The 60,948-nt window shown below is 39.4% G+C and overlaps 2 protein-coding genes across 2 annotated transcripts; both read left to right on the forward strand.

Annotated features, from left to right (window-relative positions):
* The first annotated feature begins 27,441 nt into the window (after positions 1-27,441).
* LOC135473618 (forkhead box protein C2-B-like) lies at positions 27,442-28,458 on the forward strand. Its single transcript, XM_064753479.1, has one exon. It carries the CDS (start codon positions 27,442-27,444, stop codon positions 28,456-28,458), a length of 1,017 nt encoding a protein of 338 aa, XP_064609549.1.
* An 18,603-nt stretch (positions 28,459-47,061) lies between these two features.
* Positions 47,062-60,502, forward strand: LOC135472892 (uncharacterized). The gene is given in 11 exon segments (XM_064752609.1): positions 47,062-47,164; positions 48,681-48,825; positions 49,248-49,361; positions 49,821-49,875; positions 50,645-50,706; positions 50,709-50,764; positions 53,178-53,266; positions 55,511-55,702; positions 56,346-56,438; positions 58,649-58,721; positions 59,141-60,502. Coding segments are annotated over 11 exon segments (1,632 nt in total). The 5' UTR covers positions 47,062-47,098; the 3' UTR covers positions 59,828-60,502.
* The last annotated feature ends 446 nt before the right edge of the window (positions 60,503-60,948 follow it).

Here is a 60,948-nt window from a genome sequence, read left to right on the forward strand (position 1 = left end):
GCGTTTGATTTTGATAAGGTCATGCCTTCATTTATATAAATCTTATTTGTGGATCGAATTATACCAGTTAATGATGTAAACGTGTACCTGTTAGCTGAACTGATGTAGCAAATTACCGATCAGAGATGAAAGAGCTTCCCAAAGCTATTCGTTAGCATCAAGCCTGTACATTTTCCAGTGGTTTTGTATGTATTAGCACGTCTTCATGGATGGACTCTGATATAGACTAGTCATTGCGTAGTAAAAATTGTGTTAGCCTGTTTCCACTGATTGCAACCCGATACCAATTATCACATATTGTTACAGGCTAACCTTTCGTAGCGCTTCCATGTGAGGGGAACACGGCCTTCGTTATCTTCTCTTATCGCTTCACCTCCTGATCGGATGTTTATACTGACATTCATTGTTGCCCCTTTTCACTCGGCACAATGACTGACATAATGTTACATTGTTTATTTCTTGACCCCTTGATCGGTCAGCTGCAAATGGTCATGTTACCGTCCCAGCTGTTAGCTTGGACTCGACAAAATGCTCGACACCATTGTTAACTAATAAGCTAAACTGCATTCGACGTAGAATATTGGCAATTAAAGGGCCAGTTCCATCATGAAAACCTAACCGTCACGATGTTGGTGCACGTTAATGCTGAAATTTTCGGTATTGTCTCTTATTTGTTCAAACAGAATATATCAGTATCAAGACGTTGTAGCTTGTTCAAGTAGAAAACATAACAATCACGATGTTATAGCTTGTTAAAAGAGAAGATCTTTTCAAAATCGAAGTTGGCATCACTTAATAGTCCACTAAAAACTATGCAAAAATATACTTTCATTTATTTTTTGAGATTTTTGTGAAGAGAGTTAAAGACGTCCAATCGTCCGAATTGTAAGGTGGATTTTATGTATCATACTATCAGATTTTAGGAACTCTGACGTCACAGGAAGTTTTTCCAGCTCTTAAATCACAACACTGAATGTTGGAATAACTCTTTTTACCCATGAGTAAAAGATTGTACTGAAATAATGTTCCCAAAATTCCTTCTTTTGGTTGAACATCAGGAAAAAAAAGGCGACGTGGCGTCGGAGTGCCTAGATACTGTCAGTATGGCTCTACCATTGAATTTTAATATTTGAACGTGTTTCAACACTGAAAAAAATCTAAAAAACTTGAATGAAATAGTTTTTTAGAAATAGTTAATGAACGCATAGTTTTCGGTTGCCTACCTGATGAACCTTACTTCATAATTAAGGTTTCTTGTACTTTAAAGCATAAGGCTTCAAAATAAGACGCTGTGGCTTATTCAAACAATAGGTCTGAACATAAAGATGTTATGTAGCTTGCTTAAGCATAAAACTTCATTACAAAATGCTGTAGCTTATTCACGGAAAAAGTCTTAACATCACGATGTTGTACCGTATTCAAGCATAAAACTTCGTTATCAAGAACCTGTAGAACCTTATTCAAGTAAAAGGTTTGAACATCAAGTTGCTGTACCTTGTTCAAGCAGAAGGCCCAGCCACCCAGATGCTGTAGTTTGTTCAAATAGAAAACCCAGCCATCCAGGTTTTGAAGTTTGTTCAGAGAAAGCCTAATAATCGCAATACCGTTAGTTGTTTACGCAAAGTCTTGTTGCTATTGTTCGTTAAAGCACATAACTTTATGTATATACGGTGTTGTAATATGGTCAAAGAAAAGAAAAAAGCTTCGTAATGCCATAACTCAATTGTATAAGTAAAAACATGCATGTTGCTATAGTTTGTTGGCCTCGCCGATATTGCTCTCGGGCTCTTGGTGGCAATACGAACTCAACAACGCTCGTATTTTGGCACTCGTTGGAAATGACTTGCCTTCCATGCATGCGCCAGCACAACATGCCATACCCATTGAGCTCGCTCTGTAGGTGTCATGGACAGGTGAGGAAAGTTACTTCGGCTTACGCAGTAAAAAGTTGATTCTTTGCGCGGACACTCAAATTTTCTTCACCGATAAAACTGACTGCCTTCGTAGTCGTCAGTGAGATATTCTTGGGTACATGAAGATACCTGAGATATTTACAGGCAGCGATGGTAATTGTGGGTTCTGACAGACATCGTGAGTGGACATCATTTGGGTGACAATGGATTTTGGTGTCCAAACAGATATTCGTGCAGTCGTCAACCATAATAGATGTTCCGTGCCAGTAATCGCAAGACTAATTTCCAAAACAACTTTCAAAACATTCAAATCTTACTTTGAATCGCTTTGATTGCAACTATTCATATATGAGGAACAAATGGCCACTTTAGTGTGGGCCTAACGCGTTAGAAAACCATGTGTGCAAATATCCCCACCGATGCCTGTGCATGTTCATAGCCAGAGGTCTCTCCGATGAATGACTGAATGTTCAAATCTGCTTGTACCGCTACTTACAATATACTTCCGTTGTTTCCAATCAGCAATTTGCCAAATAAAATATAAACATGGATACACAGGAAGAAAAAAATCTGGAGAAAATTTAAGCGTAGAAACTTTCCATATAGCCGTAAAGCGAAAGTGGAGGTTAGGATAGGGGGGTGGGAGGGGAGAGGCGTGGATAGTAAACTGCATAAAATCACTTAAACTCGCTTGTCAAATCATTAATCAAATAAAACCTTGTACCGGAAGTAATCCTGGGCTATCACATAGAGGCTATTGGATTAAACAGGTGAGACATTACTACGGTCATTGAGCATTTAGATCACGAAAGACTTATTGGTAACTTGGCAGAGGCTTATATATGTCTTCATAAACCCCTGAAACTGACCGTCATAATACAAGTGAAATATTATACTGTAAGTGGGTGTGGCCTAAATCCTTACTTGTATAAACGCCGCAAAATACTGTGCAATGCAGGCTATATGTAATATAGTAGGCCATGTAAGTTCTGATATTCTTGTCGTCTACATATCTGGACGAATAATGGTCATGTTCATTTTAATGGGGAGAGTCTATATGATAATGAATATATTAAAATGGAAAAAGTACACTTAATGAATTATTTATTTATTTATTTATTTCATTGGTGTTTTACGCCGTACTCAAGAACATTTCACTTATACGACGGCGGCCAGCATTTTGGTGGGAAGAAACCGGGCAGATCCCGGGGGAAACCCACGACCATCCTCAGGTTGCTGGTAGACCTTCGTACTTACGGCCGGAGATGAAGCCAGCATGAGCTGGACTTGAACTCACAGCGACCGCATTGGTGCACTTAATGAATTCACTGCCTGCTTGATAGGAGTAGCTGTTGAATATGACAGGATGATGAGTATAAGGAATGGTGGACGTCCCTTATAGGGGACAGTATGTTAATATTGTTATCCTGTGTTGACAAGCATGGAGTCGAGGAACAAAGAGTCAAGATTAAACAAGCAGTACCCACTGTGCCGAAAAACCCACCATAAAGTCAAGATACATGAGGCAGCTTTGTTGCTGATCTCCCAACAAAGAATTTGCTTGGCCAATTAATCAGTTGCCGCATGCGAAGGAATATCTACATTGCTGAGGGTGATACTCCTAGACGTAATCTCATTAACTAAAGACCAGTGTTCTAATGACAGTGCCATTACACTGTATATAAACATTTGGTATGACCGTAGAAAACTTAACAGACAATAAGTGGTGTCAACAGACGTTATGAATTGAATCAAGTCGGTTTGCATACAGCAGACAAACGCTGAAGTTTTTGTTACAAGGCCATATTGCCGAAGTGTCTGTGACGAGTGAGTGAGCGCTTGGGATTTAACGTCGTACAAAGTTAAAATTTTTCAGTCATATGAGGACGAAGGAATCTTTAGAGTGTATGTTATGTGCCTCCTTGTCGCAGGACGGATTTCCACCGCTCTTTTATCTAGAACTGCTTCACTGAGACGACTTACCGATGGCAAGAAAGGCGTCCCGCTCGAGTCATTATACTGATACGGGTCAACTAGTTGTTGCACTATCCCTTTCATGCTGAAAGTTACAACTTCCTCTTTTAAGGTCTTAGGTGTGACTCGACCCAGGACTGACACTGGATCTACCGCTCCCGAAGAGGACGCTCTACAAACTGTGCTATCGGAGCTGGTTGCCTGTGACGAGTGATAACGACTCAGGTACAGAGTGAAGCAATCAAAAATACCGTAAGGCAAATTAATCAAAGATGACGTCACAAAGGTTTTCAATGGCGCTGCATGCGATATGCTGGGTTTCAAGCAAAACTTGCAATACCTTGGGGCCAGTTTCACTAGAGATTGAGGAATTTATGAATGCGAATGTAAATGATACGTCACAAATACGAAGGTTTGTGGACAACGTCCGTAGAAAATGGTACTTGTTGACTCGCTTAGCGATCAGCATTGAAAGGTTAGAGCAAGGATGCATGACTGGTTGGCCTGGTGTGAGTATAATGTGATTGGGTGGGGTGTTAAATCTGGTGTCTTCAGCATGACACTTCAGTGATGTCATATAGCACTCACACTGTCAGAAGAAGACACAGTATGTTTACACACATCTATAATGATTCCTGGTCCCTATGCATGTTCATTGTGCTGCCTCACTGAAACGCCTACCCAGCCGGCCACAGCACACTTACTGAAAGAATGACCAATACACTTTGCCTATCTCGTTATCTTATAAGCGCCATGTCAGGAAACTACCAAAATAGCATATGATCAAACCTTGGGTATAACTTAACTTTGAATCCAGATCAACACTCTAAACTCCAGAACACGTGGGTTGTTTATATGTGATTGAATAAATGCATGATGTCCATCACTTGGACTAGCATGTTAGAGGATACACAGTTTTGGAGAATGATTTTGCAGACTTGAATTCAGGGCTCGTATTTATTAAGCAACTTAAGACTTACGTCATAAATTTCACGTGCCTAAAAAGCCAAACACAGAAGAGGACAGAGCTCAAATTGTGCATTGCTCTGCAGTAATGAATCAGTGTACAGATATTAAACTGTGTTTGAATTTTTGACTTAGGTCTATAGACTTTCGATAAATATAGGCCCAAGTCTCTGCATGGTTGGAATACGGTTTTAAGTCAGAAGATTTGTCACATAGCTGGCGAATGGCGGTGGTTTACTCCCGTGCAGACACTTCGGTTTTCCTCATCCATAAATTAAACACCAAATAAATAAAGAAATAAATTGTGGATATGCATTCTCAAACAATAAGTGATCTCGAAGAATTCGAGGGACTATTTCAGTAGGCATCCGTCAATAATTATCAGGCTCCGCACTCGCATTTCCACCCACTAGATGTTTATTACCGAGTTTTGCTTCATACATTTGCTGTAGAGAAACGTGGAGTGGATTATAAGATAAACAGCTGTAGGTGTGCCAGTCATGGTGTGTATGATAATTGATGTCACTCGCTACACGTATGTACACTGATCAAATTACTGTCTACGACTTCAACGAAACCATTTCATATGTAAGATTAACCTGCTTCAGCATTGTTTTTCAATTTCAGGTTTGAGATAGCCACTATTATACAATGCATGTCTAAAAAATGGAACGCTTCCGATTCTAAGCGTCAGGTTCGACATTTGCATGCCATTCGTAAACCACAAAACGATGTTCCAAGTGGATAACAGTAAAACACATCTCCAAAACAACGTAAAACACCGGTTCTCAAAGTAATATTTAAAAAATAATAAAGCTGATAACATTTAAGGAAGAAGCTGTCAGGAAAGAATTCTTTTGTCTAGTCAGGGTGTTCAAATCTAGTTTCAGCCTTGTATGGTCAATGAAGAATGTCTAGATCTAATACAAGCATAGGTCCCTAACTCGCGCTTTCATTACAACAGTCATGTTCATGTAATAAACATCCATGGTGATACAGACAAGAGTTAAATATACGACTATAGGACAAATTTTAAAGCACATTGCCAGAAGTATTGAATGGTCTGCCCATATTTGTCCAGAATAGTGTTATAAATAACAGCCATCGTTTTTAAGTGACTACAAATGCTACAAGTGGAGGTAGACGCCATTAATAGGACCCTTTGGTATATTACTATCGATATCAAGATAGTTTACAATTTCAGAAATTTAAAATATCCCTTTTGTCAGAAAGGCCGTGTGAGAAAAGACATGAAGTCTGCGGATTGGAAAAAGTCAACGCGGCATGTAGTAAACATTTAATTACAACATAAAGGCATGGATACAATTTAAAACTATTGCAACTATTCAGATACCTGCATAATTAGTTACTTACTTGCTTAATTTATAAATATTACTTTATTTCAGTGTCATTTGATAAAAACTCAGGAACAAATCCATTATTAATGTATGATGTTAATGTATGACAGAAGTTGAATATAGGTAGCCTCGAATTCAAATTTTACTTTTTATTAACATGAAGTTGCTGTAAATGTATTACTTCGTTTCATTCTAAAATACAGGGAAAAAAGTTAAAATTCCTGAGAATCCTCTATTTTTTGCCATCGCAGGTGCATATGGAAAAGAGTAACTATGGCGTCACATCAAGATTCTGAAGGCCACCTAGTGAAGCCTATAGATCAGCTCTGCTACGGGCAGAATAAAACCGCGACTATACAATTCTATGCGAATGTCCTTGAGAGATATTAAGTTTGTCAGACAAGGGCTTAAGTCGATTCTCACCACGCGTCAGTCTTTCTTGTTCAGTGTAACAAAGGTCATTCGCTGAGGCTGAAGTGAAGGAAGGTCCCCAAAGCTCTCTTAATTTCCTTTTCAAAGAAGTGGTCAAGTAGTGGACATTGACTTAAACACCTGCTCTTATGTGGCCACCATATGGTCATCTGTCCATGAATGACGTCTTTGCTCATTCAGTTTGTCCCGAGTTGCTGCCCACTTATCTTCATTCTACATTGTTCTACTTGTCACTCCATTTAACGCTCATTGTCCTCCAATTCTTCGACACTTAACCTGGCTGCCCTGGTAGTTGTTAAACAATGTCTGTTTTTGAGCGGTTGGTCACTCGCTGGAGTTGGCGAACGATTGTTGCTTAAACAAATACACCTCGACTCTTTGCACATGACCGTTGTTTTGGCCTCCTACTCCTAAGGCTGAGTGAGAATGTGTTTAAAAGATAGCTTGCATCTTTAATTGAACAAATGTGATGACTCATAATTTGTGACCATCGGGACAAAACCTACCTACTACCATTTTCAATATGGCATTTATGTTCAGTGCAGTATGAACATGTATCTACTTTGGACTTCTCGGCTCTCTACACCACAATCCCTCATCAAGATTTAACCCAGCGCCTCAGTGAGCTGATTACTAAAATCATTATAATAAAGCATTAAAAGAACTATATCCCAGTTCACAAAAGTTAAAGGACTCCTGATTCTTCATCCTGATGCATGGTACAGGACCTTCTCTAGAGTCAACTGTAAGATAAGATACTTTAATTTCGATACTGTTAACGAATCATTTATATTTAGCAAGCGATATCCCAGATCGCAATGCATGTGATTTATATATTTTTCGCGTTGTTACATATGCTAGATCTAACATCAACAATTTCATTATACGCCAAGAATTATTGCTGCTGAAACTTTCTAAGTCGACGATTTAGAAGGGCCTCGATTTAAAATTCCTTAAATTTTGCCAGTCATATACCAGACATTAGTTATTACTTATTATCATAGCGTGGAAGATATCTAAGTGTGTAATTCCCTATCTAATTTCGGTAAACCAGGAGCTTGGGGGCCTGTATTTGCAGTAAAAGCTTAACTAACGTACTGTTATGTCTTTTCTTTTATATCAGCTTTATATCAGAATATTGTTAAAAAAACTTGTTGTGAACTATGTACTGGAGCTGATGTATCGGATGTTACATGTTTCCGGTGTGAACGCTGAATTGCTGACTACGTCTACTTCCAGGGAACTATACCTTCAGTTACAGTTATATGTATATAGAGATTACAGAATGTGATGCCCATTTTTTATTAATGGGTCGTTGGGAGTATGACTTTGGATATTGGTTTACTGGGGACTGAATTGTAATTTGGATACATTTATTTACAATTTAAAAGTGCAGATATGAAACAGAAGAATACAAAGAAGCATGGGAGTTGTCGCTGATCACAAGAAGCATGGGAGTTGTCGCTGATCACAAGAAGCATGGAAATTGTCGCTGATCACAAGAAGCATGGGAGTTGTCGCTGATCACAAGAAGCATGGAAATTGTCGCTGATCACAAGAAGCATGAGAGTGTGTCGCTGATCACATGAAGCATGGAAGTTGTCGCTCATCACAAAGAAGCATGGAAGTTGTCGCTGATCACAAGAAGCATGGAAGTTGTCGCTGATCACAAAGAAGCATGGAAGTTGTCGCTGATCACAAAGAAGCATGAGAGTTTTCGCTGATCACAAGAAGCATGGAAGTTATCGCTGATCACAAAGAAGCATGGAAACTGTCGCTGATCACAAAGAAGCATGCGAGTTGTCGCTGATCACAAGAAGCATGGGAGTTGTCGCTGATCGAATGTCCTTAATTACCACAACACGAAGTCAACTATTTTATGTATATAATGAAAATTTCTGAGAGGAATGTCTTGTGTTTTTTTATTCATTTGATAAGTATTGAACGCCATATTCAAGAAAGGGTCTCCATTCCATTTAATACGAATCTAAGTCCTATGAATCTTATGTTGTTTAAGAATGCAAAATTTACTAAAGATTTGGACATTTTAATACGCTATCGTGTAATTTCGACTTTCGTGTAAATTCTTCCGTGAAGAGAAATAAAGGGTTAAATTGGTCGGTTCTTTTCCGGGTCATGTTTTACCCTTTTTGTCCTTCACGCATGATTTTTCCGTTTTTTCCCGGTTTTCCGCAGAGATCTTATCCATAATCGCCTTATATGTATATGGTAGAACTACACACGCATGTACGTTTGTATTAAAACATAGACTAGCATCCTTTATAACATTGGCGTTTTCAGTAAATCATTTCAACGTTTTCTCGAAAACATTGGTGTTTTTTAGAAAACCTGTGGCATGTCTACAAGAGTGGTCAAATAACCGTTTTTATCTTAACCTTTTATCATTTTTTTCTGTTTTGTTATTCTCGTTTGGTAAAAAGAACTGCATGTGATATATGGGAGAGTGGGTTAAGCTGGGTCAACCCTTATACCAGCACCAAGGATGCCTCCGGGATGTCATGTATGTTGTGCAGTTAAGTCAGTATAAAGCATATGATGCTCCAGGCAAACAATGCACATCAGCAAAGTACAGTATACAGGCAGGTACAAGTGCAAAACAACAACCTGCGACAAACATGTGCAGCTGCTAAATGTAGGAGTCGGGTTAGTGTCAGACTCGTATAGCGTAGGATGTTGATGTCAACAAAATGTGGGAACTCGTCGTGGCCAACCTAATGGTCATTATGTCATTTGTCGGTTAGTCGCTAGAGATATCAATTGGGGGAAGTGGGCGGACGGGGGGGGGGATCAGTCCGTGATTGAGTTGTTATTTTTTTAACCAATTTTTTATGATGTACTCGCGTATGGATTTGTCCAACAAACTTGGCTTCTGATCATACAGTCTCGTATGTACATGCCCAATATTTTAATAGCGAAACAGGAAAAGGGGAAGGTAAGTAGTGTCTATGGTCTTTGAGAATTGGATATTTACCAAAGTTACTTCTATCGTCTGTACCGACCATAAAATATCCTTCTCTGAAGTCGTCACACTGAGTTCAAGTTTATAGCCCTCGGCATGTGTCTCGTGAAGTCAGTCGGGTTATTACATTTATATGGTGATTTTGGATATTTCCGCGCATACTCGTGTAATTTCGACTTTCGTGCAAAAATCTTGCATGAAGAAAAATAAAAGGTCATAAAACATCACCGGAAAAAGATATGATTTCATGTATGTATATGTGTTGGTATGCATGTGTGTATGTATGTATGTATGTATGCTTGAGGTTTAACGTCGCATTCAACAATTTTTCAGTCTTATGATTACGAGGAGTCATTAGGTGTGTGCACATATATATTGTGTCTTCCTGTGAGTTCATGCTGCAGAAAGTGAAGTATCATGCCAAAGACACCAGACATGACACCCCATCCAGTCACATTGTAGCGACACCGGGGCAACCAGTCCTGTTTCCTTGCTCTAACCTATCAGAACTGAATGCAAACTGAGACAGCAGCAAGTACCCTTTTTAAAGTGTTTGGTATGACCCGACCCGTGTTTGGTGCGGCGTTAAATATGATTTTATGCATGGTAATATAATTAAAGACGTACAGTATAGAGAGTAAAACCAGAGCAGCTACGAAATTGTGATAGCTCGCTATAATGGTCATACGAAATAACCGGTGAAACACGGCCTCTTGTCAGTTCCCTTCAGTCAGGGTTTTATTCTAACTTTTCATGTAAATGCATAAAATAGCTATTTACACGCCCCCTAGCACCATGAAATCACCTTTATATATTCCTTGAATCTACATTACATTTGTGTGCAGGGGTTACCAATTAAACTGCAATTTTAATGGTATTTTCGAGAAATAGTTACGAGAGGAAATGTTGAATTGTAGCATCGAGTAAAGGGAGATAAGCGTGAGCTTGCAAACCGTCCAACAAATAAAGCGAATGGCTTTCAGCGGTAAAATAACAAACATAGAATGCATAAATTGGCTGGTTGTATCTACTCCCGGATACAGTTTTCAATGGTCCTTAATGTCATTGTTTATTAAATATGATGACAAAACAGCATTTTGAGCCATTCTAGATCTCTGACGTCTAAAAACTTGCACTAACATAACTGCATTTTGTACCTAATTCAGCCTTAACCATGATGTTATGGGGCGTCTATGTTTTTACTGTATAGGTTTACTTTAGAAAGGCAGCTGATGATATTAGTCATCCGCAAGGAGCGCCTTTGGTAATAAGTTTGTTTGATTATCGATTTTGATTCGGCTTTCTTTTCCGCATAATTGCTTTTATATAACTTATACTAGCATGATTACACGATTAGAATACTAATTTCATTCAGTCGCATAGAACATGCCTTGCGCCTTTCCAACAGCATTGAAAACTGTTGGCTGCTTCTCTTTGCATGATTTGCCCATATACTTTCTTAATTCGTTGGTGGTTTGTGTTGAACGCATAGACTGTAATTAGTTATGCTAGAAGAAAACAAATGGTCTGGTTGATGTAGGAATTAGAATACAGCGTTACCTTATGGTTCAGTTGGACCGGAATTTAGTGTACAATGGTCTATTTTATCGAAACCTACCTTACAAAAAAATCAACCATGCAGATTCATATTTGACCCATATAATGGTCACTTTATTGTGTGGGCTTTGGGCAAAGCGTGCGGGACATTCTTCCTTTTTGTACCCAAATGTGGGCAGGTGCAAGCCAATTATGACAGGCGCCCGGGTTCATTCAATGTCATTGCTGTATACATAGTTAATATATGAGAGAGCTCTGCATAATTATTAAAGATGTACAACGGGCAAATAAAATAAAACCAGAGCAGCGACCACAGTGTGATGACTGGCAAATGGTCACTAGTAACCAGTGAAATACAGCCTCTTGTCAGTTCACCTCAGTCAGGGTTTTATTTTAAATCTTCATGTAAATGCATAAGTAGTAGTTTTCACTCCCCTCCCCCCTCTAGCACCATGGTTTAAACAGAATTAGGTAAATAAAAATGTAGTGATCTTTTGTCATCACGTTTAAACATACAATCAGATTTCCTTTTTGATTGGTGTTTTACGCCGTACTCAAGAATATTTCACTTATACGACGGCGGCCAGCATTATGGTGGGTGGAAGCCGGGCAGAGACCATCCGCAGGTTGCTGACAGACCTTCCCACGTACGGCCGGAGAGGAAGGCAGCATGGGCTGGTCTTGAACTCACAGCGACCGCATTGGTGAGAGGATTCTGGGTCATTACGCTGCGCTAGCGCGCTAACAACCTGAGCCACGGAGGCCCCCAGGCAGAATAGAACAATATAATGACCCATAGTGAATGGGTCATGTCCTTGGAAGAAATTAACCACCGTAAGTCTTGTCCAATAAATTCCAACTCGCATCACTGATTTTTCCACCTAATTTTGATTAAGCCATAGTGCTAGGAGATGTATGCACATGTACGTACTATCTTTTGGGAGTATACATGGACAGTCTGAGGCAAAGCTCTCACTAAGGTAAATTGACAAGAGGCCTTATTTCACCAGTTTGCCATCATACGCCGTACGGCCGTACGTGAGACGGTCTCCCATCATTCTGCGGATGGTCATGGGTTTCCCCCGGTCTGTGCCCAGTTTTTTCCCTCCATAATTCTAGCCGCCGTCGTATAAATGAAATATTCTTCAGTACGGCGTGAAACACCTGTCAAAATAAAAAAGTTAATTTGCGAAAGAGTAGTTGACATAGGGTTCAAAGGGACATAATCCATTATTATGGTTCTTCACAGTTATTGCCCTTGAGCACAACAAATCTGATAACAATCAAAATACATGTCTCCATTCTGATGTTAAGAGCCAGCCGCTTTTTGAGCCAACTAGTCGTTCACGCACTAGGTTGACGTTTAGCATAGACAATAACACCAATTAACTTGTTACTTGGTGTTAAATATAAGCGTCAAATCCGACATTCCTATACCATTCGTAGTCCGTAAAGGGCGTTCCAAGTCGATGATCGCAAGATCCATTTCCACAACAACGTTTAACACTAACTCCCGAAGACAAAGGTATGTAAGAAATTCGACGCACACGATCAGTTTCAACACTGCAAATATACCGAAGGGTGCTGCAAATGGCGTGCACGTATCTCGCGTTGTAGCATTTGTCAGTTGCTGCGTTGCGAGACGATTTCAACCGACGTCATAAGTTATTGCTGCATTTATTGTCGCTCTGCTTCATGGTTATGTATAATTTCTGCTTAACCTGAGACAGGGGGCTGTATATTCATCGTGTTGAACTAGATCGTGGCGCCTCCATGGCCGAGGGGTATAGCGCGCCAGCACGGCGCAATGACCCAGGAGTCTCTCAACAATGCAGTCGCTGTGAGTTCAAGTCCAGCTCATGCTGGTTTCATCTACAGTTTTCATCTCACCATAATGTGGCCGCCGTCGTATAAGTGAAATATTCTTGAGTACGGCGTAAAACACCCATCAAATAAATAAATAAATAAAATTAGAATTAGATTGTCACACATTGGATGTATGAACAGTTGCTCATATAATCAAAGCCAAACCTGAGGTACATGCATTGTTATCGACGACTTATATATACTAGCATGGTGCACGGTTTGAATATTGATTTCACTCCTTCGCTTAGAACACACCTTACGTCTTTCCAACATCAGTGAAAACTGTTGACCCCGTCTCTTTGCATAATTCTGTGCTAATTCCTACTGTATATACTTAATGCATGTTCGCTGAAAAGTCTACCGGTCAACTACCTTCTAGTTTCGTGGAAGGCCGGTGGTCGAGTGGTCTAGACGTTTGACCTGTATTGCTGACAATTTGGTGCCTGACCCTGAGTCACTGGTTCGAAACCCGCAAAATTTCACCAATAGAATATGTGCTATATTCAGTCTACCAGCCGTCAACCGGGTCAATAATCGCGGCTTACCCAAGGTTCAACTCTTTATGTGTGAAAATCTAAGTGTAACACCCAAACAGTTTTTTGAGTAATTCTAGTCCATTGTCGCCTAATAAATGCAATGGTACGTGCTAAGGGCGTTTAAGCATTTACATAATCGGTATATAATATATTTGAGATAAAATGAGTTATGTCTTAATTTGATATAAAAACAAGAGGCCTAATTTCACCCCTTACGCGTGATCATTTGCCCAATATTACACTGTCGTCGGTACACCGGCCTATGGTTAATTTTCCTCAGTTAGGGTTTTATTAGGTTAACAAACACTGCATTGTTGTTTATTGCAATTTATTAGACGTCTCTGTTGTCATCATATTTAATAAACAGTAACATAAAACAATGCAAAGTGACCAGGCCTCGGGGGAGTACATTCAGTGGGTTATATACAAAACTCAGCTTTGAGTACATACAATGCACACTGACGCACACTTAGAATATATCATTCAGTAAACAAATAGTCTGTCTCGAGACTCTTTATTCTCAAACAGTTGTAAACCCAGAACGTTTTCAACAAGAAAACATCAAGATTGATCAAAGTACATGTATGGAAAGATGAGAAGCCATAACACAGTTGCTTTCGGTGAAACCGAAAAGACTAAATTGCCAGTGTGTTTAACTCTAGCGCGTAGAGGAGCTTGTCTTCCTCCGCTAGAAAACACGAGATGCAGGTTCAACTCCCCACTTGGGTGGAGAGTTTGTAGATTCCTCATCTCTGACTGCTTCTCGGGCTTTGGCAGTAATAAGAAGTGAGTAAGGCTCGTGGGGCCGTTTGAGCTGTTTAACACTATAACATCCATAAATATGACTGCCTTCGGATAAGTGAAGATTCTTGGCGTTATACAACAATCAAATAAATCAGTAAATAAAGTTTCTGTATATGACTTATGCATTAAATGCATTTTTACTTACCAACAACGATAATAACGATACAAATAACTGCATATTTTAAGACGTAAACTATTTAGGTATTCTGAAATGCTTTATATTAGATCAAACAATGAGAATGTGGTAGAATAGAGATTGTCTTGTCCAAAGGAATTCAGTCCGTGTACTTATGACTGCTAACAGCTTAACAAATGGACTTTAAATTTAAAGTTCTACTATCCAATCAATCATTGATTGTAATACATCGGTCATTAGTTTAACAATTTTTCCCGTAAATCCTTTGCTGTACTTGCGAGCAGTTTTCCTGGTTCCGTAAAACGCATTGTTATGAAAAGTTTCTTGCGTCTGAGAGGTCACTTTAATGAAAAGATTATGCATATTTCGTAAATCTTTTGGGTGTTTCCTAATGCTTTTAACACATCTTTCTGTTTGCTTTATTTAGTGAGTATATTTTCAGTATGTAGCATTCCTGCTGGTAAACATTCAGCATCTTTGGCGATCTGTATCATGGAGTCATAGAACACCCAGGCCAGGGTCTGCATATCGATTGGGTAGAAGAACATCGCTAATATAATAACACGAATAGCTATTATTAAAGCGTAATACCCCATACCCGACAAGACTCCTGGCTTAAAGTCGCTGCCGAGCCCAGGATTCGAATACTCTACATTATCGAGGACACAGGGGACATATATGACCCATCAACCAGACAGGAGCCCGTACAAACGATTTTGTACACAAGAACCAAAAGCAAATTAGAAATCAACGATAACAGCAAATCAACCTTTGAGAATTGCATATATGATAGACTATAATGAATATAAAAGCAGGATTTTTTTAAATACTAAAAATATGTAACACTAAGAAGACCCAGAATTAGCATTCACTGGATTCACAGCGGGCGATTTTGTAGCCCATCTCTCAGTCAGTGACGTCACATTAGGGAATCCCACTGCAATCATGTTTTCCAAGAGAAAAAATTACCATACATACCATATTCATAGTAGTGGTTTCGGGCCGTCGGCCTCTAAATGAAATATTAGAAAACCTTTGGGTTTAAACACCAAATAAGCTAGCAAATACATGAACACGTGGGTTGATGCATGTGTGATAAGCAAGCGTTCTCAGTACTATTTGTGTTGGTTAGCGCGCTAGCACAGCGTAATGACCCAGGAATCTCTCACCAATGCGGTCGCTGTGAGTTCAAGTCCAGCTCATGCTGGCTTCCTCTCTGGCCGTAAGTGGGAAGGTCTGACAGCAACGTGCAGATGGTCATGGGTATCCCCCAGGCTCTGCCCGGTTTCCTCCCACCATAATGCTGGCCGCCGTCGTATAAGTGAAATATTCTTGAGTACGGCGTAAAACACCAATCAAATAAATAAATAAATCAGTACTAATTGTGACCGATTGCAATCATTTGAAACCAAACACCATGCATGTATAAAGAAGATCGGAAAACGTGGCAATAAGAACTGCTGAGTTGTGGCATAACTTCAGTATATGACGTAAAAATAAAATAAGGTGCCGGAGACTAAAACAAAAACACATCTCCCCATGAAATACACTTTGCAATAATTTCCAGACTTACTTTACTCAAAGTAGACACTACACTTTAACTAATTCCCTGGTGGCATTCACCAGTTCTATTTGGAACTACTCCACGTCAGATAACGAGAAGAATGAAGAAGTCCGTGGTGCGTATAATTAAATATGGTTGCTACTGTTTATGCATTTGCAGGAACAGCTAGAATAAAACCCTGACTGAGGTAAATTGACAACAGGACGTACCACTGGCCAGGTACATAGAAAACCTCCTGATCTAAAGCAACGACCGAACGAGCGAGAGCTGGATTCGATCTAGCGCCCCATTTACCAATGACCGATTGGCAACGACTAAAACAACGCCCTAGACAGCTGATTAAGCGATGGTCTCAAATCCTTTGAAGGCTGTGAGTATGATTTTGAGCAACTTCCGGATTTTACTCCAATTTTATGCTCAAGTGCGTGCGAATCGTATGAAAAACAAACTCAAACTTGAGTCACGGTTCTTATTACCTCCCCTTGATGAGAATCTGAGTCCGGATTTGAGTGATCCTGTATTTAACTCCTTAATCGCACTCAGGAAATTTTATAACTTGTGCGCATGTTTTAACTGAAGTAGAAAACTTAAATCTTGTACACTTATAGAAATAATCTGTTGATTTTGAACAGGAACTCCTGTTGTCTGAGTGATACTAGAATGTATTGTATTATTATTACACAGTATTGTGTCCTATTTAAATTAATATTTGCTTACAGCAATATAATCTTTATTTTTAATTGATAGAATATCTGTGCTACAGTCAACCGAATAATCTGCTGCAGTAACAGAATACATTCTGTCATCACTCAGACAGAAGACAAATTAAATTTAACACATTATTTTTGTGACACTGTCAACTTAATGTCTGTTTTAATACCTGACTTTCGGATTGTCCCTTTGAAATAATGGGACGTTGTGCAATATCTTACACTGGTGTAATTTTTAAATACTAGTATTTCGCACACACACACACACACACACACACACACACACACACACACACACACACAAATCTCCACACTTAATACAATTTCCAGATTGAACATCTAGCTCACTGTTTTCCGTGTCAACTTATAATTAAACACAGATTATATATAGTATTCTACCTGTGACGATTTAACTAATCAATGAATAGTAAATTAACATGGCCTGTGATCAGATAATCAATTATAAACAATCAAATATCAGTTAAGTGAACATAAAGTCAGCCACTAAAGCTGAATTAATTAGAAAAGTAGTATTTCAGAAATGTTCGAAAAAATATTTGAAAAATTCTACACCTCTTATCAACAAAATAAATTGCAAATGATCGTCAGTACCTAGCCACTCATTTGGTGACACCATTTTGCCATGTTATAGCTATCTAGAGTGACGTCACAAAACCCAGGAGCTCTCCCGTACTGTCAGTATTAAACAATATGTCAATGAGAAAATACAAACAGAAACGCCCAACTAAGGAGTATCAGTTCTGTTCTGTTTTCAAAGGGCCGAGGTTCGTGGGCACAAGCATCGTGTTTTAGTCGGCTGTACCGATGTCAGGGAATTTATCGAATGCAGCAGGATCTATAACAAGATTTATAACAGACTCTTTCATGCTGATTTCGGGAAGATCTTTTCTTAATAATTTTGACTTTGCTATTAAAAAATAATGCAACGCCACAATATTTGTCTTCCAGCAGTGACTCTCCAGGGGCGCTTTTCTTTCCACCTCACCGTGACAAGTTACTTCAGTCTCCTGTCCAATAAGTATGCATTGTGACACGGGCAGCTGTTCTCAGTTCCCTGTCCATAAATGTGTGGTCCAAAAATGCATCAATTCAACACTTAAACTAACCGCAAAATGCGATTTATTGCATCGACATCTATCTACCCACTATAACAAACCACACTGACATTCAAGAGCTCATAGGTTTTTGGACGTGACAGCCAATTATCACGTGACGCTTTCAACGCTTGTGATTGGCCAAGTTCATAAGGGCTTCTGTATCACGGCTATCCTCAGTAAATCGTCCGTCAGTGCCATATCCCCAATACTAAACTTCACCTTCTCGGCTTTCAAAACTTTATAGAAGTTTTCTGTAACAACTGTGTCTTGCATCCTTTTTGTACGTATATATAGTTGCAGACTTTCAGTTCACTTGAAAATATAAATGAATATCAATGTAACTAGCAAGGCACCAATCATGCGAGTTCGCGATTCCGCAAGTCTTCCATATCAGACCTAGTTGGCTGATCAGTGAGTGGTGGCCTGCAGGGAGATCTCATGAAAACGCTGTAAATGGTTTTTGTAGCCGAAAGAGTCGATATATATCATTAAAGTTTAAAGACTAGACATTATGAACAAGCTGCTGTATGAAATGTGGCTATAGTGTCTGCGTTTTCATTGTAAATGTGGCACAAATGTAGTCAAGCAGACGAATAGAAAACATTATAGGTGTATCTTAAATGAAAAATAAATCGGACTACTGTTCACACCTTTGTTTAATCCTTTGTTCTATGTGTTGCTGCTTTCTGGAATCAGTTCTAAAGGGATTATCTGGGTTGTGAAATATTTATAATCCCCTGAATCACACAATTAACATGTAATTACTAAAATGTTTTGAGTGTGGTAAAAGGAATGGCAACGAATACCATTGGCAACTGAGTAAATATGCATTCAAAAGCAATTAATAAAGATGTTGTGGGTTTGCGGAGTGGTAGAGGTAGGTAGAGTCGGGCTGTGCATTCGTGGTTCCTTCGGACAATACAGTGGAGCACGCGCTCGCTGCAAATATCCTAATAAATATAGGACTGACTCGACCGTCTTCCAATGTTGAAACAGTCTACAACACAAGATACGGATCGGAATATTTCATCGTATAATTAAACAGTTCACACTGGGCAGATTCTTGACAGACATGCGCACTGATAAGTTGTAAACAGCGAATTGATTTGAAGCGTATCGGTAAAGACAAATCTCTGAAAACGGTTGCTTAATTGTGAATATTTTTAAAATATTTCCGCTCCAGAACGGGACCAGCCAATATCTATGAAAGTTCAAACGAATAATCAAACCTTCGTTGGATTTATAAGCCGTGTTTACTGCTTTGAGACACGTTTTGTTGCTGTCGAAAATCTGCGGGTTTCACGAATGCAGGTTGTCAGCACAATGCGAAAATTTTGAGCTGCCATTGGCCAATTTGATTGAAACCACGTGAGCTTGACTTTGAAAACAGGGTGCGTGTTAATGAAGGGATGCCCTCGACTAGACACGGCAATAAACAGTTTGCTAAATAGGGCAATTAGGCAGCTTTTGAGGATTGCCTGCATTATGCACGTCTGAGGTCTAAACACCCGTGGAAGAGCAAGCACATTAACGCCGTCAGTGTAATACAACTTGACGTGACTGGACCACGTGAAATAGGGCCATCTGAAACCCCTGTAGTTAGGAGATTAACACTGATAAATCTGCATTTCCGATTAAAATCACCCCGTTGTGGCCTGGACAAAAATTGTGTTATACATGACTTCATGACTGCACGAACTCGGTATGCACGGAGTAGGTTTGGGAGGACTGGTTTGGATTAAAGCGATTGCAAATTTGGTACAAATACATACTGTATAAACATGCTGTCTTTAGAGTGTTAGGAAGTTAGAAATTTAACATTTTACAAAATGCTTTATTTTTATTAACACTCAATCGTTTCGCGTAACAGTTTCTGATGTTTCCACCCAAATTTTGCAGCATTAAGCATGTTGTACTTTTAACACTCATGAAATCTTGATATTTAACATTTGTATTCTAAGAGAGTACTGGCCCATTAAATACACATATATCTCTTCAAGTGAAATACCACTACTTCACAAAATGGTAAACATCCACTTTACTTTGGTCTTTTCGAGAGATATTAATAATTAGGTTATTTGGTGATGCATTTATTTTGAAGCGATGTGGCCAAATAAAGAAAGAGTAAACCTTTCCCGCTTTTCTTCTGTGGTCTTGCCCGATGAGAACAACGCCTTCACGCCTGCAATGGGGATTGAAAGGGGTGGGAAATAAAACAAAAAATGTTAGGCTTGTTTCTAATTATTGTTTTGTTGCATGTATATAGTGCATATTTACACAGGTTATAAATTAATCAACATCAGTAAAGCCAAATCCAATAGCCAAAATAAATAAATAAATAGCCATTAACCATGATGTAAGTGACAAGCCTGTATAAGGAGGGGCTATATCATGCAGATATGTGAAATTTTGTACGCTTTTGATTATATCTTGGCATGTAACTAAGTTTGCTCAGTGATGTCTCCAGGCTGTGGACAGCTGACAACTGAACACCATGCAAGCGACAGCGGCGCGTCAAACCTACTTGAAACGTTTTCTTTAATTATACCTTTAATTTTACTTGAATCTAACAATGGACTTAATGGATCAATATGAAAGACAAGCATTATATGCTGGAAAGATCTCTACAAATTGTATCCAAAACCACCTTTATAAGTATGTTTATATTTTTTTATTGAATAGAATGCAGTTAAATGCTTGAATTCTGTGGTTGGCATGGTGTGCCACATTGATATTCCTGGAGTGGTTGGCATGGTGTGCCACCTTAATATTCCTGGAGTGGTTGGCATGGTGTGCCACATTGATATTCCTGGAGTGGTTGGCATGGTGTGCCACATTGATATTCCTGGAGTGGTTGGCATGGTGTGCCACATTGATATCCCTGGAGTGGTTGGCATGGTGTGCCACATTGATATTCCTGGAGTGGTTGGCATGGTGTGCCACATTGATATCCCTGGAGTGGTTGGCATGGTGTGCCACCTTAATATTCCTGGAGTGGTTGGCATGGTGTGCCACATTGATATTCCTGGAGTGGTTGGCATGGTGTGCCACCTTGATATCCCTGGAGTGGTTGGCATGGTGTGCCACATTGATATTCCTGGAGTGGTTGGCATGGTGTGCCACATTGATATTCCTGGAGTGGTTGGCATGGTGTGCCACCTTGATATCCCTGGAGTGGTTGGCATGGTGTGCCACCTTGATATCCCTGGAGTGGTTGGCATGGTGTGCCACCTTGATATTCCTGGAGTGGTTGGCATGGTGTGCCACCTTGATATCCCTGGAGTGGTTGGCATGGTGTGCCACATTGATATCCCTGGAGTGGTTGGCATGGTGTGCCACATTGATATCCCTGGAGTGGTTGGCATGGTGTGCCACATTGATATTCCTGGAGTGGTTGGCATGGTGTGCCACATTGATATTCCTGGAGTGGTTGGCATGGTGTGCCACATTGATATTCCTGGAGTGGTTGGCATGGTGTGCCACCTTGATATTCCTGGAGTGGTTGGCATGGTGTGCCACCTTGATATCCCTGGAGTGGTTGGCATGGTGTGCCACATTGATATCCCTGGAGTGGTTGGCATGGTGTGCCACATTGATATCCCTGGAGTGGTTGGCATGGTGTGCCACATTGATATTCCTGGAGTGGTTGGCATGGTGTGCCACATTGATATTCCTGGAGTGGTTGGCATGGTGTGCCACATTGATATTCCTGGAGTGGTTGGCATGGTGTGCCACCTTGATATCCCTGGAGTGGTTGGCATGGTGTGCCACATTGATATTCCTGGAGTGGTTGGCATGGTGTGCCACATTGATATCCCTGGAGTGGTTGGCATGGTGTGCCACATTGATATCCCTGGAGTGGTTGGCATGGTGTGCCACATTGATATTCCTGGAGTGGTTGGCATGGTGTGCCACATTGATATTCCTGGAGTGGTTGGCATGGTGTGCCACCTTGATATTCCTGGAGTGGTTGGCATGGTGTGCCACCTTGATATCCCTGGAGTGGTTGGCATGGTGTGCCACATTGATATTCCTGGAGTGGTTGGCATGGTGTGCCACATTGATATCCCTGGAGTGGTTGGCATGGTGTGCCACCTTGATATCCCTGGAGTGGTTGGCATGGTGTGCCACATTGATATTCCTGGAGTGGTTGGCATGGTGTGCCACCTTGATATCCCTGGAGTGGTTGGCATGGTGTGCCACCTTGATATCCCTGGAGTGGTTGGCATGGTGTGCCACATTGATATTCCTGGAGTGGTTGGCATGGTGTGCCACATTGATATCCCTGGAGTGGTTGGCATGGTGTGCCACATTGATATTCCTGGAGTGGTTGGCATGGTGTGCCACATTGATATTCCTGGAGTGGTTGGCATGGTGTGCCACATTGATATTCCTGGAGTGGTTGGCATGGTGTGCCACCTTGATATCCCTGGAGTGGTTGGCATGGTGTGCCACCTTGATATCCCTGGAGTGGTTGGCATGGTGTGCCACATTGATATTCCTGGAGTGGTTGGCATGGTGTGCCACATTGATATCCCTGGAGTGGTTGGCATGGTGTGCCACATTGATATCCCTGGAGTGGTTGGCATGGTGTGCCACATTGATATTCCTGGAGTGGTTGGCATGGTGTGCCACATTGATATTCCTGGAGTGGTTGGCATGGTGTGCCACCTTGATATCCCTGGAGTGGTTGGCATGGTGTGCCACATTGATATTCCTGGAGTGGTTTGCATGGTGTGCCACATTGATATCCCTGGAGTGGTTGGCATGGTGTGCCACCTTGATATCCCTGGAGTGGTTGGCATGGTGTGCCACATTGATATCCCTGGAGTGGTTGGCATGGTGTGCCACATTGATATCCCGGGAGTGGTTGGCATGGTGTGCCACATTGATATCCCTGGAGTGGTTGGCATGGTGTGCCACATTGATATCCCTGGAGTGGTTGGCATGGTGTGCCACCTTGATATCCCTGGAGTGGTTGGCATGGTGTGCCACATTGATATTCCTGGAGTGGTTGGCATGGTGTGCCACCTTGATATCCCTGGAGTGGTTGGCATGGTGTGCCACATTGATATTCCTGGAGTGGTTGGCATGGTGTGCCACATTGATATTCCTGGAGTGGTTGGCATGGTGTGCCACATTGATATTCCTGGAGTGGTTGGCATGGTGTGCCACATTGATATTCCTGGAGTGGTTGGCATGGTGTGCCACATTGATATTCCTGGAGTGGTTGGCATGGTGTGCCACATTGATATTCCTGGAGTGGTTGGCATGGTGTACCACATTGATATTCCTGGAGTGGTTGGCATGGTGTGCCACATTGATATTCCTGGAGTGGTTGGCATGGTGTGCCACATTGATATTCCTGGAGTGGTTGGCATGGTGTGCCACATTGATATTCCTGGAGTGGTTGGCATGGTGTGCCACATTGATATCTCTGGAGTGGTTGGCATGGTGTGCCACATTGATATTCCTGGATGCCATTCAGTCATGTGAAACCGGGTTTACCTGCTTTTATATATCACCTGTCATAGAAATTCTTGCGACATTTACTTCCTGCTATTTACACATAAACAAGGTATTTTTATACCCACCACTGAATTGAGATTATTGATTGATTTACTTATTTATTTATTTGACTGGTGTTTTACATCGTTCTCAGATATATTTTTCTTACACACCCACGACATCCGCTGGTAGCTGGCAGGCGGAAAGGGTGGCCAGCATGTTGAAAATATTGAATCAAAAATGATTTTAAAAAATGTCACACGCTAATTAATGAGATTAATGAGTGTTTAAAATTTCAACATATCTGAATGCATGTCGTATATTATTGTAGGTTATAGTCATTTTAAAACGTGATAATAATTTTAATGATGAAAAAAAAATCAGACAATGTTTTTTATGAAACAGAAGGGACTCATTGTTATTTGAATGAACCCGTTCATACAACAAAGCATTGGTTAAATGTAATGTTGGCCTTGTTCTCTTGGCTAGTTTAGACCTGCCAAGAATGAAAAATATAAGGGAATTTAACCGACCTATACACCAGAATCATTGCACACAACTAAGAGGAAGCTTGTATCACATGTCGGTTGTTTCACAGAAATTGCTCTCTTGATGTGCTTTCAGGAATGTATTTTAAGTATTGCTTCTATGCAAATGACAATGTCCAAAGTGGATGGAATGATCAGATAGTCCCGAATATCGACATCTTTTCAAGAAACTTTCTTTTCGGTTCTTTACCGACAAACAACAATAGCCTATCCACGCGGTTCGCGTAATTTCGCCAATCTCAAAACAGCTGCGGGGTTCTCAACAACTAATGGTGCTTCAGAGGATTTTTTGATGCCGAATGTGTCAAAGGTACCGATTGGTCAGAGACGTCACTTAGCCACAAATGACCAACAAGAAGTTTGATTGAGTGGCAAGGTCGTGTAGCTATCTATATAGTACCAAGTGCTGGGAAATACTATCCTATAGGCGTGAGACAATGGGCTGTCCATGTTAAACGTGCTATTGTATGTCATTTGGTGCATGGGAACATTTGTAGCTCGATCAGCCTGTCCAAGGTGATCCCTTTTTTGGGGTGAAAAAGTTTGGAATGATAAAAGAATTTATTTATACCGAGAAATTCGCATGAAAGTGCTTGGACTGGTAATTAGACGTCTTATTAATTCCAAGAGCATGACCTTTCGAATTTTAGAATCACCTGTTCATTGCCTGCAAGCTGTGGTATGTTTCGTCTAATTTTAGGTGTCATAAAAACGAAAAAAGAATACTTGCTGCAACTTTCCAAGCGACATTAAAATTTTACTCTTTTGAATAAGCACATTCCTTACCGGTGGTGTATATCACGTGGTCAGTTCATGTCTAAGAATAATTTATATAAATACAGGATTAAATATATCAAAAATGCACAGTTATTTAAACAAAATATCAACCCGATATATGCATACTAAATACTTTTTTCTTTCTGATGTTATATTATTATGGTATATAATGTAATGTAGATGTGATATATATCATTAACCTGAGCAAGTTTCATCATCAGTCAGTTTTGTATATTACCGTAACGATAAGTCATTCAACCTTTAGCATTGGTGGCATCACATACCTGAAAAAAATATATACAAAATACCCAATTATGATATTTTATACCTTTGTACATGGTATACTGATATCAGTCTGACAGCACAGGTAATCATTTTTTTCAAACATCTAAACGTTATTCAAAGTTTTACCAGGAATTCGCAACTGACAATCAAAAGCGTTTATTGTGCGTACCTGTACACAAAGGTTTTCGCATGTTTTTTTTTTATCATTCTTGATACATTTTTTTTACTGAAGCTGTCTTTGCAAATTGGTAAAATGTAATTTTAAATATCTGAGGTGTTCAGGTTGAAAGATGTTGAGTATAGCAATATGCACCAATTAAACACTCAAAACAATAACAAGTTACATGAAAAAAGTGCTTTGACTGTATCTTCAGGAGTCCACCTTGTTAAACATCATCAAACGATCATGTATTGTTCTTGACCTAAAATTTCGTCCATGCCAGATATATACTCACTCTGCCTGATTCTGAGAGGTTTGTTGATGTTAGGTGGTTTGAGGTTTGTTTCGAATGTAGGGTGATTTCCTACAGCATGGAAATATCTCAGTTTCCACACCAAAAGTAAAGAACGGGTACTTCTCTGATGTATTTTTCTTGATATATAATAAATAGAAACTTTGAGGATTAATTGTGTTACATATAGACGAGCTATTGTCTTCAAATATATGTACGATTAGCATTTCTTCACACAAAAAAATAATCTGTTAATCTTAACAGAAAGTCTAATGTCTGAGTAATGCTAGGATATATTCTGTTATAAAATAATTTGACAATGTCATATTCAACATAATATCCTGTTAGTTTAATAGAATCTTTATGTTGAATTAATAGAATATATGTGTGTATATATATTTAACAGAATAATCTGTTGAAATAGTAGGATACTTTCCAGAATCACTCAGACAACAGAATTTCCGTTAAAATTGAAAGATTAATTTTTTGATTGTTACTTCGTTTTACCTTTTATTGGGCCCATCTATCTTACCTGAAATAAGAAATATTGATTTTATTGTTTAAGTAGGAAAGGAATTAATACAAAGTAAATACTTGTTCTTACCGGTTTAGAATTTCTAACGCCAAACCCGTCCAACAATATTGTGTCCTTGATCCTAACTCCGGACATACTAGAGGAGTATAAGTTGATCAAATAGCATTTATCCATAATGTGAGAAAGTGGCGAAGCATTCCATGATAGGGGAACAATATGACGGACTCTAACATCAGTGACATCGTAATACGGTTTAGAGGTGACAAAGGCGATTACAGCGAGAACCAATTAATGGCCGGTGAACCATAAGAGAGCCTATCAGGACGGAAACTGTGATTGCACAATTTAGTGGCCGGGTATTTCTGTGAGGCTAGTGTTCCATAACAAGCGCTCATAACAGGACGCAGTAACTGGACGTAAGTGAACAGTTCATTGAAAGGCTGACACGACCAAAGAAGAGCAGGGGCCACTGTGGAGTTTTTCATCAGGCGTCCTAACCTGACGTAGCCTTGGCGCAGGGCAGCCATTGTTACTCTCCAATCATGCGGTAGTTTGTAAATTGAAGGGGTGGACAGGCCATTGGTGAAGTGTTCTTAATAGACTCAAGAGACAACTCCTTTCTCCGCGGGCGACAGCATATAGTAGGACCTCCACGAATAACCTCAATATCTTCAAACAAGTTTTCAGTTGGCAAAGACGAAATAAAAAGAAAACAAACAAGCTCTGATATTGCTTGCCAGCCACACATATGTCTAGCCCTGTTTTCTCACCCGCACAATTGTCAGAATGGTCGCACGTTTGCACCAGCTGAACATCTTTGTTCTATATACGAATGAAATCGTGCGGAAATAATGTTTTCTGCTGGTTCTGTAAATGTGATAAGTCAGGCGTGGAGTTTATGAAATTATTATTAGAATAAAGACACTACTTTCAAAATTATGAAGGATGTGGTGTTAAACACTTAATTCGGCTGAACTGTTTCCAGTACGTTGTGAGGCAAACTATTTCTTCGTAGAATATAGCAAATAGCCTCCTCTCATTCTTTTTTCAAATCATTTGCTGAAAGAGTACGAGTACTTTATGATTAGTTTCAATAGATTTTGTTGCATAATCGTGTGCTGAGAAAAGTAGGCAGGTGGTGCTTTATTTAGAGATATTGCCAAGACACTTCACCAATACCCGACTCTGCTTCCACACTCGTTTTAATCTCATGAATATGTAATAGCTAAAATCGCAGCCAATGAAGTGGCTTTAATTCGCCCTCATCCATTGACGCCTTTTGTGAATACGACTCGACACGCTGACGTATTGGAGAGGGAGTTTCTAAAGATGGTGTTTACCGACAAACACAAGTATAAAGCCTATCTGCGGCAGTATCTCTGACGATTTGTTGATTCGTGTGGCGTACTCTTGTTTGCAAACATGTTCGGGATCGAATCGTCGCCGGCAGCGCTGTCGTACCCTTCGGCGTATTCGTCATCTCGCTTGAGGGTGCTAACTGGAGCACCTTTCCTGGCCACTAGCGAGAGGTTTGGCTTACCGCAACCCGTTCGTACCCTGGGGCAGTTGCCCTCCACCTACCCGGAGCCTTACCGTTACCAGACTGTTTCCACATCACAGCCCTGGGGCACTACACCCTCGCCACTTACAGCGCCATACAGATACAACTCGGGCAGCCCCTATCATAAACTACCGTATGTTTATCATCAAAACGGCATTGGCCTCGTGCAAAGCTTCCCTCAGGCAAGCTTTTGTGACATTCCCCAAGAACCCAAGCCAACCCAGAGCTACATAGGCTTGATTGCCATCGCTATTCTGAGCACCAAAGAGAAAAAACTGGTTCTTAGTGACATCTACAAATATATTCTCGATCATTATCCTTACTTCCGGTCCAGAGGCCCTGGATGGAGAAACAGCATCCGACATAATTTGTCACTGAATGAGTGCTTTATCAAATCAGATCGGAGCTCCAATGGGAAAGGGCACTTCTGGGCAGTCCATCCAGCAAACGTGGAGGATTTCTCTAAAGGTGACTTCCGTCGACGACGAGCTCAGCGCAAAGTTCGGAAGTACATGAGCCAAAAACGATCGCAAAGCCATTCTGAATCTCTCCAGAAAGATGACGGGTTAACTCTGGTAGAAGTCACAAACGACACTGAAAAATTGGAAGATGACTGTGATACGGATATTCCGTGCGACTGGCCGGACAACGACTCAGAAATCGACGTTCTGGACACGGAAGACGTTGTGGATGAGGTGAAAAAACCGGTTCACAGACGAGGTGCCTTCGATATGGACACGATATTGTCCACTTACTTTCCATGTGCCAGGAACACTGTGTTAAACGCTGCTTCAGATAATGACGAATTCCCTTCCAAATCACACGAGGAAGTGCCGCTTATGCATATACATGATGGTTGTCGCACGATTTCCGGGTGACAAGAACAAGCTCTCAAAAGACAGTGCTCATGTGAAATATTTGCCTGTGTATCAGTATAATGTAAGTTTGGCTCATTTTAATAAGTTATAGTCGTGTGGTGTAAAATGTTCCAATGACTTATATATACCATTTCAGTATTATAGACAAGATTTGATAATTCGTAGAGTATGAAATTTGGTGAACTGTAATTGTATACGTTTCTTCGAAGATGAAAATCATTACATATCAACTTCCTAAATACGCTGATATGAATTTCAGCCAAAAAAAGAAGAAAAAAGAATTATTTCACTATGATATATACGTAAGCAGTTTTCAGATTAACGTCTGAGATTAACGGCTGATTACTACAGGTGTTAATAAAGACCGGTAGAGGTTAAAATGATATAAATTTTATATTTTAAGTAAAATTTATTTCAAACAAATCGTGTAATTTACAAAATCACAAATTGTTGTTCCCAGTTGTTTATGCTTACATTGACCATATGGTAGGTATTACAGAAGAAAAAAACGAAATAAGACCAATTATATAATAATCTATGCGTGAAACAAATACTCTATTCACATACTTGCTCGTGTGATATGTTTAGACCCACTGAATTTTAAAGAACTGATGTACAGATAACTGCAAGTCTTTTGAAGTCTTCAAAACTACACAAGATGTAAAGGTGTACTTGAATTTATTTGTTAATTAAATTATACTCCCAGTGAACTGAAAACAGATCTATTTTCAAGTTTTGTATACATTTTAACTCTACAACGGTGAAGATATATTTTTATAATACATGTATGATTTTCTCTATAAAATTGTCTGTGTATTGTTTCTTATAGTGTCGTGTTACTGTTTGTTTCATTTTCCATATCGGATCAATTTAATTCGGTATTAAATAATATCCATCACTTCATCCTTGAATATATGGCTGAAGAAAAAAGTATCCAATAAATTGGTCTGCATGTATTATTGCAAAATTCTGGAAATTCTCTCCAGACACTAGTTTACTTCATTTCCGATTTGGGTATTCATGACGTGGTATGTATTTATATATACTGCCAATGACTTTTAATAACCATTTTAATGATTGAAAATCAAAACGTTTTCAATGAATTCAGAGAACTTCTGAAAACTTTTGCCGTATATATAGAAGGAATAAAACGAAATATACTAATTTCATAATTAAAAAAATACTCAAGGATTTGCATTGGTTTTCTGCAATTTTTACGCAGTGGTGAAATGCACCTGTACAAGCATGCAATGCGTTATCCCGTTATAAAGCGGAAGAAAGCTGATAAAAAGACTCAATGCATTTCATCCAGATATACCTCGCTCTGTATGTTTAACCGTTATTACAAAGGCTACATAAGCACTAATGTTCTGTACCTATAAGCTTGACGTTTGTGTAAACACCTGCGATCTTGGTAGCAAGTAAAATTCTTGCTCATATAGGTCCTGTGAAATCTAAGTGTCCTTCAAGAATTGTATATACTTTGTAACGCAATTCGATGACAGCTCTACATCATTTCCAAACAGCCTATAAAAACACCATGCAGTTCCTAAAGAAATATGTAACAAATAATTATACTAATATTAAATAAACCTGTAGTTACATGTAGGAGAGATAGAAATCAGTCCTCAGTTATTGCATTCATCCAAATCAAAATTTCTAACTCACAAGCCGTGAATAATTACCATGTCAAATACAAAGATGGCTAAATCGTCCACGTTTTGATTGTAGCTGTTCATAAAGAGATTGTGTTGATGAATAAGCAAAGATACTTACACTAAAAACTAATGACTATCCTAAATCAATTACAAGCAAACTATAGTCGTACTTGGCACGCATGCAAGTTTAATTTCTTTGTGACAATAAATATTTTAGGATAAATATTTGAATTTATGACGCGTTTTTATAGACTATTCATTAGGTTGAAAGGTGAATTATGAACTTGATTCGTAAAGAAAAAATCTTGACGTAAGTCGATTTTGTTAAATAATACAAATTAAAGCCCGATAATCATATATATTATAAATGAACTGACATCATGCATCGTGGTAAGTAGTCGTCCCTAAATCTGTTAATCTATTTATTTTTTTTTATTTTGGGGTAAACTTCTATCATATATTTTGTTATATATATATTTATTTGTTTGATGGGTATATATTTACTGCTGAAGACTTTGTCACTTATATGCCGGCGGTCATGCGGTTTTATGAGTAGGGGGACACCGGAGAACCCTGCGCAAACCACCAACCTTCATGGGATTCCTGTCAAACCTCTCGACTTTAAATATGCATATTTTAAGTTTTTTCAAGAAACCACTTTACAGACTGCTGATTATTTACATATTACCCTTAGAGTCTTTTCACTGGCCTTTCGCTGAGAAATCTCTGGCGAGTTTTTGTCTTAATCAAACCAACCACGGAAACCCTTTTTAAAATTTAACAGCCAATTTTTTTAACTTTAACAACTCTGGCCATCAATTAAATCTGCAGATGTTAAACTAAATTAATGGCGCCTGCTTAACTATACAAGAAAAGGGACAATTGATTAAGGTTTTCATTTGTTAAAAAAGATACGTTCCTCAAAAACGTGCACCATCTGTCTATTTTTTTTCCTCGCAGAAGAGTGTGCTTGTACCTTCATACAGCTGATGGACATGCAGGTGTATGAACTCAACACAACACGTATATCACTCTGCATTTATATATATGTATCCACATTTTCACAATGGGTCTAGTGTGTGCGAGTCTATCTGTGAAAAGAATAGATGCCGAGCATATTGTCCGCTAAATCTACCTACTTAAACTTGAAAGAAAATGGTTTATAACATGAAATGACAAGCTTCAAATTCGGTTTTTAGGAAACTAGTTAAACCAGAGGGCCGTGTGTCAGCTCTTGGGTGTAAGCTGTCACACTGTTGTGGGTATAAGAAAAGGTACCAGCATTCTGCAGAGTATACACTTGTCTGATGCCTCTGTATATTAGAAATTTGTTTGAGTACATATATAGTTTTGTGTGAATCAGGTATTTTCATCATTGAATTAACCCGCATGTGTTCTCTCGGACAGAAAAAGTTCACAATGTCTTTTTGTACGTCAAGATTGGCATCAAACGTTAAAGTACAGCGGCCTTAGGTCAATGGATCGAATAGTTGATAAAGTGCGTGGCTAATCAGTTGAGGTGAAAATAAACACTATATAATATGTGCCAGTAAACTTTGAAGGATTGCACAGATAAAAATGCAAACAGTATGTAGTAGAAATGACAAAGGCTGAAAAAAATATTTGATGGCGATTCAGCCGGATATTGGCTGTTAACGGGGTCTTTCAAAAAGTTTTGCCTATAGGTACTAGGAATAAAATCGAATAAGTTGTTTATCGTAAAATATCATACATTTGCTCAAAGGTTTACCAGTTCTCGCCCGTCATCGAAAATTATTATATTACATAGACTGTATTTTAGTGGGCTAAATATTAATTCTGTTAAATTTATAGCGTGCAAAGATGTTTGCTCGAGCGCATTGGTCTCACCAGTTTCTAAGTTAAACAGCACAAGATCTGCTCAACAACAGATGGACAGCTATACAATACAACAACGTCATGAAACCAACGAGAATATTATAAGATAGAACTTATAGAAACACGTTGCCTAGACTCTACCGGAAGTACAAAAGATGACTTTTGGCACAAGCGCAAAGTGAAGATAATCTGAACTGTGAAGAGTGTACATAGCATAAAAATATTAATAAGCGTATAAGAAATCAAAGAAACGACCATAGATCTCCTATAGTTTATGCGTAGACTGATGAAATTTATTTATTTAATTATTTAATTTGTTTATTTATTTATTGTTTAAATGAGAATTTGTATTCACAAATGAAAAGCCTTTTTAAAGTAAGAAATTATGTTGCAAGTTTTGCTGTGACCTATTAAAAGCATTTCAAAATTATTTTTCATACAGAAAAGGTGATTAGCCTTTATTACAACCCTGAGCATGTACAGGTTCACATTTAGTGACTCATTTCTTATTGACACCATTTACTGAGCTAGTAAGTTCAATATAGATCTGCCATTTCGTCTTATGTACGTGATCATGTTAGCACCGTCGCCTCTCACCCCCGCCCTGTGGCAGTGGCGCTTTGTTATAGACTGTGTGCACGTGTGAAAACGATCAGAGATCAAGTGTTCATGACATGTTCATGACGTAACGATATACAGGCGGGGCTCGATCCCCGTGCTGTGTGTTAAACACAGTGCTGAGCAGACCTAGCTCAACCATAAGGAAAAGGGCAGTCGTCGACAGGAGGGTTAACTGTTTCTTTTAAATGCAACCAAAAGCCTTGCGGTCATTTTTTGTCCGATTTTGATACACGCGTGAGTCTGAAGGTGTTATATTGGGTGTGGCATGTTAGTGCCAGAGGCAGTCTAATGTACTGCACATGTAACCCTCTTGGCGAGTGATTACCGTTCTTGTTGTCTCGTTGAATCGTCTCAAGGATTACGATGTAACCTGCACGTTGACAAATCTAGCGACACTTTTACCTTTAATATATGACATGATGTTTGCCGAGAAGATCAAGTCTGAGCTTGTCAATAGTTCTCGGCAGAGTTTGGCTGATTAGTTGAACAAACAAGTTTTATAGTAAGTACTCTTGTGTGAATATCAGAAGGCCAGACAGTTCATGCATTATTTATTTATTTGTTTGGTTTATTTATTTAATTGGAGTTTTACGTCTTAGTCGAGAATATTACACTTGTACGACGGCGGCCATCATTATGATGGGAAGAGGCAAGGAAGAGCCTTCATCTAGATAGCATCAAATCAACCGATGAGCTGTCTTCCTTCGATAAGTCTTCCGTAGTTTTTGTCGAACTTTCCTTCCTCTATTAGACATCATTCTGTGTAAATACACTATTCAACCTGATCACTGTTAGGAAAATGACTGCACGGTGAGTATATGTATGGAGGAGTGGAGAAAACATGAAACACCAAACATACTGAAACAGAAGGAAGACTTGTCTGATGTAAATTAAAATATGGCCCCTTTTCCCACTTATAACGATAGAACAAAATACCGCAGTTTTCATAAATGCTCCACCAAACATTCACTCTAATTTTTATCTGAATTATGCATTTTGGGTATTCATTGAGAATTGACGTTTGGTGACAGAAGTTAGCTCAGATATGTTGTATTTATAAAAAAAAAATTTCCGGCGATATTTATTATCTTTTAAAAAGTCTATAACAGTCCCGGTAATTTTCGGCAAAAAGTCCATATTCGGTAATCCAAACAAATCTTGTCTGTATTTACGAAGAATAGTTCAATTCTTATCATACCTGTGTACTATATATTTATAGTGTTGAAGTCATTCTAAAATCTTAAAAAGTTATGAAGAGTTTAAAGACACTGGAAGCACAATTCCTGAAACTACTCAAGGTTCGGTCACAATTATTTAACACATTGACATTGTCTTGTGAATTTCGATGTGACCTTCACCATTCACGAGGATGGTGCAACACACCGGCCCACTCTCGCTAGGCCATCCAGCTTCTGTGTCTGATGTGTTAATTTTGTTTTGATAACGAGGGGTTTAATCCCCGCATAAAGTTCGATTGAACGGCAAGCAGGAGCTATTTAACGTATTTGCCAACATCTGCCGCGGGCCACAAAGTTCGATTAACGTTTGTCAGAGTGCATTAATTTGAGATGTGTATGGGTTCGCTCCCAGGGGACAATTCCTCAGCAGGGTACCCGCGGGAAACAGGGGATGTCTTTAGAAAGTGGGAGGGACGGACAGTGAATGGATTTCCGCGGACAGCAATCTGCCAGGCTGGCGACAGTCTAGGAGATAACCAGCCGACCTTCTGGAGAGCTTAACAGCTCTCGCCAGAAAAAAATAGAAAAAATATTAAATGCGTGAAAGAGATTATGTCCGTGGAAATCATGCACAGGTATGACATGCGAACTTCACGGTGTGCTTCAAATGATCAGCAGGAAAACAAAACAATTAAACTTTTTTTGTGATTTAGAGATTTAAAACTAGTGTTACTCCAATGAAAATTTAGATCAATAATTTAATCAGTTTACATCGGCGTTACACAATGAAACTTATCTGTTAAATTTAATATTATATCACAGTTTTTGACTGATGTTAGAATGTACGTTAAGTTACCACAATAAATATTATGTGATGAGCAACACAGTGCCCCGTTACACAGTTTAAATTATTCTGATGTCAGAGCAGATTATGTTATAATAATTACTACAAACCCTGTTGTTATGTACGACAGACTTGATCTGTTATTGCAACAGAATACTTTAAACTGTGTAACGGGGCACTGTTTTGTTCACAACATAATATATATTGTGGTAACATCATCATCAAAATAAAACCAGTTTGTATGATCCTTCTGATATCATTTCTTGAGCTGCTTTTGTTACAGAGATATCGTGGCATATACAGAACAGAATGTGATGATGACATACAATCTTACAGGTGTCTTTGTTGCCATATTTGAGGAGAAAAACTTTTCAATCTTGATACCGGGTACATCTGAAGACATGGTTCACCCATGCCTGTACTTCTATATACATCGTCTCAAAACATCAAAATTTCAAATAATTCTTTCTCGAGACCTTGCAGTAGGTTTTAGGCCTCTCCTTTATTAAGACGCCCCGCGCAGAAAATGTGACACTTTTTGTATCGATAAGAAACGCCCAAACACTTAGTGCAGGTCTAACCACAAAACAAGACTCCATTCAAGATGGCACACAGAGCAAAAACGACATCGAGTGAGGTCGAAATATGGCATGTGTCAATCAAGCTAACATTTCAGATCTAAGATCTACTCAAGACGCCCGGAATTGTCGAAGGTAACCACTAGAGGTCATACATAAGTACAAAAATGTTATTGCGCTAGGTGTTTTGTATCTTCAGACGATAAATAGCGATAAAAGTGTTTCATTCCAGTACACCTTGGGGAACTTTCAAGCTATAAGCTATTCTTTTGTGGGCGTCTGTCCACAAAACACTATGACGAGGTTTGCTTCACAGGTGACAAAACACACTTTTGAGTATACAAATAGACATTGTTTGTGTTTTGTTGGCAAATGTAAATAAAGGTGTTTTGTCAGAGAATTTAGGAAGATATCATGGCATAAAGCATTACATGTTTTTCTATTGCATAGTACCTAATCCAGATTCATGCGGACAAAGTAAAATAAAGTTTGATATATTTCCGCACCTTCTGTAATTCCTTTTAGGTCTTCACATACATGATACCGGCAGATACATGTTGAAAAACAAGATTTGGGTCCATTAGTAAACAGGAGTCCGCTTCGCAAGCAACAAAAAGGGTTTCAGTGTCTATTGGGTGACACTTATAGTACGTCTTCATCATCGGCATATACGTGTATATTAAGATGATTTGCAATATATAGGCATAGTGGTAGGTCCCTTGGCTGCAGTCCTGTTCTCTGACTTCGTATATATTGTCTTCGACATGGCGTTCCAGTGAGGCATAATTATGTCGAAATAGAGATATGTCTGGTTGCTACAAAATAAAAAGGGGTGTAATACATAATTTAGTAAAAAGAGAGTAAAACCAGAGCAACGACGACAGTGTGATAGCTGTCAAATGGTTGCACGTAACCAATGAAATACAGCCGCTTGTCAGGTTATCTCAGTTTGGGTTTTATTCTGACGCTAGTGTTAATGCTGAATCAGAAGCAAACTGGTCAGTAACCATTTCTTAATCCTCACAGTATGATCTAGTATTATAGAATATTACCCAGTGAACAAAGACACATAACTGATTGACTGATTGATTGATTTTAACCAGTGCGATTAGTTATCTGTGTTAAGGAAATCGGAGCGCTTTGGATAAACCACCGACCTTTGGCAGAACACTGACAAACTTTCCATGGGTTACAAAAATAATTGAAAAGCATCTCTGATACATCGACCAGGTCGAACTGTTGTATGGACATATTTTTTTAATGGGATCATGCACTTTGAACATAAATCCTCATTAATTTTTCATTTTTATTGGTTCTCATCAACATACCCAAGTTCAACGTTATTTATCTCTTGGTTTGAGACAAAACAATAGTCGAAATTCGTGCAGATTATAGTCCTTGTGTAATAGGAAACCCTATTTTTTCTGAAATAAGGTGTCTATTTTACGCGCCTCCTGATGTGTTAAATTCACTGGAATTAAGAAAAGCCAAAGTTAATTTGCTGACATCAATTTAAAATAATTCTCCTATCTTTAAGTATTTATCAGTATTAAATCAATAGCTATCCAGTAAAGTTAATTTAAAAGCAGATAATAAAACATCCTTCAAATTGCATGAAGTGTCCATATAAGCTAAAATCACCATAGTTGTATACAATTCTAAATAGCCAGAAACATTTGTTACCGTAAACAATCTGAAAAATGCAGAGCTCTATTGTGGTCACCATTTAACACCACTCTTCTGCAGTGCTTTAACAAGATATTTGTTTCTTTCATTTTTTTCGATCCTGAAGACCGCATTGGCTGATCCCAGTTATCGAGTTGTCCTTCAGTGAGATGTAGAGGCAGTTGTTCTGTACAAGTCATCTGTTGTTGAACGTAAAATTAATGACACTGAACTTAATAACCCGTGACAATCTTCTGACGAATCTGAAAAAAGCTAGAGGAGAAAGTTCATAAGAGCTGGACTTTGGTTGTTTGGACAAGAGACAATACCTTATCTGGGCGTTTACACTGGCCATTGTTCTCTTAAGAATTCAACCAATAAAATATCCGATGTGACTGCCGATTGGAGAGATTTTAATCCGTTTGTTGCAGTTCGAACAAATAGGGTACCGTCCATGGACCATTTTACGGTGAATTACCGGTCAGATAGGGCTGACCCCTCCTCCGCCCTGACAAGAGTACGACAACGGGCCACACGCGGTCCATTTGCTAACTCTTCACACAGCGCACAATTACGACCCTGAGGGGGCGAAACCGCGAAGGCACCCCTCGGAGTTTCTGCCCTGCCTCACAATCAGTGACTTCCACAACAGACCTCATTGTTTATGCCGCTGGGTAAAATACCTCAAAAGATGAAAACGAGATCAGAATGGAAATAAATTTAACTTGTCACCGATTTGCTGATGATTATGTCCGACTGAATTCGAAAGCCTCAGTCATTATTTCAAGTATTTCGGAGATGAGAGCATAAACAGAAACTTTTGTATCTCAATTTTCTTATATCGTCATGGAAAATGGAAGAAGAATGTTGACGTATAACTCGGTATAACTAGAAATAATTGAAAGAAAAGTGCGAACATCGTCCAGTTGTAAAATTCAGCACATTATATCGCATGCAGGTTAACGTTAGCACCGAAATCACCAAGCGATAAAGGTCAAAATATTGATCGACAACTGAAATTCTGGGTAAAATGTTGTAAAACAAATTTCAGCTAAAAAAAGGAAGGAACATAGTAAGTTTGATCACTGAAGTTTTGACTTAAGTCTAAGATCCTTCCATGATGCCCAGGGCCATCATTTATTTTGGACAAAGGACCGTCAATAATTTAGACAGCAGGGAGTATTCCACCATGAGCAGCTAAGGGAACGTACTTGCAGTAGATTCATGTGGCGTAAATCTGTCCTATATTCTTAGGTATAGGCCCTGTTTTTAACATTTAGTGTCCATACCTACAACCTGCTCCGCAATGTTAACTTCATCTGTTCAACAACAAGGCAGAAATCCTCTTGTTGCATGTTAAAACAGACTGGATTGTTCACATATGCTCTGTAAAATTTTGTTTCTTTGACGGTGTCATGTTTTCATTGTAGTAAATTTCTTAAGTGGGTAGTTTTCTGCCTAAGTACTACATGGAACATTTCGAAATAAAAGTGAAGTCAAACACAAGCATATTTGCTCAATCAATAAAAAAAGACTTAAAGACGTAAAGCGAGCCCTGCATATATTGCCATAATTGTGATCAATATTGGCAACTTAACTTTGTCTTACTTTTTGTCTTGCGCTCTTAGCTGGAATATAAACAACTGGCTGGTCGGTTTGAACGACATCAGACAAACCCTGCAATTTGAAATGTACCGCGGAAACGTTTACTGAAATAGGTGCAGCCGGGCTCGCTTCACATAACAAGTATACGTTTACATTTGGAATGTAAAGGTTAACATTTATCTTGATAAACTTTACCGATCATAAGTAAATATTTACTGAAACGTTTACTCCAAAAGATGAAGCCTGGATTTATGGTCCACATTCATGCATTCTGCAGTAGGTCTATATACAGTCTAAATAAAGCTGGATATATTCCCATATCCAGTTGACTTTATTCACATTGGCCTACATCCAGTTGACTTTATTCACATTGGCCTACATCCAGTTGATTTTATTCACATTGGCCTACATCCAGTTGACTTTATTCACATTAGCCTACATCCAGTTGACTTTATTCACATTGGCCTATACATTGGCCTGTTCGCTTTAGGAAAGTGGAGATTAAAAATAACATACTTTAAAAAACACAAACGCCTTACATGGCCAGTTGTAAACATCCAGCTATTTGGGTGAGGAGTGGGATATACATGTACCTGAACATGTACATGTTTACTGACTGTTACTATTGCAAGGTAAAACAATACTTATTCCAGTAAAAATACCTTAGTTTATCCTGTAAATGTGAAATGTTTACTATAAAAGTTATATATTTACACAAAATGTGTAAAACAAATACAGTATCGCTGAACGTTTATTAGAAATTCTAACAGTCCACAATCGTAGAAAATAAAAAAACGTTTTGATGTAGGAAGGATATGATCATCACTGTGACAAACGTTTTTTTTTGAACAATTTGGAAGGTATTGGTTCATAGACGTTAACTTATAAACCTGACCGTTGCCATAGCGACTGTGTTTGAAATATTCTTGAGTAAGGTGTTCAACAGGGATCAAATAAATAAAGCTTGGTAACTAAAGTTTATATGACTATATAACGAATGATGAATCATAGTTCACAAGAATGGAAATGTTAGTGAAGTAGTTATACAACACAGTCAAGAAAGCCTGCATGGTGACGTCGTCTATAAGATCATAAACCTGGGAAGTTTCTTACACATGGCTAAATGTACACAATGCAGGCCTGCAAATTCAGTCTGTAGATTCTAATCCACATGATGCCTTGTTCTCGTGTACTAACAGACCACTGACTTACGAGCCTCGAATTCAGCTCTCATTTTCGCCCTTGCCTTGGACAAAGAGCTGGTTGATTCCCTGCGCTCCTCACTCCTTGTGCATGCATGGGACCTTGGTGGCAATAAGCCGTCGACGGCACTCGTGGGGCGTTTGCGGAGGCCAACATTCGATAAAGGTCTTTTGTCTTCTACCAATATATGGTGTGCAGATCTGTACGTCACAAGGGAAAGTTCGTCAGTAACTTGCCAAAGGTCGGTGGTTTACCATGGGCATTGCGGTTTCCTCCACTCTTAAAAATGATCGTTTTTATATAAGTGAAACATTCTGGAATATGGCGCAAACTCACAATGAGATAAATAAATAAATTAAAGTAGGATCTTTACAAGGTTCCCGACCAAGAGCGCAGGTTTACAAGGTTCCTGACCAAGGGCGCAGGTTTACAAGGTTCCTGACCAAGAGCGCAGGTTTACAAGGTTCCTGACCAAGAGCGCAGGTTTACATGGTTCCTGACCAAGAGCGCAGGTTTACAAGGTTCCTGACCAAGAGCGCAGGTTTACAAGGTTCCTGACCAAGAGCGCAGGTTTACAAGGTTCCTGACCAAGAGCGCAGGTTTACAAGGTTCCTGACCAAGAGCGCAGGTTTACAAGGTTCCTGACCAAGGGCGCAGGTTTACAAGGTTCCTGACCAAGAGCGCAGGTTTACAAGGTTCCTGACCAAGAGCGCAGGTTTACAAGGTTCCTGACCAAGGGCGCAGGTTTACAAAGTTCCCTGCAAAGGACGCAGGTTTATTCTGGGTAGTCCGTTTTGTCCGCCCATCGCGAAACCTATAACTTTGATCGTGTATACGAGACGACAATCGTGATTAAACACGAATGAAATGAGTAAACAAATGACTTCATGTTTTCTCATGCTGACTTCAGATGAATTTTTCAATTGTTTCCATTTGCATGAATCCATCATATTTTCGTACTTTATATACTTTCTTAGTTCTTTGTTAAGAAAGTTCTTTGTTTGTGTTAAATGTCGTTTTGGAAGCTGGCGATAATCACCCAGAACTTCCATTCGGTTGACGACTGTTATAGGAATGTCTGTTTCAACCTATATATTCAATATGGTAAAAACATTTTATACTAGTAATTATTTTTCGTCTAAAATATTGTCTAGCAGGATAAAAATAAGACTTTTATTCACAGTCAATGGATTATTCAATGAAAAATGTATGTTTTCAATTTTTAGACACAAATCTTTAATTGGACAATTAACTTAAAGGCCAGACAACAGAAACCCCAGACTTTAAGATACGTCTCTTTGTCAAACGTCTTGATGTTCTCTTTTGCATCGGCTTATATAAGGGAACGTAGATGGGCAAATCTGACTTCATATATCACGGAAGAAGGAGACAATCTGAGCCAATGATTCAGACGAACAAGCAATAAGTTGTTTAACTCCAACATGTTACACTCTGAGTTCCAGGCTGTACTAATCTGATATTGATATAACTACATCAAATATTCCAAAAGAAGAAATCAACAAGAAAACAACAAGAAGCACGTGTGAAACAAAACGGTTGTACATGTATTATAAATTACTGTACGGGACGAAGTGTAAATGGTACGAAAAACAAGATGGACGTCAGAAAAGATTCAGTAATATGACGTATCAACAATTATATGTATATAGGGCATATGTATAAAAACACAATGCCTTAGTAAATATGATCACAAAGATAAACGACTAGAATATCCGGTAAAAATTATCGCAATTTTTAGATCATCTCCACTACTGCCTTTATGTACACATAAGTGTAAAAGTATTATGTCAAAATCTGGCTCAAATTGTGGAATGCCCACAAACAGCAGCAGATGTAAAAGTCCATGTACTTAAAAGTCATCCAATCGAATTCCTATCAGCTCGTATCGGCAGCAAGGATTGGACTCTCTCCTCCTGATGTAGCGGACGAATTCCTGAACGGTGTCAAAGGTCAAGAGGACTGCCGTCCCTTCCAGGGTCATGTGTCCAATTTTATTATTGCTGTGAGAATCGAAGTAGCGAATTCGTCCGTGGCTGTCTTGAATCACAGCGCCACTGACGTTCCCGACGGTGAGTACAGCTCCGTCAAAGTTCTCATGAAAGACAATCTCCAAGGCCTGTTGCATGGCTGTGTCCCCCAGGTCCGTAGAGTCCGCAGAGCTGTGCTTGGCCGTGTAAACTGGGCCGTAAAAGTCCGGAGATTTGGACACAGTCTTGGACAGAGTGTGCGGATAATCCTCTGCAAACCATTTGTCTCCCTGACTTGGGAAAGGGACTGTGTAAGTAAAGCTTTCTCCGACAGGTATCTCGTGCATCGTCATCATTAAGTAACAACTGCTTCGGCAAAACGACATCTAAAGGTAAATCTTATACAACATATCTCGGTATACCTATAATGTCATCTGCATACCTGTATTGTCATCAGCATACCTATAATGTCATCAGCATACCTATAATGTCATCAGCATACCTACAATGTCATCAGTATACCTCTACTGTCATCAGCACACCTACACTGTCAACAGTATACCTCTACTGTCATCAGTATGCCTATATTATCCCACAAGACATTTTTGTGTCTGTTTATGTAAATACTAATTAGGACCATATGTTTTGGGAATAAATATATTTTAGATTTATATATACATTATTAGAAACACTTTTAATATGTGTTATATTTTTAACAAATAGCTCACTATTAATGTTATTGTTGTTCAGATCAACAGCTTGTGATGTTACGGAAGGAGATCTACCAATAAAACCGATGACAATAATTAAATATTAAAAAAATAAAGACGGCAATGTCACTAGAATGAAATATGCACAACTGTATCCAGAAGGTTGAAATAATCCGTCTATCAGTAGTTCACAGTATACAAAGTCGATTAAAAACTTATGTTTATAAAACTATTGAGTGGTTTCATTCACATGAATGTATTTAATAGCCTATAATTCTACATATGATTTCGTACCTTTCAATCTTCCGTTTCTTTGTCCCGTCGTTTGCTTTTGGAACAGCTTTCTGTTGAGCAAAATTAGGATACAGTTGGGATTCTCAGATCATTCCGATGTGTGTCAGTGATTTAAAATATGTACATGCCGTCAATATACAGTAAGTTAAACACATACTCTACTGCCCATTCACTACCTGTGTTGTTGAGTTTTAACATTCAAACGCGTTTGCATATCCGTGAATTATTTTTTACTGTATATGTAAATATGTGTGTCAATAATTAGTGTTAAATTTCTTTTCCACTTGTGAGTCTCATCATATCACTGCAATGTTAAACATAAGAGTTAACAGAAATCCGTCACGCCAAACACAAGTATATTATTTAAAGTCTCTGGTGCACAGCCTTTGGTATGTTTGGGGTAGATTCCGCAAAAGAGTTTCACAGTGTTTCTTTATTAAAGTATCACATTTATGGTCTTATTCATGCTACGCGTAAAACTTATAAGATGTTAACAATTTCAACTCCTTAATTTAAGGCCACCAGTTTAAAGCGAGTCAAAATAATTTTGTAGAATCAGTCCCTTGCATCTACTTTCAAATAAGACAGCATTGTCAGATATTTTACATTGCACGACTCTTATGTCCAGTGTTAACTTTGATCACCAGCTAGTCATTGGAAAACACTGATGAGTATGTCCAGATAACCATGGCACATGTTGATGAATTCCTACCTAACAAGGAAATTTTATAAGCACGCGGATTTAAATACAGGAATGACAGGTTTTGGGTAGCTAAAATTTGCCTAGGAAAGGAAAGCAAGTGTACAGCAAAGGTAATGATTTTGCTTATTATAACATTAAAACATTGTAGAGTAAAAATCACCTAAAATACCGCATGGAATATTTCAATGTAAAACATAAGCACAATGTCTTTGTTAAAGTTGTGTTTTTAGATATATTCAATGAACTTAGTGAGAAAAAATAACTTACAGAGTTGTCATCCCGCACAACAGTTCTCTGAACAGAAAACCTTGCTTCCGAAAAATAGCGGGCCACCAAGCTTTTCTTCCAGTGAAAGCTTCGAAATAAATCTGGAGTAATCTTTCATTCCATCTCTATGGATTTTGCAGATCGTTAAAGGGTAAACAATGTCGCCAAGTGACGTAACTGTGGTGTGACGTCATCATAGGACGTTGATCATGGGGCTCTACAAGGATCCAGTGCACAACGTCACAAATCTTAAAATTCACGTTGTGACGCCTTTTTTCTTGCGCGCCGCGTCGCAGTCGCAAACGTCTAAGTGATAACGTCATAGTGTGAATAGGGTTTCCCTCCATGCTTAAAATAGCGAACTATAAGGTTTTTGTGGTAGACAGTCAATGGTGGTCGTTTCGCAGCTTGGGCAGTCTGACGTTCGTCGAAGACCACTTGTCTGCTACCAATACGGTGTGTATGCCCGACTGTCATAACTGGGGAAGTTTGTCAGTAACTTGCCATATGTCGGTGGTTTAACCTGGGCACTCCGGTTCACCCATTAAAATGACCACCAGTAAAGGCTGATGCAGATTTTAAATGAAAATTGGCTAAATATTTTTTAACAATCGGGTAGTGGCCGAGTGGTTAAATGTACTGGTCCTTTGGTTGCAAGGGCGCACGATGAAAGATTTCAATCCCGGCCTTGGGCAAGGAATTTGTACATATCCCCGCTGTCACTGTTCGTGGGATATTGGTGACAATGAGCGGATGATGACGCCAGTATGCCCGTTTGCGCAATCTAATGTACGTTGAAGAGCACTTATCTTATCCTCTTATGAGTTGGGCAGAAACTCGCCAAAGTTCGGCGGTTTACGCTGGGCACTCCATTTTCCTTCACCAATAAATCTGGCTGCCGTGGAAAACATGAAAAATTCTAAAATCGCAAACTTTCATATTTGTTTTTTATCTGACTCATGACGATTGCACAGACGTCAAGACGTCAAGTACAAGCTAATGAGCAAGTTGTTGCATACATTTCTTTAACTAAATTATATCATTGTAAAACCTGGGAGAAAACGGCTTTCGCCATGTATATGAGAATTAAACCTCTTGGCTTAACACCGTCGGGTTGTACAGCTGTAGTAAGAGCGACGCTGCAGTGCAATAAGCCAGTGGCAACTAGGCTCTACATCAGCCTTTATATGTTATTATTTTATCTAGTTCTTAATACTATGCTCAAGAAATGACGGCGGCCGAGTTTTTGGCGGAAATCTGGAGCTGTAGACCGATGTAAAACACAACCTCTGTGATAAATCTCCTGCCTTAACTGCTGCCGAACTTACCACAGCTGGATTCGAGCCTTTATTTAGTTATGTATCTAATTGGGCTTTAACGCCGTAACGACATTCTACTTTTATGACAGCGGTCAGGTTTATGGGTGCGGGAAAGCGGAGTGTCCGGAATGAAGCGGAGTGTTAGGAATAAACCGGAGAGTCAGAAAAAAACCGAAGTGTCAGGAATAAACCACTTCCCTTGTTCTAAGCATCTGATAGACTCTGATTTAAAGCGACAGCTGTATTCGAACATGCCAGCTCATTCGGGACAAGGACCTGACAATCGTGGAGAACCAGCACATTAGCCAATTAGCCAAATAAATACGCCTACTGAATGTTGCTACTCAACATTGTTTTTTTTTTGGTTTTTTTTTTTACGTAGGTCTGCAAAGAGCAGTTCTATATTGTCTAATTGTGACTGGTCCTCAGTTTTGTGCCTTTAAGACCTACCTGTTAAATCACCATGACCGCTAAAGCCGCGACCGAAAACGCGATAGCTGGAGTCGAACACGTGCCATAGTGATCGACAGTAGATCCCACTGAGGGTTAGCGCGTTAATCATCTGCGCAGGCGATGAAGGCCCATCAATATGCCTACCAATAGGCCCAACAACAGGCCTAAAATGAACTAAAAATAAAAAGATTTTTCTTGTCATCATGTAGGAAGTTCTTCAAACGGTAGGGATACCGTATGAATATCGATATTCATTTATTTATTTGATTGATATGAGAGCGAAACAAATGGGCTTAAAACGACAAGATTTAAGACTTTTTGAAAGACTAGAAATAGGGGCTCCAGTTGTGGATGTCAGTTCAAAAGCTTGCATCCGAGCACATTAGGCAAGGGTTCAGAGGATGCCTATACGCCCCGGATGCTCCGCGACCTTAGATTGTCGTAGAGACGGGTTTTCAGCCATTCACTCTTAATTGTTGCCCGGAAACGTAGTCTACATGTAAGGTGTAAAAGGGTACGCAACCAAAAATTGGCAAAAAATTTAAAACTGAAACTTATAGAAGTCAGTGAGCCGAGTTTAGCAGCAGGCCTAATGGTTCCAAGGGTAACATTGGGGGCCCGGCGTTTATATGACAGCCACAGATGAGTGTCTTTGGCGAAATTTTTTCGTAGCTGATGTGTTAAAGGCTTCGTGAAATAGGAATAGGCCTCAGCCTGGTTGATCGACAGAAAATAAAGAATTTCAAAACTTAATATAATTTTAATGCATAATTCTTTCTTCGCGCTATTTGTGAAAACCAGAGAATCTAGTTCAAAATTGTAGGCCTACTTAGCCAAATTTGGTCCCTGGCCGAAGGCATGTACCATGCATGTAGGTCTACTTTCTCCGTTGGGCGTGTATGTAGGCCTGCTCTTAGGCTACATGTAGGCTTTGACAGGCCTATCCTTCATCATTATGGAGTAGGTTCTATTCTACTCACGTCCTTTTATTTACTGGTCTTATAACCTCCACATCACAGTCAATTTTTTGGTTGATTTTGACGAGACGAGTAGCTCTATAAATTGGCTAGTCAGTGAAACTTTTGACGCACATGTAGCCTACTGTCTTCAGTTTTGACACGAACCATTCAGGAACCTGAGTGTTTGACGATATCGTGGTCAAATTGCTTCAGTTCATACCCGGATGCAGTCGAAGCTATTGCGAATTTGCGCCAGTATAATTAATAAACCAGTAATTACAACTTTTCCAGATAATTGCACAAATATAATATCCATTTTCTGTCACAGACATTCCTTAAATATAATCATTTATTTTCACACAAAGTCACGTACAGTACGGTACCGCTAACACTAACAAAGTACGATATACATTACTTTCGGTTTTATGAGAGAAAAAATAATGATTGGTCCCCAAATTGACAAAATTTATCGATTATATTGGCCTGAAGTCAATTGCTGTTATATTTTACGTTATTTTAGAAGTGCTATACTTATCTATCAAAGTGTCTGGGGCTGATAAGCATATTTACGTTCATTTTAATGATTTAATACCATAGGGATACAAAGGTGGTGCCGATCGTTTTACCAACATGCGGCGTTTATAAAGCTATGCCAGCTTTACATTTCTCATTTCCTGTTGATGTTGCACGTGTGCCAGAGAAAATGCCCGACAGCTAGACGTAAAGGAAACATTAAAAATGGGGAAGCTAAACGTAACAATGTTGAGGTACTTATCTAAGGAGGACTTCAGAGTTCTGACTGCGGTGAGTTTGGCGACCGTTGTGATACCAAGGAGTCTGACAATAGTCCGCTCCACCAGTGAAGCTAGCTCAAGCACGATTCTAGGTCTAGCCTTGCAACAGCCTAGCCCTACCACATCGCTATGCTATAACCTGACGGATGAAACCGACAGTGTTGAAAGCTGACCTATTTATGTATTTATATATTTACGACGAGGTCAAACTTATCTGAGCACTTCTGCGTCAGGTAATTTTTCATTAAAGAAGCAGCTGTTCACAATGAACATCTGAGAAGGAGCGCATTGACTAACAATAGGGTCACCCTAGTCTTTACAACTACCCTGCAAATTCGTTTTGTTGGTTCCTGTCAAGGTCTGATGAGCCGTCTCTTCATCCTAAAAGATAACAGCCCTGATGCCAACAATGATAACTGTCATTTAACTGTACCTGCTTTACGTGCTGTCTGCCACACATCAATGTTTGGGCGGATAAAAAGTGTCTGTTCGTACTTGTGGTTGACCGAAATGCTCATCTCGGCCAGATGTCCTCTCTTCTGATCGCTGGCAAATCCAGCAGAGCAAAAAACTACAAGGCAATTGCTGCTAGGCACATAACACAACCGCCATGTTGACCCCACAAGTTCTTGATAGCCCGCGTTACCTACCGAGAAAATCATTCACTTCCTCTCGGGACCTTCAAACGAAAAAGCCGATATTATGTGGGTTTGTTGTAACGGTGATGACGTTGTAGTTTTTAGCTTTGTTGGGTTTATCAGCGATCAGAAGAGGGGACATCTGGCCGAGATTAGCATTTCGCTCAACTACCAGTATGGACAGACACTTTTTATCCGCCCCAACATTGATGTGTGACGGACCGCACGTAAAGCAGGTATGGTTATATGACAGGTAGCATTGCTGACATCAGGGCCATTACCCTTTGGGATGAAGAGACGGCCCGTCATAGCTAGGTCCTGCCAATACATTCAGTAAATCCATCTGTTTTCACTGCCAGGGTCTCGATCTCAGGGGAACGAAGGCCTTGTTTGTTATCAACATCACTGTGCAATCTCCTGTAATGTCACGTGACTCGCTGACCTGTGACATATTGGGAAAGCCTAATTTGGCACACAGAACTAATCCAGGGACAAAGATGTTTAAAAATAATCAAGTGTAAAGTTGAACTGTTGACAGTTCTAAAGCCAAGCGCACATGGACAACATGTTGTCAAAAATCAGATTTTCAGATCGAGTTGTCAAATCATCTGGACTATCGGTTACTTGCACACAAGCGACACTTGTTGTCCATTTTTTAAAATTTCTATGGCGAAAGACGGTCACATGGTAAAGTTATTTCACATCTTCCATTTTGGATGTGACATTTCCTTAGTCACTGATTGGTTGATGAAGACAACTACAATCTCAGAAGATCCAGATTGCCCGCAAATGAGTGCAACCTTGTGCCCAGCATGATTGTTTCTGGATTTTTTTGTAGCTCAAAGTGTTTTAGACTCCATAATTCTTGTTGTGGTCGTTTACTTATAGGTGGAAATGGGAATGAAAAACCATGAGATTGTGCCTCTGCCCCTGATTGCCTCCATTGCCAGTCTACAACATGGGGGCTGCCATAAGGTGTTACGTGAGTTGTGTAAGCATCGACTCATAGCTTATGAAAGGGGAGGCAAACGAGGTAAGGGCAAGACAAGTGATTAATAACGTTTTTGTCTTAGTGCATGTACAAACGAAACCAATTTTACTTTCTGTAGGAATATACATTTTGTGAATAAAGCTGAGTATCGTACATCCGAATTCTTGATTATGATTGCTGTTTTGAGGACGTATTTAAACACTACACGAAAGCTTAATCAGTCCAAATTACTAACAGTGGAAGTACTTCGTTACAAGGTGTAGATGCTCCGCATGTTACTGTAGGGCAAACTTGTGACCAGATGTTGGCACGTTGTGTCTTGGTGAGGTGGCATGTCTTGCAGTGATTTCCAGTAAGGCACACTAGTCATATGACATTATTGCAAGTGAATTTGTGTAACAGTATGTTATTGTTAAATGACAAAAATGTTAGTAACATTAATATTAGCCTGTTCATCATTACAGTGGATGGTTACAGACTCACTAATGCTGGCTATGATTACCTGGCCCTCAAGTCCCTGACCAGCCGAGGGGTCATCGCCTCCGTGGGAAATCAGATTGGGGTGGGAAAGGAATCAGGTGAGAAACCAGAGGTATTTAAGGCTCAAATACAGCTTGAAGAAATATGGTTTTAGCTCTAAGATTGAAAACCAAAAATTATTTATAGTTTACCAAGTGTGAACAAAATCTCTCTCTTATACAGTGGACAGAAACATAAATTAATAAATTTGTTTCATAATTACTTGAAGTGCAGATCTTCGTAATTGAGGCGTGCTAGCGCACTTCCACACCTTTGTAATCCTAAAGTCAAATCCAGGTATGTTAATGTCACACACCTGACTAGCTCTAGGGTGCTTACCCATAGATTGCAAATCATACTCCAAGTCTTCTGCAAGATATGTGATAGTAACACGCCTGCTCGGAAGACAAAATGAAGGTTGAAGTGGTTTGCCTGGAATGTGCATTAAGTTTGTTTCAGCTCTTGTCTGAATTGATGAACTCTGAATAAACCAAGACAATAAAATTTGTATTTTCTAGATATCTACATCGTTGCAGATGAAGAGGACAAACAGTATGCCCTAAAACTTCACAGGTGACTTTCCCTCATTCATAGTATTACCATAAATACTTGGCTTTACAGAGCAGCAGTGTTGGATTAAATTGAGGTCTTTACTCCTCTGGATTATCTCCCTTGATGGCCATACTACCATGAATTAGCTTACAAGTTTTCTTTCATAGTCCTATCAAAATGTACACTGAAAATTGTACATTAGTGTTAGAATATCGTAAATATATATCACATGAAAGGTGATAGATTAATTTTGTGATGCAGTGTTCCCATTTTCACTGGAATAATATTGTTTGATTATATTTAATTTTGAAAAATAATGGCATAAAGGTTAGACAGTCAAATAATTAAATACTGGTCAGTATTACATTACCATTCCTCTGTGCAGATAAAATAACAGGTAAGCCGTGAATATAACCAGGCAAGAAGTTACACAGTGTATTCATTTGAAGATTTAAAATAGGGTTTTTTTTTTATTTTGAACGTATTACTTTCATAAGCTGCTGATGTTGTACTCTCATATGATATATATCTTCTATAATATTTTTCGGTGGCCGAGGAGGTAAGCAGGCCAGTGAGGTGTAATGACCCAGGAGCCTGTCACAAGTGTAGTTGCTGTGAGTTCATGTCCAGCTCATGCTGGCTTCCTCTCTGGCCGTACGTGGGAAGGTCTGTCAGCAACCTGTGGATGGCCGTGGGTTTCCCTCAGGCTTTGCTTGATTTTCTCCCATCATAATGCTCATGTCGTAAAACACCAATCAAATAAATAAAGAAGTAAATTTTTGTGTTTAAGACTGGGGCGAACATCTTTTCGTCAGCTGAAGAACAAGCGAGATTATCACAAGCACCGACATAGGACTCATGGTTGTACCTGTCCAGACTCGCCGCCATGAAGGAGTTTGCTTATATGAAGGTTTGCCAGAGTTTTAATCAATCTGAAGTAACTGTCAGTTTAACTGTTGCTTTTTCTTAAAAGACATACATTGATGTATGACAACTTGATGATGTCCCCTTTTTTCTTGCAAACATAAATGTGATGTTTATGTTTTAGGATAGACTATGGCAGGCCTCAGAGTGTGGCTATATTTCCTATATTTTTACCAAAACCATCTCAAAATTCGCTGTCTCTGTCAACAATTTTGCCGCTTTTTAATTAATCTTTACACACTTCACGTAGACTACATCAGGAGTTTGAGTCATACTCATGACATTTGTATCAAACTACACTTATACTATGTTAAAGAAATGCTTCTGCTGTAATAGAACTATACTAATCTAATCTGTATGGAACAGTTTCTAACATTTGGAGAATAGAACATGTAAAGAGCTTTGTAATTATCGCATGTTATCATGGTTTCGTAAGAAATTATGACCTAAATTTAACTTACAAATTTGAAAGTACCTCTGTATTCAATGTTAAGTAAGTTAAGTGTCTCATATTTTATGACATAATGACTGGAGGGAGATACTTTATCAGTGAAGCCATAGGGGTGTGTTACTAGAATCGCTCTGTCTGTCCGATTTTGTCCATGCACGCCATCTCCTCCCAATCTATGGCATGGTTTCGATGAAACTTACCATACTTGTTGCCTATCGTCTGAACTTTTGCACCCTTAAGTTTAATGACAATCAGGTTAATTATTTCCGTAAATAGCCCCAATTAGAACTTTGCATGGTTGCACTTTCAGATGTATTCAGATTTAGTCTATGCAACTCTTCCTTAAGTACTGAATTTATTCCATGAAACTTCGCATACATCTTATGTACCATCTTAACTTGTGCGTGCTTGAGTTTAAAACACAGGCAGGTTATTATGTTCATAATTACTCTCCTTCAGGTACATAGTGCAGTGATGGATTTTCATGTACACAGACTTGTGTTTATCTTCTATCTTCTTATATCATTTAAACATCTACATGCTGAATACTAATGATTATTATTTTTATTTATGTTGTTTACAACTTCTTCAACTAGTCATTAATTAGTCAACAGGTCACACAAATATTTCTGCTGTATTTGTTTCTGATTTGATATCTCCATCAAAGCGGATGCACCAGTAATGCAATCAGTGCACACCACAAAGGGCCCATAAAACATTCTATAGGAATCCAAACTAAGCAGACATGATATCGTGGTGATTCTTTTAAGGTTTGTCCATGTTTTTTATCTTTGGAATGTTCAGAATTGAAGGAGGGTATTTTGGACAGCATTCTAGTTTCTTTTATTCTGGCTAATGAAAAATATAGGAATTTTCAAGAAATTAAGATCGGGAGAAAGTTAAAAAACGGAATGCTGAAAGCCAAATAAATACTTTTTGAGTAGGAGCTTTATATGTAGGGTTTGGTTGGGTTGCTACCATCTGCTGGTCTGATGACAATTTTTTGTTGGTTGAGGAAACCACTGTGGTAATCCAAGCACAGTGTTCAGGTATGCACACCATATTGGTAGAAGGCAAGTGGCCTTCACTGAAATTCAGATTCCACAAATGGCCACACCAGCAATTTATAAATTTCCTATCTGTGGCTGGGTTTGAACCCATGTCCCATGTTTCCTAGCTAACCATAGGAAGACAAGTATTTTAAACCAATAGACGATGGTTGCCTGGTGTATTACAAAACATAAAGAGTGATGCTAAGGATGGTTTTGGTATCAGAACAGTACTCGGGTGAAGTTGTGCATGGATGCTTCTTCTACAGGCAAGCTCTTGTGCTCTACCAGTTTTGTATTTTTATTTACATGTACAGATATTGCATGTTTGGTTATGCCTTACTGTTATGCTGTATGTTGTCGGTGGGGGGGGGGGGGGGGGGGGGGACTTTGGCCATGCACTAGGTCACAAAGCAATAAAAAGGTGCAAACTGTATGTGAGCTGTTTTCATTTCAGGATAAGTGCTGGCTGGTCATGATGATATGATGATGTATAGCAGTAATATTGATAATGTATGGTAGAATTACATGATCCAGTGTCTTCCTTCAATATTGTATCTGTATGTCAAACGGTGCATAAACTTGTCAAAGCTCTGTGGTTTACCAGTTTCATTCACCCATAAAATTGAACAGTCCACCATTCTGGAATCCACCATAGTTGGAAAATTCGGGAGTGTGTAATTTAGCAACACTCAGATAAATGTTACGTCATCCATAGGTCTCAGAACTACGTCCGGAGCCCAATGTAAAGCTATCATTTCAGCGAAAAAATCCTATATTTCTCCTATATTTTTCTGAGAAACCTCCTTTATTTTCTCCTGTGTATTTGTTGAGAGGCACTCTGAGGGCTGCTATAAGTACCTCAAGGAAACTCACTGTTATTTTTGTTGTTTACACAGGCTCTTCATGACCATGGTTTCCCTGTACCCAAACCCATGGACTTCAATCGACATGCAGTCATCATGGAATTGGTCAACGGATTCCCCATGTAAGTTGCACTCTGCTAAAAATTACATCAAACTTACCATCTTTATTCAAAAGGAAAGCTGGAGTTAAGATTGTGTGTAGACACTTGTCTTCCTCACAGGGGAAGATTTCTCAACATTTACAGCATTGTCTATGTGTGAAGTTGTACATTTGTTAACATGTTCAGGAAATATTTTTCCAGCTCTCTGAGGTTATTCTTAACTGGCATAATTACAAGGTATCAAATTTTGACAGATTCTTGAAATCAGTGTAATTCTTCACCCTGTTAGAACCTCTGAAAGTGGTGGTGAATGCCTTTCTCTTCGGGTTTTTATACGCCCCACCATTAATCGACGCGTATTATAGCGATATGGTCCGTCTGTCCGTGTTCATGTCCAGACTATAACTTCAACAGATTTCCACACAGAGTTTTAATTTTTGGTTGATACATAGATACACGGATGACAAAGTGTAGCGACTCTTATTTGTCCATTTTCACTGTTGTCATGGTTACCAGATAGCCATTTTCCATATATATACTACATAGATAGATATGATTCCATTTCCGAGCTCTGAGTCCAACATTTTTTGTGTAGAGTTTTAATTTTTGGTGGATACATAGATGCACAGATGACAAAGTGTAGCGACTCACATTTGTCCATTTTCACCGTTGTCATGGTTACTAGATAGCCATTTTCCATATATATACTATATAGGTAGATATGATTCCATTTCTGAGCTCTAAGTCCAACATTTTTTGTGTAGAGTTTTAATTTTTGGTGGATACCTACATACATACCTAGATGCCAATTGGTTGCGACCAATTGTCATGGTAACAAGATAGCCATTTTCCTTATATATACTATATAAATAGTTTTGATTTTCGTGTCTGGGCTGTAACGCCAACTGTTTCCTGCATAGAGTTTTAAATTTTGGTGGATACATAAATACAAAGATGACGATGTGTGGCGACTCACATTTGTTCATTTCCGCTGTTGTTATGGTTACCAGATTGCCAGTTTACCTGTATATACTATATAAACAGACATGATTTCATGTCCTGACTATAACTCCAACAGATTTCCACATAGAGTTTTAATTTTTGGTGGATACATAGATACACAGATGACCATGTGTCGCGACTCACATTTGTCCATTTTCACAGTTGTCACAGTAACAGGATGGCCATTTTCCTTATATATACTATATAAATAGATTTGATTTTCATGTTCGGGAAAGACGCTTTCTGTTTTGTGTGCAGAGTGTTAATATTAGGTGACTTAGTCATGACTCACATTTGTCCATTTTCACAGTTGTATAGTAACCAGATGGCCATTTTCTTTATATATAGGGGCCTCCGTGGTTCAGTCCGTTAGCATGCTAGCGCAGCGTAATGACCCAGGAGCCTCTCACCAATGCAGTCGCTGTGAGTTCAAGCCCAGCTCATGCTGGCTTCCTCTCCGGCCGTAAGTGGGAAGGTCTGCCAGCAACCTGCGGATGATTGTGGGTTTCCCCCGGGCTGTGCCCGGTTTCCACCCACCATAATGCTGGCCACCGTCGTATAAGTGAAATATTCACTATTCACATAAGTGAAACACCAATCAAATAAAAAAATAAATAAATCTTTATATATACTATATAAATAGATTTGATTTTCGTGTCTGGGCAAGAAACTCTCTACACAGATGACCATGTGTCATGACTCACATTTGCCCATTTTTGCGGTTGTCATGGTAACTAGACAGCCATTTTCCTTATATATACTACATAAATAAATTCTGATTCAGCACCCTCTCTGTTTTGCGTTCAGAGTTTTAATGTTTGGTGGATACATAGATACACAGAAGACATTTGTCCACTTTTGAGGTTGTCATGGTAACCAGATAGCCACTTTCCTTATATATGCCACATAAATAGAAATGATTTTATGTACTCCAGCTGTTTTCCGCATAAAGTTTGGATTTGATGTGTACACCTTTTGCCACTTACGATAAAGATTCCTCTCGGGTTATACTCACCACAGTGCTGTTGGTATTCTTTTCTACATTTCAAACAAATGTATTTGTTGGGGGGTATGTTGTGTTCACCTGAACTCTTCTTTAGGAAAAGTAAAGCTATGGATATGTTGTTCAATAGAGGGACTAACAATGTGAGCAAAAAGAACGTTCTTGACATTGAATTTGGTACCGATTCTGAGAAAGTTTTATGACCAGTGAGTCAGTTTTGGGTTTGTTGTCTAACGAAAAGTCTTGTTGTTATTGTGGAGGTGTCATGTAAAGCAAATGAAGAACCCTGAGACCGTGTACAGTGACCTGATGAACCTGATAGTCAGGCTGGCAAGTTCAGGCCTTATCCACAGTGACTTCAACGAATTCAACCTCATGATTGATGATCAGGAGAAGATAACTCTGATCGACTTTCCTCAGATGGTGTCCACCTCCCATCCAAATGCAGAATGGTAAGGCATTGTGGAACAACATGAATAGTTGACACATTCACTTCTGTGATACTCGATGTAGCTGGAAAGTGGAATAGCAAGCAATCCTTTGTTTTCGTTTTTGTTTAAGGTTTAGCACATGTACATAGTATTCACCATATCCAATGAACTTGCTCAGCCATAAGGGATTGTTAAGATCTTGTTCTATGTAAGCCTGTGAGTTGGCTTGATAATTGTGACGATGATAACACAGTCCAACACACTGTGATGATGATAACACAGTCCATAGAAAAGTAAACATGATACAAAGGGTTTTATCCCCTGAACTGTGTCAGGTACCGGGTGAGCTTTGTGTCAGGTACCGGGTGAGCTTTGTGTCAGGTACCGGGTGAGCTTTGTGTCAGGTACGGGGTGAGCTTTGTGTCAGGTACCGGGTGAGCTTTGTGTCAGGTACCGGGTGAGCTTCAGGCCATGAATCTGATCACCATACTCACTCGCTGTACAATTTCAATTGCAGGCTGGCATAGGCAGAGAGAATCATTGCACGAATGATCTGTTTTATACCAGCACATAAAAAGAATGTCTCTCAGTATCTATATTTGACAATGTGATGTGCAATGTACTTCCAGAAAGCTGACTGATAAATCAAATTTTGAAATTTTAGGTATTTCAACAGAGATGTCCAATGTGTGAGAGATTTCTTCTCCAAGAGATTTGGTTTTGATGGGAAGCATTTTCCTACTTTTGCTGAAGTTGAGTGAGTATTAACAAGTCACAGTTTAAGTATGGTACTTACTGAATCAGGTAGATCTGTAAAGTGAAGGAATTGCTGATTATGGCTGTACACATTATGGGCAATACTGTGGTGATGATCTGCTAGAAACACTTTTATTTTCACAATAAATTTGAGATATGTATACTTTGGAGGTGTAATGTATATATTACTGCTTATCATCACAGTGGACATTAAACCCCAAGCACTCACTCACTATCATTACCTTGGGTGTTAAACCCCAAGCACCCACTCACTGTAATCTCAGTGGACGTTAAACCCCAAGCACTCACTCACTCACTGTAATCACAGTGGACTTTAAACCCCAAGCACTCACTCACTATAATCACAGTGGAGGTTAAACCCCAAGAACTCACTCACCATAATCACAGTGGACGTTAAACCCGAAGCACTCACTGACTATAATCACAGTGGACGTTAAACCCCAAGCACTCACTCACTCACTGTAATCACAGTGGATGTTAAACCCCAAGCACTCACTCACTATAATCACAGTGGACGTTAAACCCCAAGCACTCCCTCAATATAATCTCAGTGGATGTTAAACCCCAATCATTCACTTTCTATAATCACAGTGGAGGTTAAACCCCAAGCACTCACTCACTCACTATAATCACAGTAGACGTTAAACCCAAAGCATTCACTCACTATAATCACAGTGGATGTTAAACCCCAAGCACTCACTCACTATAATCACAGTGGACGTTAAACCCCAAGCACTTACTCACTCAATACAGTCACAGTGGACATTAAACCCCAAGCACTCACTCACTGTAATCACAGTGGAGGTTAAACCCCAAGCACTCACTCACTCACTATAATCACAGTGGATATTAAACCCCAAGCACTCACTCACTATTGTCATAGTGGATGTTAAACCCCAAGCACTCACTCACTCACTCACTATAATCACAGTGGACGTTAAACCCCAAGCACTCACTCACTCACTGTAATCACAGTGGACGTTAAACCCCAAGCACTTACTCACCATAATCACAGTAGACGTTAAACCCGAAGCATTCACTCACTATAATCAGAGTGGATGTTAAACCCCAAGCACTTACTCACTCACTATAATCACAGTGGACGTTAAACCCCAAGCACTCACTCACTCACTATAATCACAGTGGACATTAAACCCCAAGCACTCACTCACTCACTGTTATCACAGTGGACGTTAAGCCCCAAGCGCTCACTCACTCACTATAATCACAGTGGACGTTAAACCCCAAGAACTCACTCACCATAATCACAGTGGACGTTAAACCCCAAGCACTCACTCACTCACTATAATCACAGTGGACATTAAACCCCAAGCACTCACTCACTCACTGTTATCACAGTGGACGTTAAGCCCCAAGCGCTCACTCACTCACTATAATCACAGTGGACGTTAAACTCCAAGCACTCAATCACTATAATCATAGTGGACGTTAAACCCCAAGCACTCACTCACTCACTATAATCACAGTGGACATTAAACCCCAAGCACTCACTCACTCACTGTTATCACAGTGGACGTTAAGCCCCAAGCGCTCACTCACTCACTATAATCACAGTGGACGTTAAACCCCAAGCACTCACTCACTCACTATAATCACAGTGGACGTTAAACCCCAAGCACTCACTGACTATAATCACAGTGGACGTTAAACCCGAAGCACTCACTCACTATAATCACAGTGGATGTTAAACCCCAAGCACTCACTCACTATAATCACAGTGTAATGCATGTTTTGCAAGTGTGATGTAAGCATTGGAAGTGTAATCTATGTTTTGCAGGTATAGTGTGAGCTTTGTAGGTGTAATATATACCTTCCAGGTGTAATGTATGCATTGTAGGTGATCATGTAATGTATGCATTGTAGGTGACCGTGTAATGTATGCATTGTAGGTGGCCATGTAATGTATGCATTGTAGGTGGCCATGTAATGTATGCATTGTAGGTGGCCGTGTAATGTATGCATTGTAGGTTTCGGTGTAATGTATACATTGCAGGTGGCCATGTAATGCATGCATTGCAGGTGGCCGTGTAATGTATGCATTGTAGGTGGCCGTGTAATGTATGCATCCGTGATGAGCTGTCATTTGTGGGGGATGTAAGGAATAATTATATCAATGGATCTAAACTCAAAGATTTAAACTCACTATGCTAATATTTCCCTACATTTCAGGCGAGATGATAACTTGGATGTAGAGGTGTCAGCCAGTGGCTTTACCAAGGATATGCAAGAGACTTTTGATGAGGTTTGTTTCCTTCTTTGTATGTGTCTGTTGGTGAGAATCACCAGAGGCACGTGATACAGGCATTAAAAAGTTTGGAGAAATTTTCAGATGTAGTCCACTTGGCGTCTAAGTATTTAGTGTCCGAAAATTTGTGTGTGTCAAATAAACCTTTTTGGTCTTACTTCAAATCATTCTACTTTTGGGGGGTTTAGAGGTTGATATTTGAATGTACCATGACTTGTACATAATGCAGGTTTACAAACTACTCAATCAGGTGAGCTACCAGTATTTTCTGAATGCCTTGGTATTCTTATGCATGAAGTAGAAGTCCAGTGTTTGTTTTGAAGTATATCTTTCTTATGGCTTACTTATTAGGCTGTGTTAAAGGTACCTGGTAATTTGAAAATGTGACCCATTAATTAATTATGTTTGTTATACAGGCAGTTGATGAGCTGGGAATGAGGGATGGCCCAAACAACTCATCTGATGAGGACGATTGTGATGAAGAGGAAAGTGGGGAAAACCCTGGTGACAGGGGAGATAACTGCAGAGCAGAAGGTAACCCTGGGATGGAAAAGGTGGCTGGCATAGGCCAGAGCTGCTCAGGGAATGTAGAGAGATGGCTTCAGAGTTTAGATGCAGTTGACACCGACATTAGTGAGGAATTCTCAGAAAAGCTGTCCACAGGAGATGCAACAACAACAAGTTCTGAACTGAATCACCCTACAAGTTCTCCTGGAGTTGCACAAACAGAGTCAGCCATTGATTCACAGCCACAAAAGGAGCTTGATAAAACTGCAGAAAATGTCATGAACGATTGTGAAGAAGATCCTTGTGATGTGTTGGAGGATCTTAGCGCAGTAAATCGATCTTATCGCCCATTTAGAACTGAAGAGAGCATGGGCCACACCATGTCTCACACATTACACAACGATGTCAGCAGTGTGGCTAGCTCGACCATACCTCCAGACATCATTCGTTCAAAAGTTCGTAACCAGAAAAAGAAGGAGAGGCAGAAACAGTTTGCGCATCGCATTCGCAAAAGTGGTGAAGCATCAATGAGCACAAGAGCCAGACGTGAGAATTTGAGAGAAATTAAACAGAGTTCTGATGGCATCTGGTCATGATCTGCTAGGGGCTTCATTTTGGGGCCAACAATTATTGCCAGGATTTTCATCATTAACCTTTGCTTAGGGGCTGTGTGTTTTTGAGGGTATAACCACGGCAAACAGGAGTTCGATGTTTTTGGGTAAAAATTCTGGAGCAAAAACCTCAATTCGTGGAAAGTTGTGAAGAATTTGACATCTGTTAAACACGCAGTCTTCTTTAATATTTTTGTTAAATTTTGTATGTAAATTTAGAAATACATACACATTTTGTTGTTGCAAGACAGAATTAGAAGATTTCCCATTTATGTATTGTTTGTCATACTGCTCATAAACATTCAAAATACATCTATGTTAGTATCTCAAACCTTCAATTTCAAATCATTCACCAGTGAAGACTGAGAATGGGTAGTGCCCTTCAGTGATGTGTGTAATCCACGTTTTTGAAATGGTTAAACTTGTTGAAAGGTGAACCATGACATTAAGCTGTGTTACAGAAATGGTGTAAGCCTTTGAAACCAGTGAATAAAAATCTGAATTGAGTGACATGCATGTACATGTTCAAATATACTACCATGTGAAATATAGTGTTGCCTTGTTTTGTATATGTGCTTCTGCGCAATTATCACTTTAAATAGAAACACAGGCTCTTCATGCCACTAGTTTTTGTGTATGGGCTGAGGGTGGGAGGCTCTTACTGTCAAACCCTTCACCAATGAGGTCAGATGTTTAAATCCTGCCTTCCCTGCTTCCGCTGCAAGTGGAGGGTCCATATTTGCTTGTGCCAAGTGCATTTACCATGGTGACTACATGTTGTCTTGGACAGGTGCCAGTCATGACTGCTTCGTAAGATGGACCCCAGGAGGTTTGTCCACTACTTTGCAAAGGGCAGTTTTTTATTCTGGTCTCGCCTAAACCCATAAACCTGATTGTCATCTCACAGGTAAACTCTTGAGTGTGTCGGTATGTTAGGGTGGTAGAGGCAGGGTCAGTCCGTGGTCGGGTCAAACCCAAGACCTTATGCTTGGCCTTTAGCTTAACGGGGATAGTGCAACGAGTGGCTGACCTGTATTAGTATAACGGCTCGAGCCCAGAAAGGTACCTTACTTGCCTTCGGTAAGTCGTCTCTGTGAAGCAGCACT

Source organism: Liolophura sinensis, chromosome 8, assembly GCF_032854445.1.
Source record: "Liolophura sinensis isolate JHLJ2023 chromosome 8, CUHK_Ljap_v2, whole genome shotgun sequence".
NCBI lineage: Eukaryota > Metazoa > Mollusca > Polyplacophora > Chitonida > Chitonidae > Liolophura > Liolophura sinensis.

Coding starts and splice junctions, on each gene's coding strand:
- LOC135473618 (XM_064753479.1), top strand. CDS start 27,442: ATGTTCGGGATCGAATCGTCGCCGGCAGCGCTGTCGTACCCTTCGGCG.